A 71,666-nucleotide genomic window follows, 5' to 3' on the forward strand; every position below is an offset into this window, starting at 1 on the left:
AAGGGGGTGAGGTGTTGTGTAATGGGTCACTTGCTCAAAATGCTTAGTGATATGATCCAAAATCCTCAACCACTTTCTCATATCCACATATGCCCAAAACCAAAAGTCAAACTCGGGCCCACTGAAACTTTCCATCCGGCGTTACCGAGTTCAGTTGACATAGCCACTGCCACAAAACCCTAGTCACTTCGGTCCCACCGATAGGGATCTCAGCCTAACCGAGATGGGATTGCAAACTCTCTATTTCCCTTTGTAACGTTTCGGTCTAACCAAGATGAGCGATCGGTCCCACCGAGTTTGCAATGCAAACTCTCTGTTTCCCCTTCATAACGTTTCGGTCCAACCGAGATGAGCGAATCGGTCCAAACGAGTTTACCTAACCAACTCTCTATTTGCCTATTACCAAAATTGGTCCACCGAGTTTGTGTAATCGGTCTCACCGAGATTACATTATGCCCTAACCCTAATGAAATCGGTCCCACCGAGTTGACATGTCGGTCCTGTTGGGGAACGCAGTAATTTCAAAAAAATCCTACGCACACGCTAGATCATGGTGATGCATAGCAACAAGAGGGGAGAGTGTCGTCCATGTACCCTCGTAGACCGTAAGCGGAAGCGTTATGAGAATGCGGTTGATGTAGTCGTACGTCTTCACGATCCGATCGATCCAAGTACCGAACGTACGGCACCTTCGAGTTCAGCACACGTTCAGCTCGGTGACGTCCCACGAACTCTGATCTAGCAGAGCTTCGAGGGAGAGTTTCGCCAGCACGACGGCGTGATGACGGTGATGATGATGCTACCGAATTAGGGCTTCGCCTAAGCACCACTACGATATGACCGAGGTGGATTATGGTGGAGGGGGGCACCGCACACGGCTAAAAGATCAATGATCAACTTGTGTGTCTCCATGGGGTGCCCCCCTCCCCCGTATATAAAGGAGTGGAGGAGGGAGAGGGCCAGCCCTCTACCATGGCGCGCCCTGGGGAGTCCTACTCCCACCAGGAGTAGGATTCCCCCCTTCCATGTAGTAGGAGTAGGAGGGAAGGGAAGGGAAAAGAGAAGAGAAGGAAGGAGGGGGCGCCGCCCCTCCCCCTAGTCCAATTCGGACTAGGACTTAGGGGGGCGCGCAACATCTCCTCTCTCTTTCCCCTAAAGCCCAATAAGGCCCATATACTCCCCGGTGAATTCCCGTAACTCTCTGGTACTTCGAAAAATACCCGAATCACTCGGAACCTTTCCGATGTCCGAACATAGCCGTCCAATATATCGATCTTTACGCCTCGACCATTTCAAGACTCCTCGTCATGTCCCCGATCTCATCCGGGACTCCGAACTACCTTCGGTACATCAAAACACAAACTCATAATATCGATCATCACAGAACTTTAAGCGTGCGGACCCTACGGGTTCGAGAACTATGTAGAAATGACCGAGACACGTCTCCGGTCAATAACTGAAAGTGCTAGTGATCGACTAGAGGGGGGTGAATAGGCGATTTTTATGAAAGTCTTCAATACATGGAAGTCTCAAAGACAAACGATAGAAACAAACCTATTACTATGCAGCGGAAGGTAGACTACACTAGGCAAGCCATAGTCAAGTATCCAATGAAGTGAAAGCACAACGACTAATAGCAGCTAGGCAGTATAGATCAGGACGGAAGATAGTATGAAGCCAATCAGAACAAGTAGATACACAGTGAAGATAAAAAGATAATGCAAACAGGCAATGACTTCACAAGGACCAACTGCAAATAAGGAGATGGGAAGGATAGAACCAGTGGCTCGTTGAAGACAATGATTTGTTGGACCAGTTCCAGTTGCTGTGACAACTGTACGTCTGGTTAGGGAGGCTAAGATTCAACTCAGAAGACCGCGCCTTCACCTTATTCCCCTTGAGCTAAGGACACTCAGTCCTCGCCCAATCACTCTGGTAAGTCTTCAAGGTAGACTTCCAAACCTTCACAGAGTTCGTTCACCGGCGATCCACAATGACTCTTCGATGCTCAGAACGCGACGCCTAACCGGCTGGAGGATTCACGATCCTCAAGTGTAATAAGTCTTCATATCACACGGATAGGAAGACTTCAGTGATGCCTAACACTCTTTGGCTCTGGGTGTTTAGGGCTTTTGTCCTCGCAAGGATTTCTCTCTCAAAGGCTTCGAGGTGGGTTGCTCTCAAACAACAAAAGCTGTGCACTAACTCTGAGCAGCCAACCAATTTATGGTGTAAGGGGTGGGCTATTTATAGCCACTAGGCAACCCGACCTGATTTGTCTGAAATGACCCTGGGTCACTAAGGAACTGACACGTGTTCTAATGGTCAGATTTCAAACACACACGGCAACTTTACTTGAGATACAAGCAAAGCTGACTTATCTAGCTCTGGATAAGATTTGCTCTCATTATCTTCGCTCGAAGACATAGGATTTTGGTTAAGCATCACTTCAGTCATTTTGACTGGTTCACTTGGACCCCACTTAATAGTACAATGGTTCCTATGACTCAACAAAGAAGAAAAGGAAACAACGAAACAACTAAGTCTTCATGCTCCATAGTCTTCACGCGATGTCTTCTCTTGTCATAGTCTTCAATGTGAATACCTTCACATACCACATTTGTCTTCAATGTCTTCATACATTTTTAGGGGTCATCTCCGGTAGGTAAACCGAATCAATGAGGGACTACTACCTGTGTTATTCTGCAATTCTCACAAACACATTAGTCCCTCAACCAGGTTTGTCGTCAATACTCCAAAACCAACTAGGGGTGGCACTAGATGCACTTACAATCTCCCCCTTTTGGTGATTGATGACAAACTGGTTGAAGTTTTCAACGGCGATAAAAGTATGTGAAATTGTAAAGGATTTAGACATTGTCTTCGTAAGTAGCAGAAAGGCTCCCCCTGAAGATGTGCATATAAGTATTTTTCTTTTGAATGCAAATGCACATGGCAGGTTGTACTTGCGGAGCTCCTCTTCTACTTATGAAGACAATTCATCATGCATGAAAGGATATACCGGAGATAATGACATGCATAATGAAAAATGGACGTCTGCAAAATGACTTCGTGCGGAATTTATTGTCGCACATGCGGAATTTATCATCGCATCACATAGTGTCGAAAAAGGTAGCAGATGACCATCAAGTTTAAATGTTACAACTCAAAACGGACCAAACGTTTCAAAAGCGAGAGTTGTAAGCACTTGGCAAATGTAGCAAAAAGTAAAGCAACCACCCATATGGACCCGCTTGAAGACTATCAACTCATATGATTCTCCCCCTTTTGTCAGTAATGACCAAAAAGGTTTGAAGACACAGAGCTTTCTGCTGGTTCCCATGAGGAGTAGGCGAAGCAGCAGGGTCATCGTTGAGGTCCGGTGGTGCAGAAGAACTCGGTGCAGTGTCGACACGTGCTGAAGTTGGAGGTAGTGAAGTGGCATCATCTTGATCATTGATGACTCTGGCATTCACCGTCGCAGCTGAGGAAAAATAGTCAGAGTCTTCAAGTGAGGGAGTCCGACGCAAGTGAGCATTCCTTGGAGGAGTTGAGTCAAACTTGAATCTTTATGTGAAGCCATCGTCTTGCAGACCAGCTTCAGCACTAAGCAATGACAAACTCTTCCAGGACCTCCGACAGGTTTCATGTGTAACAAAGGCATTCTTGGTGGCAAGATTGCGAATGCGATTGACGTCCACCAAGAGGCTTTGCATTTGACGCTTAAGCCAGTCATGATGCTTATCCTGTTTCTGATGTAGAGCGATGAGAAGCTCTCGGTCGTTGAGAACATGAGATCGCTTCCGAGGCCTTTGGGCAATGGTGCTTCCAGTGGCTTCAGTTTGGATGCGAGGGGCACGTGTGTTGCCAGCCAAGGGATAAACATGAGAGACTGCCTGAACTCCTTCAATAGGCTAGGTGAAGCTTTGACGATCAACATTGTGAAGATAGATTGGATCCTTTGTAGGCTCTGGGTAAATAGCTTCAACAGACAGATCAACCTCTGGCAAGAATACAAGATGATTGCGCGCAGACAGCTGATAGTTGAAGGCAGAGTGAAGCTTGATAAGGCGCATTACCCATGGAGCATAGAACTTCAGACCAAAGATGTCGAAGCCAGATGTAGCCAACTGCCCGATGAAGAAGTCTTGAGCATTGAAGCTTATGCCATTGAAGATATAGAAAACCAAAGTCTTCATTGCTCCTTCAAGCTTCGCTGCAGATGAATGTCCTTTGACAGGCCATAGAGTTTTTCTGATGATATGGTAAATGGTGCGGGGCAGATACTCTAGGTCTTCAACAAAGAATTCAGTTGGGTATTCAGCGTCGCATGGCAAAGGCTTCATCATGCTCAGCATTTGGCTCATGTTGGGTTATGGCTTCTGGAAAATGCTCTCCAAAGCATTCTAGTGTTGTTGACAACCTGGTTCATAATATTCGCCAGGAGTGGGCAGGGCTGTAAGCTCAATGATGTCTTGGGCTTTAGCTTAATGATGAACATCTCCTGTCATCCACTCAAGGATCCAAGTCTTCGGATCCCTGTTGTATCCACGAATGTGGAGGGTAGCATAGAATTGAAGCAAAAGTTCTTCATTCTAGTGTTCCTTGGCAGCTACAAAGTTGAGCAGACCCGCATCACGGAAGCAGTCAAGGGCTTCTTCAAGGCATGGCAGTCCAGCAATGGCTTCACAATCAAGATGCATATGAGGGAAGATGCGTCCTTGATTGTACAAGATGCATGAATAATAGCTTCGTTGCTGATAACTCCAGAATCGGTCCGAATAGATTCTTGGCCTTGTGTAGGGGTTCTTGTCACTATCGAAGAATGTGTTGTGTGCCTTCAATCCATTCAGATTAAATGATCCTGGTGACATTGCAGTACCTCGAAACCGTGGTAGCCTGGGCTTTGGCTTTTGGACCTGAGGCATGTGCTCCACATGATAGGCAAATTGGGGTCCGGGAGCAGGTGGAGGAACTAGAATCGTCCGTCGGACGGTCACAAGCTGACCATGATCATATGCTTGCTCGATGGTGTGTGGCCTGGTAGGTGGTACAGGAGCAGAGGCATTGGCTTCAAGCTGCAGATTTGTATCAGGTGCAGCATGAGCTTCAGGTGCAGTGACATCTGGCACCACATTAGCTTCAGGCGCCACATTAGCTTCAACCATGACAACGTCATTGGCTTCAGTGTTCATGTTGGTGGCCACCTCAGTATTGGTAACCTCCACTTCAGGAACTCGAGGGTCAGATATGTTCTCCTCGAGAACAACTTCATGGTTGGACGGGGGTGTAGCAGCTCTTTCTTCATTGCGTGGTTCTTCTTCTTCATCGGCTGATGCAGCCGGAATATCTTCAGCCACTTTGGCTTCAGATTCAGGGATGTTCGCAGTAGGAGAAGCTTCAGGAAAGACTTCGCGTGAAACAGATTGGCGTTCTTCTCCTTCTGGAACACTTGACAACGTGACATGGGGCCTTGGTCCTTTGCGAAGCCTGCGAAATGTTGGCGACGCCTGTGGAGATGGAGTTGGTTGGGCCTCAAAGTCTTCATTGTCAATCACCGGAGTGGTGACCTGTGGTGGGGGAGTGACTGGTGTTTCTTCATCACGAGGGGATTCTTGAGGGTGATCAGCCCATGAGTTGTTGGTGAACGTAGTAATTTCAAAAAAATTCCTACGCACACGCAAGATCATGGTGATGCATAGCAACGAGAGGGGACAGTGTTGTCTACATACCCTCATAGACCGTTCACGGAAGCGTTATATCAACGCGGTTGATGTAGTCGTACGTCTTCACGTCCGACCGATCCAAGTACCAAAAGCACGGCACCTCCGAGTTCTGCACACGTTCGGCTCGGTGACGTCCTCGCCTTCTCGATCCAGCAAGAGGGGCAAAGTAGTAGATGAGTTCCGGTAGCACGACGGCGTGGTGACGGTGTTGGTGAAGAACAATATCCGCAGGGCTTCGCCTAAGCACTACGAAAACTATGACGGAGGATACACTAGAGGGGACGGGGTTGCCGGCACACGGCTTGGTGTTTCTTGATGTGTCTTTGGTGCTAGCCCTACCCCTCTACTAATATGTTGAGCCCTGGGGTCGAAACTTGGAGTAAAAGCCTCCTTAAAGTCGGTTTCACCCGAAAGGCAAGAGTCCTTCTCGGACTCCACGGCTAGACGCCAGGGTTCCTGGCGTCTAGCCTCTGGTCTCCGCAAAACTTCCTTTTGCACTTTCCAAAAGCCTCATGGGCTTTCCCCTTTGGCCCAGATAAAGTTTTCTCGTGCCCAAACATTTCGGGAAACATCCGGAACCCCTTCCGGTGAATTCCGGAACCCTTCCAGAGATCAAACACTACTATCCCATATATCAAACTTTATCTCCGGACCATTCCGGAGTTCCTCGTCATGTCCGTGATCTCATCTCGGACTCCGAACAACATTTGGTCATCAACATACATAACTCATATAGTAGTACATCGTCAACGAACGTTAAGCATGCGGACCCTACGGGTTCGAGAACTATGTAGACATGACCGAGACACCTCTCTGGTCAATAACCAATAGCGGGACCTGGATGCCCATATTGGCTCCTACATATTCTACGGAGATCTTTATCGGTCAGACCGCATAACAACATACGTTGTTCCCTTTGTCATCGGTATGTTACTTGCCCGAGATTCGATCGTCGGTATCTCAATACCTAGTTCAATCTCGTTACCGGCAAGTCTCTTTACTCGTTCCGTAATACATCATCCCGCAACTAACTCATTAGTTGCAATGCTTGCAAGGCTTATAGTGATGTGCATTACCGAGTGGGCCCAGAGATACCTCTCCGACAATCAGAGTGACAAATCCTAATCTCGAAATACGCCAACCCAACAAGTACCTTTGGAGACACCTGTAGAGCACCTTTATAATCACCCAGTTACGTTGTGACATTTGGTGACACACAAAGTGTTCCTCCGGTAAACGGGAGTTGCATAATCTCATAGTCATAGGAACATGTATAAGCCATGAAGAAAGCAATAGCAACAAACTAAACGATCAAGTGCTAAGCTAACGGAATGGGTCAAGTCAATCACATCATTCTCCTAATGATGTGATCCCGTTAATCAAATGACAACTCATGTCTGTGGTTAGGAAACTTAACCATCTTTGATCAACGAGCTAGTCAAGTAGAGGCATACTAGTGACACTCTGTTTGTCTATGTATTCACACATGTATTATGTTTCCGGTTAATACAATTCTAGCATGAATAATAAACATTTATCATGAAATAAGGAAATAAATAATAACTTTATTATTGCCTCTAGGGCATATTTCTTTCAGTCTCCCACTTGCACTAGAGTCAATAATCTAGATCACATCACCATGTGATTAACATCGATAGTTCACATCATCATGTAATTAACACCCATAGTTTACATCGCCATGTGACCAACACCCAAAGGGTTTACTAGAGTCAATAATCTAGTTCACATCGCTATGTGATTAACACCCAAAGAGTACTAAGGTGTGATCATGTTTTGCTTGTGAGAGAAGTTTAGTCAACGGGTCTGCCACATTCAGATCCGTACGTATTTTGCAAATTTCTATGTCAACAATGCTCTGCACGGAGCTACTCTAGCTAATTGCTCCCACTTTCAATATGTATCCAGATTGAGACTTAGAATCATCTGGATCAGTGTCAAAACTTGCATCGACATAACCCTTTACGACGAACCTTTTGTCACCTCCGTAATCGAGAAACATATCCTTACTCTAGTAAGGATAATTTTGACCAATGTCCAGTGATGTACTCCTAGATCACTATTGTACTCCCTTGCCAAACTCAGGGCAGGGTATACAATAGGTCTGGTACACAGCATGGCATACTTTATAGAACCTATGGCTGAGGCATAGGGAATGACTTTCATTCTCTCTCTATCTTCTGTCGTGGTCGGGTTTTGAGTCTTACTCAACTTCACACCTTGTAACACAGGCAAGAACTCCTTCTTTGACTGTTCCATTTTGAATTACTTGAAAATCTTGTCAAGGTATGTACTCATTGAAAAAACTTACCAAGCGTCTTGATCTATCTCTATAGATCTTGATGCTCAATATGTAAGCAGCTTCACCGAGGTCTTTCTTTGAAAAACTCCTTTCAAATATTCCTTTATGCTTTGCAGAATAATTCTACATTATCTCCGATCAACAATATGTCATTCACATATACTTATCAGAAATGATGTAGTGCTCCCACTCACTTTCTTGTAAATACAGGCTTCACCGCAAGTCTGTATAAAACTATATGCTTTGATCAACTTATCAAAGCGTATATTCCAACCCCGAGATGCTTGCACCAGCCCATAGATGGATCGCTGGAGCTTGCATATTTTGTTAGCACCTTTAGGATTGACAAAACCTTCTGGTTGCATCATATACAACTCTTCTTAAATAAATCCATTAAGGAATGCAGTTTTGTTTATCCATTTGCCAGATTTCATAAAATGCGGCAATAGCTAACATGATTCGGAAAAACTTAAGCATAGATACGAGTGAGAAACTCTCATCATAGTCAACACCTTGAACCTATCGAAAACCTTTTTACGACAATTCTAGCTTTGTAGATAGTAACACTACTATCAGCGTCTGTCTTCCTCTTGAAGATCCATTTAATCTCAATGGCTTGCCGATCAATGGGCAAGTCAATCAAAGTCCATACTTTGTTCTCATACATGGATCTCATTTCAGATTTCATGGCCTCAAGCCATTTCGCGGAATCTGGGCTCATCATCGCTTCCTCATAGTTCGTAGGCTCGTCATGGTCAAGTAACATGACCTCCAGAATAGGATTACCGTACCACTCTGGTGCGGATCTCACTCTGGTTTACCTACGAGGTTCGGTAGCAACTTGATCTGAAGTTACATGATCATTATCATTAGCTTCCTCACTAATTGGTGTAGTAGTCACAGAAACATATTTCTATGATGAACTACTTTCCAATAAGGGAGCAGATATAGTTACCTCATCAAGTTCTACTTTCCTCCCACTCACTTCTTTCGAGAGAAACTCCTTCTCTAGAAAGGATCCATTCTCAGCAAAAAATATCTTGCCTTCGGATCTATGATAGAAGGTGTACCCAACAGTTACTTTTGGGTATTTTGTGAAGATGCACTTCTCCGACTTGGGTTTGAGCTTATCAAGATGAAACTTTTTCACATAAGCATTGCAACTCCAAACTTTAAGAAACGACAACTTAGGTTTCTTGCCAAACCATAGTTCATACGGTGTCGTCTCAACGGATTTAGATGGTGCCCTATTTAACGTGAATGCAGCTGTCGCTAATGCATAACCCCAAAATGATAGTGGTAGATCGGTAAGAGACATCATAGATCGCACCATATCTAATAAAGTACGGTTATGACGTTCGGACACACCATTACACTGTGGTGTTGCAGGTGGCGTGAGTAGTGAAACTATTTCACATTGTTTTTAACTGAAGGCCAAATTAGTAACTCAAAGATTTTACTTCTGCGATCATATCGTAGAAACTTTTATTTTTGTTACGATGATTCTCCACTTCACTCTGAAATTCTTTGAACTTTTCAAATGTTTCAGACTTGTGTTTCATCAAGTAGATATACTCATATATGCTCAAATCATCTGTGAAGATCAGAAAATAATGATACCTGCCGCGAGCCTCAATATTCATCGGACCACATACATCAGTATGTATGATTTCCAACAAATCTGTTGCTCGCTCCATTGTTCCGGAGAACGGAGTCTTAGTCATCTTGCCCATGAGGCATGGTTCGCAAGCATCAACTGATTCATAATCAAGTGATTCCAAAAGCCCATCAGCATGGATTTTCTTCATGCGCTTTACACCAATATGACCTAAACGGCAGTGCCACAAATAAGTTGTACTATCATTATTAACTTTGCATCTTTTGGTTTCAATATTATGAATATGTGTATCACTACGATCGAGATCCAACGAACCATTTTCATTGGGTGTGTAACCATATAAGGTTTTATTCATGTAAATAGAACAACAATTTATTCTCTTACTTAAATGAATAACCGTATTGCAATAAACATGATCAAATCATATTCATGCTCAATGCAAACACCAAATAACACTTATTTAGGTTCAACACTAATCCCAAAAGTATAAGGAGTGTGCGATGATGATCATATCAATCTTGGAACCACTTCCAACACACATCGTCACTTCACCCTTAACTAGTCTATGTTCATTCTGCAACTCCCGTTTCGAGTTACTACTCTTAGCAACTGAACCAGTATAAAATACCGAGGGGTTGCTACGAACACTAGTAAAATACACATCAATAATCTGTATATCAAATATACCTTTGTTCACTTTGCCATCCTTCTTATCCGCCAAATACTTGGGGCAGTTCTGCTTCTAGTGACCAGTCCCTTTGCAGTAGAAGCACTTAGTCTCAGGCTTAGGACCAGACTTGGGTTTCTTCACTTGATCAACAACTTGCTTGCCGTTCTTCTTGAAGTTCCCCTTCTTCCCTTTGCCCTTTTCTTGAAACTAGTGGTCTTGTCTACCATCAACACTTGATATTTTTCTTGATTTCTACCTTCGTCGATTTCAGCATTACGAAGAGCTTGGGAATCGTTTCTGTTATCCCTTGCATATCATAGTTCATCATGAAGTTCTACTAACTTGGTGATGGTGACTAGAGAATTCTGTCAATCACTATTTTATCTAGAAGATTAACTCCCACTTGATTCAAGCGATTGTAGTACCCAGACAATCTGAGCACATGCTCACTGCTTGAGCTATTCTCCTCCATCTTTTAGCTATAGAACTTGTTGGAGACTTCATATCTCTCAACTCGGGTATTTGCTTGAAATATTAACTTCAACTCCTGGAACATCTCATATGGTCCATGACGTTCAAAACGTCTTTGAAGTCCCGATTCTAAGCCGTTTAAGCATGGTGCACTAAACTATCAAGTAGTCATCATATTGAGCTAGCCAAATGTTCATAACATCTGCATTTGCTCCTGCAATAGGTTGGTCACCTAGCGGTGCATCAAAGACATAATTATTCTATGCAGCAATGAGGATAAACCTCAGATCACGGATCCAATCCGCATCATTGCTACTAACATCTTTCAACTTAGTTTTCTTTAGGAACATATCAAAAATAAAACAGGGGAGCTAAACGCGAGCTATTGATCTACAACATAGATATGCTAATACTACCAGGACTAAGTTCATGATAAATTAAAGTTCAGTTAATCATATTACTTAAGAACTCCCACTTAGAAAGACATCCCTCTAATCTTCTAAGTGATCACGTGATCCAAATCAACTAAACCATAACCGATCATCATGTGAAATGGAGTAGCTTTCAATGGTGAACATCAATATGTTGATCATATCTACTATATGATTCACGCTCGACCTTTCGGTCCCAGTGTTCCGAGGCCATATCTGCATATGCTAGGCTCGTCAAGTTTTAACCTGAGTATTCTGCGTGTGCAAAAACTGGCTTGCACCCGTTGTAGATGGACGTAGAGCTTATCACATCCGATCATCACATGGTGTCTGGGCACGACGAACTTTGGCAACGGTGCATACTTAGGGAGAATACTTTTATTTTGAAATTTAGTGAGAGATCATCTTATAATGCTACCGTCAATCAAAGCAAGATAAGATGCATAAAAGATAAACATCACATGCAATCAATATAAGTGATATGATATGGCCATCATCATCTTGTGCTTGTGATCTCCATCTCCGAAGCACCGTCATGATCACCATCGTCACCGGCGCGACACATTGATATCCATCGTAGCATCGTTGTTGTCTCGCCAATCTTATGCTTCCACGACTATCACTACCGCTTAGTGATAAAGTAAAGCATTACAGCGCAATTACATTGCATACAATAAAGCGACAACCATATGGCTCCTGCCAGTTGCCGATAACTCGGTTACAAAACATGATCATCTCATACAATAAAATTTAGCATCATGTCTTGACCATATCACATCACAACATGCCCTGCAAAAACAAGTTAGACGTCCTCTACTTTATTGTTGCAAGTTTTACGTGGCTGCTACGGGGTTAAGCAAGAACCGTTCTTACCTACGCATCAGAACCACAACGATAGTTTGTCAAGTTGGTGTTGTTTTAACCTTCGCAAGGACCGGGCGTAGCCACACTTGGTTCAACTAAAGTTGGAAAAACTGACACCCGCCAGCCACCTGTGTGCAAAGCACGTCGGTAGAACCAGTCTCGCGTAAGCGTAAGCGTAATGTCGGTCCGGGCTGCTTCATCCAACAATACCGCCGAACCAAAGTATGACATGTTGGTAAGCAGTATGACTTATATCGCCCACAACTCACTTGTGTTCTACTCGTGCACAACATCAACGCATAAAACCCAGGCTCGGATGCCACTGTTGGTGAACGTAGTAATTTCAAAAAATTCCTACGCACACGCAAGATCATGGTGATGCATAGCAGTGAGAGGGGACAGTTTTGTCTACGTACCCTCGTAGACCGTTCGCGGAAGCGTTATATCAACGCAGTTGATGTAGTCTTACGTCTTCACGTCCGACCGATCCAAGTACCGAAAGCATGGCACCTCTGAGTTCTGCACACGTTCGGCTCGGTGACGTCCTCGCCTTCTCGATCCAGCAAGAGGGGCGAAGTAGTAGATGAGTTCCGGCAGCACGACGGCATGGTGACGGTGTTGGTGAAGAACAATCTCCGCAGGGCTTCGCCTAAGCACTACGAAAACTATGACGAGGATAAACTAGAGGGGACGGGGTTGCCGGCACACGGCTTGGTGTTTCTTGATGTGTCTTTGGTGCTAGCCCTACCCCTCTATTTATATGTTGAGCCCTGGGGTCGAAACTTGGAGTAAAAGCCTCCTCAAAGTCGGTTTCACCCGAAAGGCAAGAGTCCTTCTCGGACTCCAGGGCTAGACGCCAGGGTTCCCGGCGTCTACCCCCTAGACGCCAGGGTTCCTGGCGTCTAGCCTCTGGTCTCCGCATAACTTCCTTTTGCACTTTCCAAAAGCCTCATGGGCTTTCCCCCTTGGCCCAGATAAAGTGTTCTCGTGCCCAAACATTTCGGGAAACATCCGGAACCCCTTCCGGTGAATTCCGGAACCCTTTCGGAGATCAAACACTACTATCCCATATATCAAACTTTATCTCCAAACCATTCTGGAGTTCCTCGTCATGTCCGTGATCTCATCTCGGACTCCGAACAACATTCGGTCATCAACATACATAACTCATATAGTAGTATATCGTCAACGAACGTTAAGCATGCGGACCCTACGAGTTCGAGAACTATGTAGACATGACCGAGACACCTCTCTGGTCAATAACCAATAGCGGGACCTGGATGCCCATATTGGCTCCTACATATTCTACTAAGATCTTTATCGGTCAGACCGCATAACAACATACGTTGTTCCCTTTGTCATCAGTATGTTACTTGCCCGAGATTCGATCGTCGGTATCTCAATACCTAGTTCAATCTCGTTACCGGCAAGTCTCTTTACTCGTTCCGTAATACATCATCCCGCAACTAACTCATTAGTTGCAATGCTTGCAAGGATTATAGTGATGTGCAATACCGAGTGGGCCCAGAGATACCTCTCCGACAATCGGAGTGAGAAATCCTAATCTCGAAATACGCCAACCCAACAAGTACCTTTGGAGACACCTGTAGAGCACCTTTATAATCACCCAGTTACGTTGTGACGTTTGGTGACACACAAAGTGTTCCTCTGGTAAACGGGAGTTGCATAATCTCATAGTCATAGGAACATGTATAAGCCATGAAGAAAGCAATAGCAACAAACTAAACGATCAAGTGCTAAGCTAACGGAATGGGTCAAGTCAATCACATCATTCGCCTAATGATGTGATCCCATTAATCAAATGACAACTCATGTCTATGGTTAGGAAACTTAACCATCTTTGATCAACGAGCTAGTCAAGTAGAGGCATACTAGTGACACTCTGTTTGTCTATGTATTCACACATGTATTATGTTTCCGGTTAATACAATTCTAGCATGAATAATAAACATTTATCATGAAATAAGGAAATAAATAATAACTTTATTATTGCCTCTAGGGCATATTTCCTTCATGAGTCATCCTGAGCAATTGGCGTCAATGGACGACCAATGCTGATGAGTTCGTTGTTCGTGAGAACAGGCGATGATACCAAGTCGTGATCGATCTGAGGAAGGACTTCATCATCTTCAACATTGTTGTGAGGACCAATGTCTTCAGCTGTGGTGGGGTCAACAGCTGGATTCTCTTCAGCTTCATGAGCCTCTGTGGAAGCAGGCTCATGAACTACCAAACGACGTTCTCGATGTGCAGAGGAAGGACGAGCAACAGAAATTGGCTCGACAACAAGGGGCTCTGTGGAAGCAGCCCGGTCTCTCTTCTTTGTTTTTCTTTTCTTGGTTGGGGGAGCATCATCAGTGGTGGCTTTGGTCTTGCGCTTTCTGGCTTCGGCTTCAGCTGCTCTAGTTTTCCTGAACTCTGAAGCCAATGTGGGGACCTTAGGCTTCGAGCCTGTCACACTGGCCGGGAAGACAATGTGAGGTTCTTCCTGCCTTGATGCTTCTGGTTCGGCTATAGCTGGCTTCTTCTTCTTCTTGGCATCCATTCTGGGGTCGATGCCTGGTCGCCCCAAAGCCTTGCGCTTTTCAGCTTCATTGTAGCCTTGAACACATTTGGCATCAAGATTCTTCATGCGGTCATGAGAACCTTTTGCTTCTTCTCATTTCTTGTGGAATGCTTCCTTGAGCTCATGCATCATGACCTTGAAGTTTTGAATGTCTTCAACATTGAGCTTGCCCATGTGCTTCTTGAACTGAGACTTTTCATAGTCAATTTTGTGCTTCAGCTCAACAATCTTCTGTGCTAGAGCCAGCTTAGGAGCAATGGCTCTGTGGAAGGAGACGTTGAGGCCAATTGGGAGCTGAAGATCATCAAAATTGAGATCTGGGTTGTCAAACCACTCATCAATAAACTTTTACAAGATTTCCACATCAAAGAGGGGAAGATCATTGAAGATTTCCACCTCTTGCTTGCTCTTTATCAATTGCTCAAGAGCTTCATCGCCAAGATCGTCGTCGCTGGACAGATCAATGGCGTCATTCTCGTTTCTCAAAACAGCAGCAAGGGTCAGTGCTTGACCAGTGGGTTGCATGGGCTTTTTCAACTTGTCAGACTTGGAGATGCGTGAGAGATCTTCAGACTGCACACTGGCTTCAGGAGGTGCAGTGGCCAGAGGCTTCGCCCGTAAGACTTTTGGTGCAGAGGGGGTTTTTGAAGCCTTTGGTTTCTTTTGCTTCACAGGCTTCAGTGGTGCAGGTGCTTCATCAGAATCAGCGTCATCTGCAGGTTGATCCACGTCTGCCCCTTGAACCATTATATGAGTGATGAGACCTTCTAAGTTGTAGAAGGGCCCAACAAGATTGGGTTCAGGTCCGCATGTGCCGTCGGCACGTGGTGCAGAGGGGCCTGGGTTGAAGTCTAATCCCAAAGACTTCTTGTTTTCCTTGGCCGAGTTCTTTGGAAACTGAAAGTTGCGCTTGAAGAGATTATCTTCACGACACCATAACAGAGAGGATGGGTCGGCATTAGCAAGCTGAGGTCCACGAATCATGCAGGGGTAGAATCCCTGAGCAATAGCTTCGGACTTCGACTTGGGCTGAAGACCTTTGTATATTATATCTCCCCAGGGGCCCTTTATGGCATTCTTCTCAGCATATTCATCGGTGACGAATCTGTACTTGAACCATTCCTCTGCCCAATGTCTTCGAATCCATTGGATTCGGTTCTTGCGTTCTCCATAGGTCTCTTCTAGATCTGACTTGTATAACTCATAGAGGTCTGGTGGCAGGTCCTTAGCAGTGTTTCCACGACGCTGTCTGCCGCCCTTCCTGACTGATTTTTCTATTGCCATGAAGTTTAGACTGAAAGGCTTCAACACTGTCAAAGTCTTCCGTCTACTGGTCAGACAGGAACTGGCTTCAGGAGAATTTATGTGATGCTGTAAGAACTCTACAAATGAATGCGAACTATGAGAACCAAGGGATTCTCCCACGGACATGTACCTGTGACAGCATTAGAGATGCGAGGGAAGGGGAAGAGGTCATATGCATTCTCAGAAGATTTTGAAGATAAATCCGTTTTAGAAGACATTGACCTCATAGTGCGAAGACATTCACTCATATGTAGAGAGTTGGTTCCAGATTTGTACGAATTCACGAATAAGTACAAGTGAGGAATCTAACTACTTTGTGAAGCATAAGTGAACATACTAGGCATGCTATGAGATGCAGAATGAGATAGATCCAACTTTGTAGGAACAGAAACCGCTTGTGGTTGAAAAGGATGAATCTATCGGATCAAAAAGACTGTAAAAGGAGTTTTTATTTACCACTCGAGGAACTGCTAGATAGAGTAGAAGATGAGGCCGAGCAGTTCGATCTTTCGTGCCCTAACTTGGCGACGGAGGACACCTACGGCGACGGCAGAGAAGACGATGTCCGTGGCCGGCGTGATGATGGCATCGGTGAGGTCACGGCAGCTAAGCGCTTCATCGCCGGCGTCGTCGAGGGCTAGCGGTGGCGCTAGGGTTTGTGCGAGAGAGAGAGAGAGAAGTGGAAGAGGAGATAATGACTGGGGTGAGGCGTGTATTTATAGGGACAAAGACGGCATAGCGTTATTACGCAGGTGCCCCTGGCGGTTCACATCTGAAGGACATGTGGCGATCATGCAACACATTGGAGGTTGTTCCACGTTCCCACGCATGCCTGGATTGTCGGGTGGTCGTTCCCGCTTCTCCGGGTTTCAGGCAAAAAGGATTGAGCATTTAAAACAGATTTAATGTTTGTCTCTGTATCTTCTGCTGACAAGGATGCAGCGAAGACATTCGACAGTTTCAATAGAATGCATATGATTTGGATAGATAGACTTAAGACGGGAGCATAGAAAGGTCAGGGTCCAATCACATTCACTTAGTTCAAAAGATTCAACTAGAAGACATAGCTATAAGTGAATGTTGTAGAGGACAGAAACCAAATCAGTATATTGAAGATAAACATGAAGCCATGTTAACAATGAAGACAAACCAAATGCGAAGACTTTGCAAATGCAACACCAACAGACAGTATTCCAAACAAAAGTTTGGTGGTGGCGTTACCCACCGTATAGGAAATATTAGACCCAGACACGGCGCACAATTATCGTGGCGCTCCGAAGTCAAATTCCGCGTTAATGTATTCACACTTAGAGTGTAAGTCTGCATTAGTTGAAGACGTACATTACCCCGTGTGTTTGCACATCTAAGTCATCAACATGCATAAGTGTTAGGATGTGTGCATGATCACAGGACATTCGAGGATTCCAAGATATTTAGCTCACACCGCAACTTGCAAAACCTTTTCTCATCCAAGGGCTTTGTGAAGATATCTGCCAGCTGCTCTTCAGTGTTGACGTGAATGATATCAATATCTTCCTTCATGACATGATCTCTGAGAAAGTGATGACGGATCTGAATGTGCTTTGTCTTCGAGTGCTGAACTGGGTTGTTGGCAATCTTGATGGCGCTTTCATTGTCGCAGTAGAGTGGCACTTGCTTCAGATGAATGCCATAGTCTTTGAGTGTTTGCTTCATCCATAGAAGCCGAGCGCAGCAAGATCCAGTAGCAATGTATTCAGATTCAACAGTGGAGAGAGATACACAGTTCTGCTTCTTTGAAGACCAAAACACAAGTGATCGTCCCAGAAAGTGACATGTGCCTGATGTAGACTTGCGATCCACCTTGTCACCAGCATAATCAGCATCCGAGAATCCAACTAGATCAAACTCTGAGCCCTTTGGATACCATAATCCTAGTGTTGGGGTGTAAGCCAAATATCAAAGAATTCGCTTCACGGCTAAGTGATGTGATTCCTTTGGTGCCGCTTGGAATCGGGCACACATGCAAACACTAAGCATGATATCTGGCCTAGATGCACATAAGTAAAGCAGAGAACCAATCATGGAGCGGTATACCTTTTGATCGAACTCTTTACCATTGGCATCAGAATCTAGATGACTCTTGGTAGGCATTGGCGTCGTATAACCTTTGCAGTCTTGCATTCCAAACTTCTTCAGGCAATCTTTGAGGTATTTCTCTTGAGATATGAAGATGTTGTTGCATTGCTGTCGTATTTGAAGACCAAGGAAGAACTTCAACTCACCCATCATGGACATCTGATATTGCTCTTGCATCGTGTATCCAAACTCATCACTGTATTTCTGATTAGTGCAGCCGAAGATAATGTCATCCACATATATTTGGCACACAAACAGTTCACCATCATATGTCTTCGTAAAGAGTGTGGGATCCAGGGAACCATGTTTGAAGCCTTTGCTCTTTAGGAAGTCCTTGAGTGTGTCATACCAAGCACGAGGGGCTTGTTTGAGGCCATACAGTGCCTTGTTGAGCTTGTAAACCATGTCAGGATGTTTTGGATCTTCAAAGCCAGGTGGTTGTGCAACATACACTTCTTCTTCAATCTTGCCATTGAGAAAAGCACTCTTCACATCCATTTGATATAGAAGAATGTTATGATGATTTGCATAGGCCAGCAGTATGCGTATAGCTTCAAGCCTAGCCACAGGAGCAAATGTTTCATCGAAGTCAATTCCTTCAACTTGAGTGTATCCTTGAGCAACTAGACGAGCCTTGTTTCTGACAACTTGACCATGCTCATCTTGCTTGTTGCGATATATCCATTTAATGCCTATGATATTGTGTTTACTAGGATCAGGACGCTTGACCAGTTCCCATACATTGTTCAACTCAAACTGATGAAGCTCTTCTTGCATAGCTTGAATCCATTCAGGTTCCATGAAGGCTTCATCAACTTTCTTGGGTTCAGATATTGAGACGAATGCGAAGTGCCCACAGAAATTTGCTAGTTGTGTTGCCCTTGAACGAGTGAGTGGACCAGGTGCATTGATGCTATCAATTATTTTCTCAATCTGTACTTCATTTACAACACGAGGATGAACAGGATGAAGATTTTGCTCTTGCTAATCATTGCCATCGTTAGAAGGATTGTCTTCAGGCTGAGCATTATCTTCAGGTTGATCAGGTGCAGAGATGATAAGTTCCTCTTCAAGCTGTACTTCAGACGGTATGATTTCTCCAGTTCCCATAAGCTTGATGGATTCACTGGGTGGAATTTCATCTAGCACATTTGGCAGGTGCTCTCTTTGCGAGCCGTTAGTCTCATCGAACCGCACATCCATAGTTTCAACCACTTTATAGTGAAAGAGGTTGAAGACTCTGTAGGAGTGCGAATCCTTTCTGTAACCAAGCATAAAACCTTCATGTGCTTTCGGTGCAAATTTTGAAGTGTGATGTGGATCCTTGATCCAGCACCTGGCACCAAATACTCTGAAGTAACTGACGTTTGGCTTCTTACCAGTGAGGAGTTCATAGGATGTTTTGTTCAGAAGCTTGTGAAGGTAAACACAGTTGATGACATGGCATGCAGTATCAATGGCTTCAGGCCAGAACTTCCTTGGAGTCTTGTATTCATCGAGCATCGTCCGAGCCATCTCAATGAGTGTTCTGTTCTTGCATTCCACGATGCCATTCTGCTGCGGCGTGTACGGAGCTGAGAACTCATGAGTGATGCCCAAAGTATCAAGATAAGTGTCGAGGCCGGTGTTCTTGAATTCAGTGCCATTGTCACTTCGGATGTGCTTAATCTTGACGCCATGGTTGTTCATGGCTCAATTGACGAAGCGTCTGAAGACATCCTGCACTTCAGTCTTGTAGTGGATTATATGCACCCATGTATATCTTGAATAATCATCAACAATGACGAAGCCATAAAGACAAGCAGTAGTAGTAAGAGTTGAGTAGTGAGTAGGACCGAAGAGGTCCATGTGTAGCAGTTCGAGGGGTTGAGTCGTTGTCATGGTTGTCTTCGAGGGATGCTTGGCCCTCGTCATCTTTCCTGCTTCGCAGGCACCGCATAGGTGATCCTTCTTGAACTTGACGCCCTCGATGCCTATGACGTGCTTCTTCTTTGCAAGAGTATGCAAGTTCCTCATGCCAGCATGCCCTAGCCTCCGATGCCAGAGCCAGCATTCTGAAGCTTTTGCAAGAAGACATACGGCAAGCTGTGGTCCTGCTGAGAAATCTACCATGTACAAATCATCTTTCCGATACCCTTCAAATACTAGAGACTTGTCAGATTCCATTAGAACAAGGCAACAATATTTTCCAAACATCACAATCATGTTCAAATCGCAAAGCATTGAGACAGACATCAAGTTGAAACCAAGAGATTCAACAAGCATCACTTTATTCATGTGTTGATCCTTTGATATTGCAACTCTACCTATACCCAATACCTTGCTTTTACCAGTATCCGCGAATGTGATGTGACTTTTGTCAGATGGATGTAAGGTTGAGTCCATGAGAAGACTTTGCTTGCCAGTCATGTGATTAGTACATCCACTATCAATAATCCATTCTGAAGCAGCTGGTGTCGTACCCTACAGTGCAGTTAGGGGGATAGGCTTCACGAAGAGCATTGTGAAGCATAAACATTTGATGAGCAAGAGGATTATTAAAGCTTAGATCAAGGTTAGGACTGACAGGGCAAGTAGCAATCGACTCAGGAACACAGTACATAGTAAGACCATTTGTGCATTTGATCTTGCGCCCTACAAGATGTTTAAGGTCACCAGCAATAGCTTCAGACGCATTTGATTTTCGGCTGGAGACCTTTCCCTGCAAAAGAGAGTTAAGCTTTCTTAGCCACCCACATCTTCAAGGGTGGCTTCGAAGCAATGAGTCTAAGTGCAGCATTTGAGAACTTTGGCTTGGGAGCCCTAGCAAATAGTCTTGCAAGTGGACAATAGTACTCATAAGAATAAGCAGAGTAGTTCTGGGTCTTATGAACATGGCGCTTTGATGAAACGCGCTCATATGCATAGGCCTGAGTATGGTTTCCCTGCAAAACATTTGCGTTAGTGCGACTCAGGTGAGTCCTCTGTCTGTATGAAGCCTTAGGACCATATGAACCCTGTGGTCTGGGGTTTGTCTTCTTCACTTGTGGTGTCATGATGACATTCACAGGAAGATTCTCCAAACACTTTTTCGGCGCCCAGACTTTCTTCATAGGTGGCCCATTCCTGCAGTTAGTACCAATATACCTGGCAAACACTTCACCATTTTGATTTTTAAACAGTTTATAGTTTTCATCAAAGGATTCATCAATGACGATGGGATTAGCACAAGTGAAGCCTGATAGGGTGGATGGATCCACTGAAGGATCCTTTGCAGCAACCCATGTGGTTTTGGGGTACTACTCAGGTTTCCAGTAAGAGCCATCAACATTCATTTTCCTTTCGAACCCAACACCCTCTTTCCTAGGGTTTTGGTTCAGAATCTGCCTTTTGAGGACATTACATAGTGTTTGATGCCCTTTGAGACTTTTGTACATCCCTGTTTCAAGCAATGTCTTCAACCTAGCATTTTCATCAGCAATAGCAGTGGCATCCTGAGCAGAGGGGTTAGTTACCACATCAACAGTTGAAGATATTGCAACAGTAGCAGCAGTAGAACATTCAGCAACAGAAGTAGCGTTATCACGCTCAATGCATTTAAGACATGGTGGTTCAAATCCTTCCTAAGCGCGACTGATCTGTTTGGCGCGAAGTGACTCATTTTCCTTTTGAAGATCTTCATGAGCCGCTCTCAATTTCTCAAGTTCTTGCTTCCTTTGAAGATAATCATAGGAAAGCTTTTCATGAGTTGTTGAGAGCGTTTCATGACGACTTTCAAGCTCCTCATACTTAACATGAAGATTTTTTATGTCTTCAATTAAGGACTAAGATCGAGTCATTTCAGCGTCTAACATGTCATCGCTTTTGTCTAACAGTTTTTGAATATGTTCCATAGCTTTCTGTTGTTTAGTTGCAATTTTAGCAAGTGTTTTGTAGCTGGGTTTGGAACCACAATCAGAGTCATCTTCACTTGATGTTTGATAGTGAGTGGTGCGTGAGTTTACCTTGGCACCGCGTGCCATGAAGCAGTAGGTGGGAGTGGAGTTGTCCTTGTCATTAGCATCGGCGTCGGTGACGAAGTCATTGTCTTCAGTGTTGAAGATGGACTTGGCAACGTAGGCTGTAGCCAGACTTGCAACACCAGAATTGGACTCCTCCTCAGACTCCACCTCTGCCTCCTCAGAAGCAGACTCCTCCTCTGAATCCATTTCCTTGCCGACAAACACACGGGCCTTGCCAGATGAGCTCTTCTTGTGTGATGAAGACTTTGAGGAAGACTTGGAAGAAGACTTTGAGTGTTTCTTCTTTTTCTTGTCGTCAAAATCATATTCCTTCCTCTTCTTCTTCTTCTTCTTGTTCTCATTGTCCCACTGCGGACACTCAGAGATGTAGTGACCAGGTTTCTTGCACTTGTGGCATGTTCTTTCTTGTAGTCATGAGCAGAAGCTTCATCATTCCTTGAGCTAGACCGTGAGGACTTTCTAAAGCCTTTCTTCTTGGTGAATTTCTGGAACTTCTTCACAAGCATAGCAAGCTCCTTTCCAATGTCTTCAGGATCATCAGAACTGTAGTCGGATTCTTCTTCAGATGAGGAAACAGCTTTTGCCTTCAGAGCACGAGTTCGCCCATAGTTAGGACCGTAGATGCCTCTTTTCTCAGAAAGCTGAAACTCATGTGTGTTGAGCCTTTCAAGTATGTCAGACGGATCGAGTCTCTTGAAGTCAGGGCGTTCTTGAATCATCAGGGCTAAGGTGTCAAATGAGCTGACAAGTGATCTCAGCAGTGTCTTGACGATTTCATGCTTGGTGATCTCAGTAGCACCGAGAGCTTGAAGCTCATTTGTGATGTCAGTGAGTCAATCAAACTGAGCTGAACATTCTCATTGTCGTTTCTCTTGAAGCGGTTGAAGAGGTTACGAAGGACACTGATCCCTTGATCTCTCTGGGTTGAGACGCCTTCGTTGACCTTGGAGAGTCAGTCCCAGACTAGCTTGGATGTTTCCAGAGCACTCACACGGCCATACTGTCCTTTGGTCAGATGACCACAGATGATATTCTTGGCAGTGGAATCTAGTTGAACGAACTTCTTGACATCAGCAGCGGTGACACCTTCACCAGCCTTGGGGACGCCATTCTTGACGACATACCAGAGGTCAATATCAATGACTTCAAGATGCATGCGCATCTTATTCTTCCAGTAGGGATATTCACTTCCATCGAAGACTGGGAACGCAGCGGAGACTTTGATTATCCCTGCGGTCGACATAGCTAAAACTCCAGGTGGTTAAACCGAATCACACAGAACAAGGGAGTATCTTGCTCTGATACCAATTGAAAGTGCTAGTGATCGACTAGAGGGGGGTGAATAGGCGATTTTTATGAAAGTCTTCAATACATGGAAGTTTTGAAGACAAACGATAGAAACAGACCTATTACTATGTAGCGGAAGGTAGACTACACTAGGCAAGCCATAGTCAAGTATCCAATGAAGTGAAAGCACAACGACTAATAGCAGCTAGGCAGTATAGATCAGGACGGAAGATAGTATGAAGCCAATCAGAACAATCAGATACACAATGAAGATAAAAAGATAATGCAAACAGGCAATGACTTCACAAGGACCAACTGCAAATAAGGAGATGGGAAGGATAGAACCAGTGGCTCGTTGAAGACAATGATTTGTTGGACCAGTTCCAGTTGCTGTGACAACTGTACGTCTGGTTAGGGAGGTTGAGATTCAACTCAGAAGACCGCGTCTTCACCTTATTCCCCTTGAGCTAAGGACACCTAGTCCTCGCCCAATCACTCTGGTAAGCCTTCAAGGTAGACTTCCAAACCTTCACAGACTTCGTTCACCGGCGATCCACAATGACTCTTGGATGCTCAAAACGCGACGCCTAACCGGCTGGAGGATTCACAGTCATCAAGTGTAATAAGTCTTCAGATCACACAGTCAGGAAGACTTCAGTGATGCCTAACACTCTTTGGCTCTGGGTGTTTAGGGCTTTTGTCCTCGCAAGGATTTCTCTCTCAAAGGCTTCGAGGTGGGTTGCTCTCAAACGACAAAAGCCGTGCACTAACTCTGAGCAGCTAACCAATTTATGGTGTAAGGGGTGGGCTATTTATAGCCACTAGGCAACCCGACCTGATTTGTCCGAAATGAATCTGGGTCACTAAGGAACTGACACGTGTTCCGACGGTCAGATTTCAAACACACACGGCAACTTTACTTGAGATACAAGCAAAGCTGACTTATCTAGCTCTGGATAAGATTTGCTCTCATTGTCTTCGCTCGAAGAAATAGGATTTTGGTTAAGCATCACTTCAGCCATTTTGACTGGTTCACTTGGACCCCACTTAACAGTACGGTGGTTCCTATGACTCAACAAAGAAAAAAAGGAAACAACGAAACAACTAAGTCTTCGCGCTCCATAGTCTGCACGCCATGTCTTCTCTTGTCATAGTCTTCAATGTGAATACCTTCACATACCACCTTTGTCTTCAATGTCTTCATACATTTTTAGGGGTTATCTCCGGTAGGTAAATCGAATCAATGAGGGACTACTACCTGTGTTATTCTGCAATTCTCACAAACACATTAGTCCCTCAACCAGGTTTGTCGTCGGTACTCCAAAACCAACTAGGGGTGGCACTAGATGCACTTACAATAACCAATAGCAGAACCTGGATGCTCATATTGGTTCCTACATATTCTACGAAGATCTTTATCGGTCAAACCGCATAGCAACATACGTTATTCCCTTTGTCATCAGTATGTTATTTGCCCGAGATTCGATCGTCGGTATCTCAATACCTAGCTCAATCTCGTTACTGGCAAGTCTCTTTACTCGTTCTGTAACGCATCATCCCGCAACTAACTCATTAGTTGCATTGCTTGCAAGGCTTATAGTGATGTGCATTACCGAGAGAGCCCAGAGATACCTCTCCGACAATCGGAGTGACAAAATCCTAATCTCGATCTATGCCAACTCAACAAGTACCATCAGAGGCACCTGTAGAGCACCTTTATAATCACCCAGTTACGTTGTGATGTTTGGTAGCACACGGAGTGTTCCTCCGGTAATCAGGAGTTGCATAATCTCATAGTCATAGGAACATGTATAAGTCATGAAGGAAGCAATAGGAGTAAACTAAAACGATCAAGTGCTAAGCTAACGGAATGGGTCAAGTCAATTACATTATTCTCTAATGATGTGACCCCGTTAATCAAATGACAACTCATGTCTATGGCTAGGAAACTTAACCATCTTTGATTCAACGAGTTAGTCAAGTAGAGGCATACTAGTGACACTGTGTTTGTCTATGTATTCACACATATACTAAGTTTTCGGTTAATACAATTCTAGCATGAATAATAAACATTTATCATGATATAAGGAAATAAATAATAAATTTATTATTGCCTCTAGGACATATTTCCTTCAGGTCCCACCTAAAATCTTAACGTTCACATTTTGAACTGAATCGGTCTGACTGAGTTTTCTGATTCGGTCCCATCGAGTTTAGTAAATTGTGTGTAATGGTTAGATTTTGTGTTGAGGCTATATATACCCCTCCACCCACTCTTCATTCGTGGAGAGAGCCATCAGAACATGCCTACACTTCCATCATACATTTTCTGAGAGAGAACCACCTACACTTGTGTTGAGGTCAAGATATTCCACTCCAACCACATAAATCTTGATCTCTAACCTTCCCAAGTTGCTTTCCACTCAAATCATCTTTCCACCAAATCCAATCCTATAAGAGAGAGAGAGAGAGTTGAGTGTTGGGAAGACTATCATTTGAAGCACAAGAGCAAGGAGTTCATCATCAACACACCATCTATTACCTTTTGGAGAGTAGTATCTCCTAGATTGGTTAGGTGTCACTTGGGACCCTCCGTCAAGATTGTGGAGTTGAACCAAGGAGTTTGTACGGGCAAGGAGATCACCTACTTCGTGAAGATCTACCCTTGTGAAGCAAGTCCTTCATGAGCGATGGCCGTGGTGGGATAGACAAGGTTACTTCTTCGTGGATCCTTCGTGGGTGAAACCCTCCGTGGACTCGCGCAACCGTTATTCTTCGTGGATTGAAGTCTCCATCAACGTGGATGTACGATAGCACCACCGCACGCCATCCGATAGTTGATAAGGCTTTGTGCGGGAAATGTTCCATGAAAAGTTAGATGTATAACTTTTTTTGCATGGTAATACGTGTCTCATTTATATTATAAGGATCATAGTACAAGCTATGTACACACCGACCTGACTAAACTGAAAAGATAGTAAAACGCTAGCCTTTACACAGAGGAACACCAGCTAAGAAGTAACACTAACCCGTCACCCGCCTGTGGCACCACCACAACAACCACAAAGAAATGACTTATCATCTTCACACCTGAGCTCGATGCAGCCCCATTGCTGATATGTAGCTTTGTGGGCCTCCAAGGTGGCTCACCAATGACAAAACTATTATCGCAGAACGAATTAGACCGAGGCAACACCCCAGACAAGCCATCTAACTTCAGATCTGGCGCCCCACACAACTAAAATGTCGGAGGAGAAAACCATACCTGCCATCCACGAATCACGAAGCCAGCAAACGACCCACCATCTTCAAGATGCCGTTGATGCAGACCACAATCTGCATTCGCTCCTAGACTACCTCCCAAGCTCTGCGTCGATGCTGAAGCGAACGCCTTCGCGAAGGCGGAGCCCGAGGGCATAGGTCCATCGCGAGGATGCCGCCACCGCCATGTCATCCTTACTTGAACAGACTGATTACCAAATCCATCCCCAACCATAGGACCAATCACCTCCTCGCAGTAGCATGTGAAGAAAGTTTATTCAGCGCTGCCATCATCGTCGAAGTCGTGACGATGAACAACCTAAAAACTTATATACGTGAGTAAAAAAATCCACACACGTGGATCCGGTGACCCCCTCATCACCGACGACTGAGGGTGCCGAAGAAGGGGAGCCGCCGGAGGGTGGCGGCGGCGAGATCGCCTTTGCGAGAGGCGGCAACGCCTTTTTCTGTCTTTATTATTATTATTATTATTATTATTATTATGGGAGTGTAGCAACGTGAAGATATGAAATTCCATACTAGTCTCAGCACTGTACGATGATGGAGAATTAGGGAAATTTGATGGGGACTCCGTGTGACCTTGCAATTATTGGATCCAAATCACCTCGGCGTGATCGTGTCCCTCTCTCAACATAAAAGATCAGCGCCCTGTCCGACTGCCATCATGGCCCACAAGACAAAGACGACCCAGAGATCACAAAAGAAAAAAAAAAGGGGGGGGACAAGAGCCAGAGTCCAGACTCGGCACTCCAGTCCAGCGTCCAGATCTAGATCCCCGGCGGCCCCCATCCCGGGCGGGCCCCACGCTAGCGTCCAGCCACCCTCACCAGCAACCAAAAATCCTACTCGTCCCCAACTTTGCGGGTTCCCAGATTTAGCCCTCTCCCACGACGTCGGCAGGGGCGCGTACTCCCTACGTGCGTGCACTCGTGCACCTCCCCCGACCTCTCCCTCCCTCCCAGCCTCTCTCTCTCTCCCTACCTACGTCCGTCCGTCTCGCGCACGCCTCGCATCATCCCCACCTTTCCCCTGCCTCCTCCGACCCCAATCAGACCAATCCGCTTCCGACCCCAACCCATGCCCTCTTCCATCGCCACCCACCTCCTCAAAGCCGCCGCCGCAAAGCCCCTCTTCTCCCCCCGCGCGGCCCAGATCCCCGCGCTCCCCCGCCCGCCCGCCGCCCGCCGCCCCCCCGCGCCCGCCACCGCCGCCTGCCGCTGGTTCCGGTGGCCGTCGCCCGCGAGGGGGCTCTGCTCCTCGCCGCATTCCGGCCCTGCCGAGGGGATGGGATCTGACGGCACGGGGGCCAGGAGGCGGCTGCCGCCAGCCAACGGTGTGTCCAAGGAAGGGGCGCCGCCGCAGCCCGTCCCGCCCAGGCTGCTCACGCTGCCCACCGTGCTCACCATTGGCCGCGTCGCCGCCGTCCCGTTCCTCATAAGCAGTAAGCGCTAACCAAGCTTTGCTTTGCTTTTTTTCTAACTACTTTACAGTTGGACACATGTTGCACAAGATCGATGCCGAGTGTCAGATTTCCTTTACTGATCACTCACTCGATCACGCACAGTAGTAGGCTAAAGATAGCTGCTGAAAGCACTGACTAGTTGTAGGATTTTCTTTGGCCTGGGACTGGTTAGTTGGATTTCATTATTTTCGGCGAGCAATCTTAGAACAAGTGTGTGCAAAGTGGTGGTTTGCTTTCCCTGTCTCGCCACGTTCGGGTAGCTTGCACAAATAGCTATCTTAGGCTGCCTAACTCTCAAGGAAAATAAGTCAGCAGCAGAGGAAACTTGAAATCATATAATCACTGCAGCATTGGCAACTAGTCAACTACTACTAACGCAGATGGCAAGAGCAAATGATCAATACACAATTCTTCCTAAGCCTCGCTGTGTAGTTTCTGGTACTGCAGCGTTTCCACTGTCCATATTTCCATAGTAGTTTTAAACTGAGGTCATGCCTAGTGTCAGTAGTTAACATACAGGGCTACCTATGCAAGCCTAAACTGTCTCTGTTGTCCTCTATGCTTTTGTTTGATCCAAGCTAGTTTGACTTACAGACTATCAAAGTTACTAGACTTGAGAGACGCAACTTCTATGTCACACAGCACGCACTGATGTGCATAGTCTGCTTAATCTCTTTTGTCCAAATCTTCACAAAGTCATATTGTATTCCCGGGTTTCTTTTAGCAACCGTCAATGTGTTTGCTTCCTCTCCACTGGTGAAGAGTACTTCTGGTGAACTTTATCCTTTATAAAGATTATGGCTGTTTCAAAAGTTCCACCATATTTTTTAGAATCACAGGGAAGAACATAACTATCCTATTTAAAAATTAAACTGAAAGATATACTAAATATTGTCTTCATGGAAACTAGATTAATCTGCAATTTGACGTGTCCTATCACCATAACTGAGTTATGACTTATGATCTGCCAGCGTTGCATTCTTTAGCAATTAGGGTAAATTGTATGCCAACAGTTTAGCTGAGTGTTCTGTTGCTAAAAGGTGTAAAGCCTTTGAGTTTCTTTATTACTTCAGCTGAAAGCCTAAAATTTATTACTTTATTGCCCATGGCTTCATTGAACTGACCAATAGCAGACTTTTGCCGTCAATTATTCATGTCAACGGTTAAATGGACTGCTCATGTGTCATCTATTGAAATTTTGAAATAGTGCCTGTTTGTTTACTGGTGGCCAAATAGCATTTTTGTCACGGGCACAGGAACCAACAGCTTACTTTCCATGCAGTTCGCTGTTGGTTGATATCTGACATGCATTTGGCACTTTTTTTTGTGTTTGTTATGTTTGACATAATAATCTTAGTTTGACTATGGAAATATCCCTTTTTGTGTAATTAATTAATAGCTTGTTATCTCTACTGTTACCAGCTTTCTACATGGAAGGTCCTTGGGCAGCAACTGCCACAACTGGCATCTTCCTTGCTGCAGCAATCACTGATTGGCTAGATGGTTATATCGCGAGAAAGGTGTCACAAATAAAGCTGAATATAATATGCTATGCTGGGTTACTCTATAATCATTTTTCCTCGTGTTATTGTTTCCTGACATAATGTATTATGCAGATGCATTTGGGAACACCTTTTGGTGCATTTCTTGATCCTGTTGCCGACAAGGTTTCTTTCTCTTTTTGCTGCTCTGATCCTTCTGCACAATGTTGTCTACGCTCTTATCTGTCTGTAGACTGTCAGTTTCCAAAGTGTGAGCTACTCTCGAGAACTAACTTCGTCGCTGCTATTCTCTACTGCAGCTTATGGTAGCTGCGACACTAGTGTTGCTGTGCACCAAACCTTTGGAAACTTCACTGCTCACGAATGGACCATGGCTTCTGACAGTTCCTTCCATTGCCATCATTGGGAGAGAGGTAGTTACCCAGCCAAATCTACATCATAATTTTCCAAAAATGCAAGGAAAAACCATTTTCTAGTTAACCTATCTATAATTATGGAAACATTAAGATGGTAGTTTGATTTCTTTAATTTTGACCTTGTGCTCATATAAATATGTAGGAGTATATGTTTGTTCTGTTGTAAGTGTGGGATCTTGCCTTCCTTGGGAATAGGATGTTCATGTATTTGTCATGGCTATCTGATCTTATCTCTAAATAAGCCTGCCAAGCCAACATGATAAGTTAGCAACTTCCAATTATACCCTGGCTATTCGTCTTTTTCTGGTTGAATATACGTAGTATGTGCTTCAGTAGATAAAATGAAGGGGCTCTTTTGCCAACCTCTGCACTGTTTTTTATGGAGGCATGGATCGAGTGCACATTGCTCCAGCTTGATTGATTGGCTCCACCATGAGGCTTATTTGAAACAGAACACCCTTTTGATGCATCAAGAAAGGTAGTCAGAATCATGATTCTGAATTGGATCGGAGCTCTGATATTAGGGTCACAAATCGTAGAATCTTAACTATCAGAACTGTAGAAATGTAGATTCTATGAACCAAAATCGTAGAATTGGAGGGGTTAGTTTGGATTGTAAAGTCCTAGAATCATACAACAGAATCGTGATTCCGACAACCATGGCAAAGTGTTGAGAAGCTCAGAATAATCAATTTACCCCAAAAGCAGGGCCTGCCCTGATGTTTTGGATGCCGCTAGGCAAAATATGGCCTGTAAATTTAGGGTTGTGACCGTGTACCTACTTATACACTATATGCATGGTTCGTAGACCGTTGCAGTTTGCACTTTTCGCGCTACCACAGGGCTGGTCCGCCTAAAAGTCAAGAGGAAATTACCAGATTTGTACAACCTTCAATTCTATGTGAATATGTGGGGTGCCATGGGTAACTTTTAGTATGTTTCCTGGTTCAGTAGAAACACACACACATATGTGGGATGGAAGCACTTTGCCTCTCCAGTTAGATTGAGTCGCTCTACCTCTACCATATGGCTTGTTTGAATCAAAACCAGAGCATGTATGAAATGAAAAAAAGTCTTTATGCTTCAAGATATTTAGAAGCTATGAACGATTTCTATAAGTGTGCTACCCAAAAAAGTTTGATAAAAGTAACAGATTTGACATTCAACTTTCCAGTTCCATGTGAGTGGTGCGTTGGAGCAACTTCACTTCACTTTTCTAGTGGGCCCAGACATATATATCCATTTGCCATTTCGAGAGTTATCTTGTGCTATGAGTTATATAGTGTGCTATGCTTGTCACGAGCTAATGTTCTGGCGTATCTGTTTCTGTAGATCACAATGTCAGCTGTTAGAGAGTGGGCTGCGTCTCAGAATACCCAAGTTCTTGAGGTTCCTTCTGTCTTCTATTGTCTTACATTGCCTTAATTAGACATTCAAAAACTGAATTTGTACTTCCTACAAACAACAGGCTGTGGCAGTAAACAATTTAGGGAAGTGGAAGACAGCGACACAGATGACAGCATTGACTCTGCTCCTTGCCAGCAGAGACCCGAGGTACTTGCATTTTCGCTGACCGAGCTTAAAGCCTTGTCATTGTTTTAATCATTTTGCATGCTGACTGGGGTTTGTTTTTGGCGCTTTTGTTGTGCAGTCTACATGTACAAGGTGCTCTAGTCCCCCCTGGTGTCGCGTTGCTCTATGCATCTGCTGGACTTGCCATATGGTCCCTAGTGGTGTACATCAGAAATATATGGCGGATACTTCTAAAATAGTGTTAGCACATAGTGTAATAGAAGAAACAGGAGCAAAGGCGACGGTATTCCATTCAAGATGCTGCAATTTTTTGGAAGATTGTTGAGTTGATTGATGGGGCCTAGATCTTGTTGAGATCCTCGTGTGACCCGTGCCATTGGTGCTTGGCGGATTAGCCGCCAAAGCTTGTTGATCATGCGAGGATCTCTTTAGAAGCAAAATATATAGCTCGTAGCCTGTGATGCCAAGGTGATCTACTTTCACGGAAGGTAGCCACAGCTTCTGAGTGTTGGACACCGTGTGTAATGAGCTGCAAGACTGGAGACGATGCAGACGATTGTAACCGTATACAAGCACAGACCAGGCGGCTGGCCTGTGCGTGTGGAGTTCCTGCCACTGTAATTTTACCCATATCATATTGCCAGGGAGCACAAAATTATTCTTTCAATGTGTTTCACTCGCTTCTTGCGTGCGAGCTGCTGTCATGCATCTGCTGGTTTCTTTGCTGTTCTCGTTTTGCACATACTGCACTTGTGATTTAACTGAGAATTTCAGTGGATAGAGTACTAAGGGCATCTACAAGGGAGCCCTCCATATGTCTAGACGGACAACTCAGACATTGTCTTGACAGAAAACACACCTCCAATGGTAGCCCCCAAACCCAAGCCAAATATGGGGCGGACTTGAGACGGAAAACACACCTTCAAAGGCCCCAAACACTAATGATCTAAACGCTCTTATATTTCTTTACGGAGGGTGTAGTCCTCAAACCAAGCCAAATACGGGGATGATTTGAGGCCAACTGGTTTGGGAAGGTTTTAGAACAAGGATGGATGGAATATGGACTGGTTTGGGAAGGTTTTAGAACAAGGATAGATGGAGGATGATGATGGATTTGAGTGTGTTCTTTGGGCTTGTTCGGATCCTTGGGATTTTGAGAGGTTTGAAGGAGGTTAAGAGGGATTAAATCCCTACACGTCAAAATCCTCCTCAATCCCCCTGTGGAGTAGATTAACCACAAGCACTTCTGGTTTTCTGTTAATAGTAATGTACTATGTCATTTGTATGTGTAGTATATGAAGAACAACATCATCTCACCCACCACGGACCCCACAACCGCCTCAATCCCTAGACGGAAACCCTAGCCCTCACTCTCTTCACTCCTCTCCTCCCAATCTGCTCGCACCTCTCCTCTTTGGTCATGTCCCTGTGATCCCACACCGCCATGTCCGGCTCTAGGGCGAAGGAGGATCCAATCGACTGGGACACGCTCGCCACGGAGGATGACGGCAACCTCGCCCTCCGCCAGGCGCGTGGCTCGTCTAGTCAGGGCTCGTCCCCACTGTCCTTGTCAGATTCCTCCAGCTCCATGCCCTCTCGGCGGTCCAGTGGCGCTTTTGCAACTCAATGACGGCCCCTCCACGACAATCGCCGTGCCTTCCTCATCCGTGTAGGAGCAGCTAGTCTGCGGCGTCCTATCCTGGTCCTTGCCCGGTTAGGAGACCGATGCCCAACGTTGGCGTTGGAAGAACGCTAAGACGTTGAAGGATGACTCGAGGTGTCGAAGCGCACCAGTGCCCGACGCCTTGGCGGACTTCTAGAGTCCTCAGACTCCAACGTCGTCCCCCAACAACGACACCTACATCGTCTTCGAGCTTTACATAAGGGCAAGGCTGGTGAAGATATTTCCCATTTTATAATGTATAGTATGCTCAGTACAATGCCCTTTTGTTATTGAAACTATGGTTTGTCCTCTATCGTTTATAGTATGCTATATATGAACTATGTGTAAACTGATACATCATATGTAGTTTGTGTGTTTGTGTTGATCAACGTCGCATGGGTTGCATGGATTTGGAGTTTTTTTCTTCTAACGCTTGAAACCCCCTCTTTATTCATTGGTAATCAAAGATACATCATTCACAAGAAATGAAATTAAACCCTGGGAGGGGGGGGGGGGGGGTCATCTAACCAATTACTAGGACTATCATATCTAGCAATACGGGCTAATTCATTAATTCATGAGCCACTGTGTTATCCTCCAGTGGACAGTGTTTGAATATGACATGAACAAAGTTTGTCAATATATGATAGCACTCATCAAAGATGGGAGCTCCCACACCTGCATAGAAACCTCCTTTGCGTATGGTGCTAATATAACATCAACATTGTCGGAGTTGACGACCAGCCGGTTGCAGCCAACAGTCTGCGCTAAATGTAAGCCAAATCTTAGCGCCATTGTCTCCACTGTGAGAGCTTGGATTTGTAGTTTATGAAATATAGGGGACATTATTGTCCAAAGGGACATATGAGATCGACCCCTCGCTGTCTGCGGCAATTTTGAAGTCTATGGAGGTGCTCCAACACATGTTTTTTTTTACATCTCCAACACATATTTTTGTATCCTCCAACTCGTTGGTCATCTCATCTCATCTCATCATTCATCTCAAAAAAGAAAAGAAAAACTCTTTCAGTTGGTCCACCTTGCCCGCTCTCGACGGCTTAGATCGCGTGGATTTAGATCTAGCGGCCGCAACGCAAGTCGAATTGAGAAACCCGCCCCCGCCCTCGGCAAACCAGAGCAGAGTGAGTGTTCCATCTCAAAAAAAAAAAGCAGAGCAGAGTCCTCGCGAGTCATGAACAGGGGATGAGGCTGCCGGCGTGGCTCACCGCCGTGCCGCCGGACCCCCGCGTGTACGGTGACCTCATCCAGCGCTGCGCGGACGCCGGCCACCTCGCCGCCGGCAGGCAGCTCCACGCCCGCCTCGCCACCCTCTCCGTGATCCCCTCCAACTTCCTCGCCTCCAAGCTCATCTCACTCTACTCCAGAACCGGACGCCTGCACGACGCCCGCAGGGTGTTCGACGCCATCCCGCAGCCCAACCTCTTCGCCTGGAACGCCATCCTCATCGCGCTCTCCCTCCACTCGCCCCAGCCCTCCGCGGCTCTTCGCCTCTTCGCGGCCTCAGGCGTGTCCCCCGACGAGATCACCGTCTCCGCGCTCCTCAAGTCCCTCGCCGCGTCCGGGCCGGGCCTGTCCCCTCTCGTCGCCGGGGAGCTCCACGCCCTTGCGTTCCTGCGCGGGTTTGGCGCGGACCTCTTCGTGTCCAATGGGCTCATCACCGCCTACGCGAATGCTGAGGACATGCGCTCCGCTCGCGCGGTGTTCGACCAAATGCCAGGCAAGGATGTCGTGTCCTGGAACTCTCTTATATCAGCGTACGCTCGTGGAGGACGGTACGCAGAGTGCTTGGAGTTATTCCATGAGTTGGTGCAGGCTTGCGCTGGTGGTGGCGTTCGGCCAAATAGCGTCACGGTGACAAGTGTGCTGCATGCTTGTGCCCAGCTCAAGGCTGTTGATTTCGGGGTCTATGCCCTCCGAATTGCTAATGAGAGTGGGCTTGATATGGACATTGCAGCATGGAACTCAGTCGTAGGGTTTTATGCCAAATGTGGGCGGTTGCACTATGCACGCCAGTTGCTTGAAAGGATGCCTAAGAAAGATGCGGTCAGTTACAGCGCCATGATTACTGGTTACATGAACAATGGGCATGTCGATGAGGCAATGGATCTTTTCCGTCAAGCAGATGCTAAAGGCATCAACACGTGGAATGCGTTGATTTCTGGATTGATACAAAATGGACGCCAGTCTGATGTTCTTGGATTGCTTCATGAGATGATGGGTGCTGGGATACTGCCCAATACAGCTACTCTTTCAATCATCATGCCCTCAGCACCGTTGTTCTCAACCCTACTGGGAGCAAAGCAAGCTCATGGTTATGTGATAAGAAATGATTATGGTCAGAGCAACAATGTTGTCAGTGCATTGATTGATGCTTACTCAAAGGCTGGATTTCTTGATATGGCCAGGAAGGTGTTTGAATTGCATGAGAATAGAAGCACAATTGCCTGGACATCGATCATTTCGGCTGTCGCAGCTCATGGAGATGTTACAGACGCATTGGACCTGTTCAATCAGATGGTCAGTGCTGGCACTAGGCCTGATACTGTAACTTTCACTGTTGTGCTTACTGCATGTGCTCATGCGGGAAAGGTAGCCGAAGCTCGTGAATTTTTTCACTCCATGCAAGCTATGTTTGGTATCAGTCCTGTGATGGAGCAGTATGCTTGCATGATTTCTGTACTCAGTCGTGCTGGTATGCTTAAGGATGGGCTTGACCTTGTAAACAAGATGCCTTTTGAGCCAAATGCAAAGGTCTGGGGTGCACTGCTTAATGGAGCAGCAGCAGTTGGTGATGTTGAGCTTGGTCGGTTTGTGTTTGATCGACTGTTCATAATAGAGCCTAAGAACACAGGTAACTATGTTGTGATGGCTAATCTGTACTCAAATGCTGGCAAATGGGAAGAAGCTGAAATCATAAGGAGCATGCTGTGGGGAGTTGGATTGGAGAAAGTTCCTGGGTGTAGCTGGAATTAAGGGGTTCTATAGTCTGCTAGAAATGGTTGCTGCAGATATATTGTTAGCAAAGCGGGCAACAGAAACTTAATTTGGTTGTTGGTTGATTAATCGGATTCAATTATAGACAAGAGCCTGGCATCGACCTAACTGTTGAATGGAGACAATTTATAGTGATGACATTCAATAGATCCAACAGTTGAGATGTAATTTTCAAGCCTGATAGGTACCAGCCTTTTGGATTTACATGGACCATCTTATTCTGAACCTGATGGTCAATCATATTGATTTGATTGAGCAACAAATTCTTGGACGACAGCCAATGAGAGCATTGCTTCCATGATATTCTTTTCTAAACCTTTTGTACTATGAGCTGACGATACTTTTCTTATCTTTATTTGCTATTTCAATGACACCAATTACCAAAGCAACAGATAATTTCATGATCATAGTTTCTTAGAACCAAGAGCAATCTAGTTTTAAGCTTCAGGATGTCAAGCCTGATCTGTTTCTTTATGAAATACTAATATCAAGGTGCAGAAGAATCCATTCCATAAAGAAAAAGTTCCTTTCATACCCTAGATCCAATGAATAATGAGAGCACTGCTTCCATGATATTCTTATCTGAACCTTTTGTACTGTGAGCTGACGATACTTATCTTATCTTTATTTGTTATTTCAATACTTCAGTTACTGAAGCATCATATAATTTCATGATCATAGTTTCTTAGAAGCAAGAGCAACCGTGTTCTAAGCTTCAGGATGTCAAGCATGGCATGTTCCTTCTGGATGTAATACTAAGATGAGGCTAGATGAGAAGAATCGATTTCATGAAGAAAAGTTGCTTCCACACCCTAGATCGAATGAATAATGGCTTTTCCTTGTCGCATTAATATGGAAAAGTAAAGCTATTCTTAGGAGTTAGGATCATGTGCACCCATGATTCAGATGTGCATCTTTGTGTGTACTTGGTATTTGCACTGTTAAAGTATCATTTAAAACTTTTTTCTTCCTGCAGAAAATAAACTGATTCTTGTAAATTTTACGTGAAGTTCCTGTTTTCCAAACATTGTCTGCATAGTAGAATTAGAACTGCAAAGAGATTGCACAACAAGATCTGCCTTTTGGGGTTGATTATGGTTCACATGCTTGGATCATTCTACTTCTCTACTTCCCAGCTCATGAAGTCTAAAAGAAGAACAGCACGCAAGCAGCTCCCAGGTTTGTTACCTAACTTATTCTGGACTCACTACCAGAAAAGCATATATGCCTGTTATTTCGTTGTGTGGCCACACTGCTCACATGCTAAAACTTCACAGGCCGAAAGGCTGCCCAAACGAGGAAAGGACATAATGTTACCGGTGGGTACTTTGGTGAGGCGAAAACAACAACCAGCAAGCTTGGTGCGTGGTGGTGCAAGACGCCCTGGAGCCTAGCTTGGAGTTCAAGTGAAGCCAAGTGAGTATAATCACCCCCATCACTACAATCATGTTTTTTTTAACTTTCTGAAGAAATGCATCTCTTCAATCATGCATAGTGTACAGCTAGCCACGCACCTCCATCTCAACATATATACGATGAGAGTATAGGACGATGCATCATGCATGGAGGTGGTCCGGGTGGAAGTGGAACACTCGATAATTTGGATCATAGCACGCACACACACGCGTAGTAGTCCGGTGAAAAAAATTACCACACAACAACAAGCACTATATCAGAGGGGCTGTTGTCACTTCATTTCCTTTTTGGCATTATGCATGCATTTCTAGACAACTTTTGAATTGAAAACTTGGCAGGTGGTCAATTAATCTGTGTCTTGTCCGTTCCCGTGTCTCGATCCAAATCTGGAGTTTCAAAATGGTCTGAATTTTCGTCTTGGTGCTACTTTATGCATGCTGACGGAGTAGGTGTAATCTTGTGCACGTGATGCACCTCCCAGATCACGGTAATGGGCAACGGTAAGAGAAGGCGTATACCAGTATATGCGTCCTTTGTGCGTTGGCTGTGTAGGCGAGCATGGCATGTGGCATGGCCGCATGGGCTATGCGTGCCTGCAATCACTTGCCGGAGAAGCCCAGCATCATCATCGTCCATCAGCCTCTGGCAAAAGCTTCCACTCCAAGATCGCGAATGATGGGAGGAGGTTGGACCGGTTGTAGAAGAATACATACAGTACTTGCCGGACGGTTAAATTCTTGGAACAAGACAGGTACACACTGTAGAGCCTCCATCCTGTGATCTGGATTCTTCTACTTTGGTCTCTTTACACTTTAACCGCTACTACTGTACTAGCTTTCCAACCCTTTCTCTTTTTCTTGACTGCAAAAATCTAGTCTGACCGTCGTGTCAAAGAGTAACTTTTTTGTTACCGAATAGTCAAAAGCTCTACTAGTCCAAGTGTCTGTCTGTCTAACCATGCAAGGTGTCAAAACATGGTTGAGGGGGCGGCGGCAGCACTCCGAATCCAAAGACCCTATGCAGGATGCAGCGCACGGTACGGAGCCTGACATCCATGAATAATGCCCCAGCTCGCTGTCCATTGTTCGGGTACATTCATGAGTGCTTTCTTTAGACGTACTCACTTAGCTAGGTACATTCATTCATGGCTGTGTGTGCAGCTCCTGGGGTGGCCTGGGTAAGGAATTGTTGTACCAAGAAGAGCAGAAGCATGAGCAGTAGCAGGGGAATCAATCAAAGCAAAGGTACGTGCATTTTTCACTAAAACCACTCACACCTCCCTAGTCACCAGTATGTTCATTATTATAAGATGTTTGGGATATTTTAATATGAACTACATACAAATTAAAATAAGTGAACAAATACATTTAAATATGTCTACATACGCCCAATTTAGAAAAAAAAATAGAACATCTTATAATAATGGACAGAGGGAGTAGCAATCGTGCTCCTCTGATGCTCGTAGTTAGCGCTAATAATAATATGTGAGAGTACAGCTCAGGTGTCATTGTTAACACTAGCGCATCTTGTCGGTTACCTCTCCGATTCAGTCCGGTTGGAGCACAGGCCGCTCGTGAGGCACCGCGACAAGGACGCCCCAAGCGTTTTCGCCTTTGTCCTCGTCCTGAATTTTCTTGCATTATCATCACATATATTCACATGCATAACAACAACAACACGGGGAGGTCGGTGCACAGAATTGAGGGCGCTGCTACGAACTGCTAAAACCCACGGGCAAAAGATAATAGTACTACGCGGCAAGGTGAGGTGATGGGGCCGAGCGACAGCAAGCGCAAGCGGGTTGAATGAGCGAGCAGCGCTGCCCTTCACGTGGCTTTCTTTCTGCCTGCCCTCCCTCTGTTATGTTATCAGTCTTGCCACATTGCAGATTACGAGGCCCGAGGCCAAGACCCCACATGTCCCCTCCTGTGGCCATCTCTTTGTTAATCCAGTTTTCTTTTCTTTTATCAGTGGAATCAGTGTTGCAATCTCAGTCCCACATGCACCTTGCAATCTCCGTTAGCTAGTCAAGGGCTGAGCTTGTTGAGTTGAGTTGCCATGGCACTTGGCTGACGCCAACTGTATAGTATTATGGTTTCGACACCGCCTCTCATGTGACTCCTGTATTCAGAGTTTTAGTTATGAAGGTGAACCATGGGATCATTATCCTTCTCAGTTTGCAATACTCCTACGTTGGAGAAAACTGTGAAATGCTGAAGAATGTACTACTACCACTACTGCAGTAGAGTGAAAGAAGGCCTCTGGTGACGCCAGTAACGCGCCTCACGGGTGGCAGTCACGGACAGAGCCGGCCGCCCGTCACTGTGGTCATCTCAAATCCTCCGTCAAATCCCTGCCTCCTACCATCCTCTCGACCTCGACGCTTCTCACGCCCGCAACAATCGTAGAGAGAGTGGGAGAGGGAGACACCTTCCGCTTCAAGCCTCCTCCGAATTCAGCAACCGCCGCACCACCCCGCCATACCCTGCCGAGCCATTCACCTCAAAAGCAGCAGCGTGCATGCAGACGCAGTGCAGCTAGCAGAAGCGCCTAAAGCCACCGCCGCGTGCTGCCGCCATCTAGCGGAAGCGCAGGCCGACACACGGACGCACACCTCTTCTCTCCCCCCTTCCCCTTCCCCTGCCATTGCCGAGCTCGGATACGCTGCGAGGTCGCGGCGTCGACAGGGGTGGCCGGGAGGAATGTCTGAACCGGCCACGCAATGCAGGTCGGGCGCTACTCGCCAGCCACCTTCTTGGATTGCTAGCTGGGTGCTTTCTCGGTTTCTAGGACAGATTCTTTGATTGTTTATCCGCGGATGCCGCCTTGGTCTCGGCGCTGTCTCTGCTCTCGAGCTGCGTGTAGATGGGGGTCTTAATGGGGATCCTAGGAGGATCAGTTCCTGAACCCTTTTCTCTCATTTGTGTGGATCGCAGGGGAAATGGGGGCGGCGGCGAGGGCGGCGCCGGCGGTATGAGGACGGTGGAGTGCCTCAGAGGGAGGCTGCTCGCCGAGAGGGTGGCGTCCAAGGCGGCCAAGGAGGAAGCCGACCAGCTCGCCGCCAGGGTACCCCTTCTCCTCTGTCCACATTCCGTACCCATGCGTCAACCCCTTTAATTCCCACTGTTGGTTCGGTACAGCTATAATTTTGTTCTGTGATTCGGTGACAGTTGGACGAGCTTGAGAAGCGGCTCTCCGACGAGGTCAAGATCAGGGACAGGGCGGAGCGGAGGCTGAGGAGGGCCATCAAGAGGCTCGAGTCCCTCAAGATTCTGGATGTGGGGAGCTCCATCGGCTCGCTCTCCTCCAACTCCAACGCCTGCTCCGGCCAACAGGCGGCGCCGGAGACAGAGGAGAGCAACGGTCCTGCAGTATCGCTGAGCACCGTCGATTCGGTGCTGTCAGACCCTCGCGCCGGCGGCGAGGACAAGGGATGGGACGGCGAGAGCGTCAAGGGCTCCTCGGCTGGTTCCTGCACTCAGGCCAACTCCTCCCAGGACGGGAGCTGGTTCTCCGTCGTGTCCGAGCAGTCCGGCCCTGGCGCCTGCAAGGAGGAGGAGAGCCGCACGGAGGACTCTGACGACGCCGAGAAGTGCGGTTCCGGTGACGCCGCTGGTGACGTCGATCGTGATTCAGTGAGGTACGCGGCGTGCAGGTTTACAATGAGTGCCATTTTACTGGTTGTTAAAAAAAGTTAAAAACAGTTGATTGATTATTTGCTATAGGGATAATTAGCCTTTTCTCCTAGGAGTTTCCAGATTACTCCTAAGTTTGTGCAGAGTTTTACCTTTCTCCGACAGGAATTAGGCTAGTACGTTTCCTCTTTTTTCACATGTGTGTTTTCATCATGTTTTTAATGTTAGGCTGGTTGTAATGGGGAGTATCATATACTAATATATTAGTATTATGCATATGATACCGGTGTATGATACTATCTTCCTAATGCATAGTATTATATATTAGTATCATGTACTACTTTATTTATTGCTATGCGTGACACAAAGTAGCATAACATTTATTATGATACGGTATCATAATATGATATTGCATCCTCTTTTTCTTCATTTAATGCTATGACACGTCATCAAAATTGCCTAGTTGGCATGCATAGTATGCACTGCATGCCTATGTTAGTGGAATAATTGCTTTTATATAGTACAGAAAAGGAGACAGACGTATTGTCGGCGTTGTGCTCATCTGTAGTACTTCAGCTTCCCTTTTTTTGTGTTCCGGACCTTTTTAATTACCAGGATAGGAAGCCGTTGTGTAGTTTGTTACGCCTCTCCATTGATTCTTACTCCACTAGAGTAGATGCGTCTGTGCATCTCTTTTTATAGCACCCACTATGTTTCTGCACCATCATACCGATTGTGCTGTGCATAACTAACGGAATTTTTCACTGCAGGAGGAGAGAAGAGCAGCCTGGAGCGTCCAGCGGCTCGTCGAAATCCGAAGCGAGCTACCGCGACGAGGAGGACGACAGGCTCGCGCTGGTGCTGGTGGACAACCCGCACTACAGCGCAGAGCCGGCCGAGACCAAGGAGAAGGAGAAAGAAGAGAAGGACGGGCTCGCCATGGTCCTGGCGGACCCCCAGCCGAGAGCGACGAGCGTCGGCGGCAACGACGTGCAGTCGGTCCTGCTGGCGCTGCGGCAGGTCAAGGAGCAGCTGCGCTACACCATCCAGAGGAGGTCGGAGGGACTCGTCGCGCACCGAGAGCTATGCGGCCACTGACCGAGCCTGTTCTGTTCTGGTCTCAAAGGCATCTTTTGTTGTTGTTGTTGCGATGCTCTCAAAAGCATCCCGAGAAACGGAAGCTCAAGTGTGTTGCACTTGCGCTTACACTTGCACTGGTGTATTTATCTACAGCGTTGGGAGTATATGTTGGAATAAGGCTTTACTCGTGTGACACGTTGTAGTGGTTGTATATATTTATATGAAAAGTGGATTCCATGTGTTGTTTACTAGTGTTCGAAAGCAAAGGGATGACTAATACACCCTTGTTCACAAATATAAGATGTTCCAACATTTTTCTGAATCTAGATACATTTTAGGATGCGTTTGGTTACCTGCATCGCTTTTAAACACTTTGCATACTTGTCCTAATTGGGTCTGACTGAGCATATGCAGACAAAAAATTAACATCTGCATATTGATTGGCTGCATGTATCCTCTCTAGCCTGCACGTGCCGAAACTGAAGGTTTGCTGTTTGGTTGCGAACTTATTTCAGGAGAAACACAACTCCAGTTGTTTGGTTACATCCAGGACAGTTGTGTGGCAACCTTTTCCTTGATATGGTGAGGTTATTAGAGGCACACATGAAGAACTAAACTAGAGCAACAAAATAAACTTAGGCACAAACACAAGTCTTAACCACGGATCACAAGTTTTAAGCCAACATAGTACGATAAGTTGTAAACGAAACCCAAGTCTTAAACCAACAACCAACAAGGAACGAGCAACAGCTCAGGCGGTGACAGCGAAAGCGTTGTTGTGCTTCTTGCACTTGGTGACCACATCCACGCCCTCGTCATTGAAGACGATCATCTTCATGCTGTCGGGGGTCAGCTGCTTGAATGTCAGCATGTACCCGATAATGACCTGGTGAACGAAGCGGAAGGTGGCCCACCCCTGATCAAGGATGACCCTGCCGTTGATCACCCTCACCGTCACCCTCCATGCGCAGCCGGTGTTCGTCTTGAGCTTGAACTCTGCAGGGACGGCAGAGAAGTGCTTGGTGAACTCTAGATGCATTGGCAGACTCTCCAGTTTCAGACCAAGGATAACCTTGTAGAAGTGGCTTGGTACGGACTCCAGGATCGCCGCGACTAGACAAGAAAGTTTGTACCCCAATCCCCACCCCGATGTAATCTAAAAATGACCTATGAACCCTAGAAGTCTAGGATCGATCCATGGCAGTATTTTAATCCAATTCTCCACCCCCGATGTGTTCATTCCCCTCCCTAACTTTTCAATCGCGTGCTCAAATCTAATCTAGCCCGAGTCGAAAGCAGTAATCTACAGAGAAGGCGAGGACTTATCACCATGGCCGATGCGCTCCGGTGGAGGTCTGCAGTCGCTCCGATGGTAGCCACCGTCTTGGATCGTCCAGCTGTCTCTCTGGTGGTCACCGTCGCCGGTGTGAGTGGAGAAGAGGGGAGAGAGCAATGAGGAAGGGAGGTGAGGGTAATTATGACGACGCGTCTGGCAACGCGACTTCTCGAGAATGCATCCATGCGTGCAACCGCCCACACCCGCGTGTCTAGGGTTGCACTGCTCGGGCCTAGCTCCACAAAAATCGCCAATTTGAGCTTTGCTCTAGATGCAGGCCCAGGCCATTTTCATTTTCTTCCTGCACGGGCTTGTCGGGGTATATGCGGGCTACCAAACGCCTTAATGTATTTGTTCACTCATTTCAGTTCATACGTAGTCCATATTGAAATGTTAAAACATCTTAGGCCCTGTTTAAAATATCTCCGCTTCGCAGAGTTGGGGAGCTCGGTTTTGGCAGTTCCATCAAAGTGAGCTGTAGTAGTCCGGTCCGCTCCGGGAGCCGAGCCAAAGGAGCCGAACGCTCCCTTAGGCCTTTTTTGGTTCATAGGATAGGATTATTATAGGAATAGAAATCTTGTAGGAAATGAGATGACATGTGTATCAAATTCTATGAGTAGGAATAGGAAACAAGATGTCATTTGGTTGACACCAAAGGAATTTTTCCATTGAATCTAGGCTCCTTTTTATTTTCCTATGAAATGTGAAGGATAGGAACCAATCCTATGCAGGAATAGGAATCCATTCCTATGAACCAAAGGGCTCTAAAGGAAAAATTCCTATAAAAATCATATCCTCTAGAATTCTTATGAAATTCAATTCCTCTAAACCAAAGGAGGCAGTATTTGCAAACGGCGGGAGTAGCAATTAACTTGGCTGGCTCCCCTATGCGCAAAAAAAAAAACTGGCCGTCTCCCCGTAGCTTTTCTACAGTGGACCATTTATGCACTGGATGCGCACTTAGCAGACATTCAGACCGTGGACGCATATAGCATGCATCAGAATCGAATAATGCAAGCACAAAAACTAAACAGACACGAGTACACACATGGCTAAGAAGTAGTATCACTACAAAGGGAAACGAAGTACCGTAGTACACAGGTGTCCCCAGACCAAGCAGCAGACTATGCTGCCAGCGAGTACAGCAAGGAACTACTCGAGTGCTACACGGTAAACAGCACTCAAATGGCTCCCAGCGGAGTACAGCAAGGAAGTCATCAAGCGCTACACAGTAAACAGCACACGAATGGCTCCGACAACATCGACGCCATTGGCGTTGTTAGTCTTGTACAAACTACGGCTTCACCGACGTCTCGAGGGGCGTATTTGAGACGACCCTGCAAGAAGATGGAATTGATTATTTTCATGTTATGGGATATACATATAACAGCGGCCAATACCACATCATGGAAACAAATGCTATTGTATGATGATAAGAGCGTATTTAATCTAACCTCAAAAGGCAGGGACTGTTTTCCATCATGCCGTGCCAGCTACGGTAGCCGCGTCCTGTGTTACACATGTACAGAGGGCAAGAGGAAGACAATGAATTACAACAACAAACATGAAGCACAAGTTCTACACAATAAGACATGCCATAGAGTGGAGGACATACCGGCTTGGAGGTGTCTTTGTCCTTTCCTTCAGATGACCCACTAGGTGCTGCTCCGGCAAACCTGGCATAGTAGTTAAGAGATGTTAGATATAGCTTGCTGCTACTTGTTAGGTTTGGGTTCTGGTCACAAGAAGGCATGACAGCGCCGCATTCATCTACCTAAGGGCCCGTGCCTTTCGCTTCTCTTCTTCCGCCTTGCCAACTTCTGTGCTCTGACCAAATCGCTCTAAGCGGGCTTTTTTCTTAGCCTCGGTATCATCAGAGGAGGGCGTGGGAAGGCCAAACCTGCAAATTAATGTCAGTACGTATCAGTTCACAATTTGGGGGAGTAAAAAACATGCAAGTGCATCATAGGTAATTAAGTGTATATCACGCACCTCTCAGCCCTGGACTTCTTCTTCTGTTCCTCCATCTTTTCATTAGAAGATCCAGTCCCAAACCTTGTAAACAAGATAATTGGTAGCCACATTTCTTAGTATTTGAAATATATCATGCGTACAACAGATCAACCAAATAGGAACCACAGAAGTGATGGAGAAGACGGAGAATTAGTTGGCATGGGAACACCTTGTTCAGTTTTCATCAAATTAAGATCACACACTAATACTTTAGTATTCCCATAGCTAGATTGAAGTTGAGTTTCCACTGTAACAAAAATAAAAATAAAAATGATGTTGCTAACCAGTTCATGCACTATCGATCAGTTTAAATAATCCAGCATGTACTAACGATTGTCAATCAGTTCAACAAATTATGTTGGAATCGAGCCCACTAACTATAATAAGTGGTCCAGTCCTTTCAGGCGTATGCATAAGATATGCACAATGTTTCATAGATATTTGGAACACAAGCATACACATTAGAGAAAGAAGTGGTGAATGGTAACATTTTTTCACCATATATAGATACAAAAAGGTGTACAATAATAACATAGTTCACCATAATGGTCTTAATTCTTACCAACATAAACAAATGAAATAAATATGACATGCTTGAACTTAACTGTTAATAAAGTTACAGCATGTTTACCAAAAAAATTAAATATCTATATTTGCAAATCCTGTCTGCTTAGTTCCAGATATGTGTGTGTTATCATTAATTAGCAGGTTTTGCCTAGCATGTAGATGTAAATACCATAGTAGGAGAATTTGCCAATATTTCATTAGGGATGCGATGTATTGGGGTTCTAAAATCCTAACACCATGTCAGTCAATGTATTAAACCTTAAAGTCAAGACTATAGAGCCAAAAAATAAGATCAGCATTGTACTACAGTAGTCAACTACAATAGAAAGGTTAGAACAGAATTGAGCAGGTAAAATACTTGACATAACTATAGTTCACGATAGGGCCTGGACATCGCGGTCTAGACTAAAGCAGCTTAACATTACAGGACAGTTCACATGCAACACACATGAGCACCCTTGTCTCCTGGACCATTGGTGATATACCAACTAAGTCAGCTTGTTTCTTTGCTTTGTTTTGTTTTTCCTCTTTTGCTTAAGGAAACCGTTACAACAAAGCTTTCATGGTTAGATAATAATCCATTATGCATTGCAACAGGTTTATTTTTATCTAATACTCCTAAACATCCAGAAGCCACTCAATGGTGTGATGCTTAATTTCTAATACCTGCGTAAATACCTTCAAATCCATGCGCACTGAAAACAATGTAACTAAAAAACTCTAAGGTGAGCACACTATTAGATCCTTAATCCTATCGCTGGAGATAAGCCGCTGGCCAACAACAATCATATTAGGCTAATGCATCAAAATTCCGTAAACTAGAAAAGTAGTCCATAACTTCCAACATGACTGCCCTAGAGAGTTAGGGACCACAAATCTCTCAGACTTGTAAGAGAGGAAAAAAAATCTCTAAACCCTAGGAAAAGGGATTTGATAGAACAATCACCTCTCGGCGCGGCTGCTTCGCTTCTCGTCCTCGGACATAACCACCTGCGTCCCAAACCGCTCCGCGCGGCGCATCTTCTTCTCTAGATCCGTGGCTGCCCCACCGGCGGCGGCGGCGCTAGGGTTTTGGGCCGCTGTCGGGGAAGTGGGATTCGGCGCCTCCCCTGCGGCGGCAGCCGCCGGGGCCGTCAGCTCGGCGGCGGCCGGGACTTGCGCGGGCTTGGAATCCTGAGATGCCATCGTAGAGCGCTCGTCGGGCAGGGAGGTCACGGTCGCGGACGCGGTGTGCGGCAAGAGATTTTTCTGGTCTGCTGCGCTTTTTCCTGCTCGAGTTCGCCGCTTCGCCCCTCTCCTGCCTGTATGCTTTGCAGATGGGCCACTTGGGTTGGTTCGAAGACAAAGGGCCTGGCCTGCGTGAGCACTAGAACAAACCAGCCCGCTCCAAAATAGGAGTATATCGCAAATAAGGTTTCGTCATCAACTAAAAAAATTCTCAAAAAAATCAACTAAAAAAATAACACATTTCGTCAGGTTTCTGCTAAAAATGATTTCGTCAGGTATCTAAAAAGAGATTTTGCCAAGGAAAAATGTTTATTTGTAACCAATAATTGCTCTATTAGCAAATATTTTGTCTGGCCAAAAATTTATGTCATTAGATTCATATTCCAAAATATTTATTTATGTTATGGGTTTTAATAAAAGAACGGCATCTTTTTTTAGAGGCTGACAACTTTATTATTTCTCAACAATATTACACAGAGTTCCCCGGATGTAATCTGGAACAAAATAAAAATGGACTAACTGAATGCATACAAACTCTAACTAACAAATGAGTGTGCTTGAAGATCACCGAATTGAAGGCACCATATGCAATTTTAATATCAGAAACCACCACACAAATAGAAGAATGATCAGTCGCTGAAGAATGGATCTTCTACACCAAAGATAGGCATGTTGTGGCAAAAATAACATCAACTTCTTTCTTTTCCAATGCCAAATGAACAGCTCGCCGGAGAGCTATGGCCTCGGCCATCTCCGGCTCAAGAACACCAATAACTAGGTCGCTGCAGGCCACTACAAAACGTGCCTCATGGCCCGAGCGATGACCCCTATGCATGATTTGTCAAGCTCAGTAAGAATGGTGACAGAGAAATTGAATACAACGGTATCAGACGACGACGGAGACTAAGTTATACCGGAGATGTTGGTATCATGCATGTGTTCAATACCCGGTTTAAATATGCTACAAAGTTGGTCCCACAAGTGACTTGATTTTTTTAGGCTTACGTCAATGATGGAGAGCCTCTAGATTATTGTAGCATAGTTTCTAGCTTCCCAAACGTACCATATAGTCACTGTTGGCATAGTACAATTCTGGTCCGTAGATTGACCAAGGAAATCAAAAAGGCACTTTTTAAGGATATAATGTTATGGCTTTATATATAGATCCTACAGTATCCTTGATCACATCTCATACATCTCTAGCATGAGGACAAAAGAGAAGAGCATGCTCCACAAATTCTAATATATTGCAAAATAGCGAAGTTCAGAAAAATGAACCTAGCACCCTTCGGGAGAATATCCTAAGTAAAACACCATAAAACAACCATCATCTTACTAGGTGCTTTAACTGCCCAAATCGACTTCCAGCGTCTTCCATCATCAGATTGGTTGGAACTTTGATCAAGGCCACGAATAGCACTTTTCTCAAAAAAAAATGAGCAGTATGTGTCATGTTGTACGCTCACCGAACAGAATAATCACCGTACTTAGTGAACGACCATCTCACAAAATCATCCCCAACATCTATAAAGATTGGTATGAGCAGAATCTCTAAGGCATCCTTTTCTCAAAAAAAAAACTCGCACCATCTCCTCATTGTAGGTGCAACATGTCTCATCCGGAAGACAATGGACTTTAGCATTTGCAGGGATGGGTGAAGTGGGTTGAAGAACATGTGGAGGGAAGGAAGGAATACAGTGATATGATAAAATATGCACTTGCTTTCCATCACAAAACTAAACACCATGTTTCAGTAACTTGTGACCAACAGGATGCCTCTCCAAGATCTAACTAGTAATTTTGTGCAGAACACCATCAAGAACAACTTCAACATCATCACAAGGATCAGAAGTGAAAAGGTTACCATAAAATTTATGAACCATACCTTTAATCTCCACTTGTGAATTGCAAAGAGAACCATCATCTCGAGCCAGACAATGAATTTTGTTAGTACATTTCCGAACTATAGCTCGAGCATGGAAGAAGCTTGTATTCCGGTCACCCTCATGGAGACTGTCCACCCTGGACCGTTGCATCACCATAATCTCCTCTTGCTCAAAAAGTTCACAGAGCATCAGACCAAACACGCTCAAGATGCTATCTATAACCAGCATCACGTAACCACATATCTTCATATTTGAACCCTTGTTCTAGTGGCACTTGGCGCTTCACCTTAGATAACCGGGATAAAAAATCAGTACAACATAGTGATCCAAAGGTGTCATTGTCAAATGTTCAACATCATAGTCATCATGAATATTAATAAAATTGCCATTAGCCACATCTCTATCGAGATGAACCTTACATGGAATTGTGGATCTTGACGATTACACCATGTGAACTTTGGACTTGAGGAACCAAGGTCCATCAACTCACAATCCATAAGACAGTCATGAAAGGCCCCCGGGTCTACTTTCCATCATATAGGTTTCTGATCTACAATTTTAGTTTCCTATTTACTTTCTTTGCAATCTTTTACTTTCCGTTCCATAAACCAAAAATATTACTTTACCGTTTATCCATCTATATCAGACCTCACTTTGCAAATAACAGTGAAGGGATTGACAACCCCTTTATCGCGTTGGGTGCAAGTTGGTGTTTGTTTGTGCAGGTATTTGGGGGCTTGTGCGTTGTCTCCTACTGGATTGATACGTTGGTTCTCAAAAGTTGAGGGAAATACTTACTCTACTTTGCTGCATCACTCTTTCCTCTTCAAGGAAAAAACCAACGCAAACTCAAGAGGTAGCAGGATGCCATCCAGGGCATCCCCAAGCTTAGGCTCTTGGTTGTCCTTGAATACTACCTTGGGGTGCCTTGTGCATCCCCAAGCTTAGGATATTTCCACTCCTTATTCCGTAGCCCATCAAAACTTACCCAAAACTTGAAAACTTCACAACACAAAACTTAACAGAAAACCCATAAGCTCCGTTAGTAAAATAAAGCAAATCACCACTTAGGTACTGTCAAGACAAGATTCATAATTTTTCTCACATGATGCCTACTGTACCCTATCATTTCTACAATTTATATTAAGCAATATAAGCCATAAAACTAGAAGACAAGCAACCTATGCATCGAAAAAACAGAATCTGTCAAAAACAGGACAGTCTGTAGTAATCTGTAACTCTCGAATACTTCTGTAACTCCAAAAATTCTGAAAAATTAGGAAAGCCTGAGAAATTTTGTTATTAATCTTCTGCAAAAAGAATCAGTATTTTATCACGCCTCTGTTGAAAATTAGAATTGTTTTCCTGAGCGCAAAAGTTTCTGTTTTCCAGCAAGATCAAATCAACTATCACCATAGATCATCCCAAAGGTCTTACTTGGCACTTTATTGAAACGAAAGCTATAAAACATGATCACTACAGTAGCTTAATCATGTGAACACACAAAAATAGTAGGTGTAAATGTTGAGTTGTCTCCCAACAAGCGCTTTTCTTTATTGCCTTTCTAGCTAGGCATGATGATTTCAATGATGTTCACATAAAAAATAAGAATTGTAACATAACAGGAGCATCATAAAGCATATGACTAGCACATTTAAGTCTAACCCACTTCCTATGCATAGGGATTTTGTGAGCAAACAACTTATGGAAACAAGAATCAACTTGCATAGGAAGGTAAAACAAGCACAACTTCAAGATTTTCAACATATAGAGAGGAAACTTGATATTATTGCAACTCCTACAAGCATACATTCCTCCCTCATAATAATTTTCAGTAGCATCATGAATGAATTCAACAATATAACCATCACATAAAGCATTCTCTTCATGATTCATAAGCATAGAAATTTTAATACGCTCCACATAAGCAAATTTATTCTCATGAATAGTAGTTGGAGCAAACTCAACAAAATAACTATCATGTGAGGCATAATCCAATTGAAAATTAAAATCATGATGACAAGTTTCATGGTAATAATTATCATTTATAGCATACATGTCATCACAATAATCATCATAGATAGGAGGCATGCTTTCATCATAATAAATTTGCTCATCAAAACTTGGGGGACTAAAAATACCATCTCCATCAAACATAGCATACCCAAGCTTGTAGCTTTGCATATCATTAGCATCATGGGTATTCAAGGAATTCATACTAACAACATTGCAATCATGCTCATCATTCAAATATTTAGTGCCAACCATTTTAATGCATTCTTCTTCTAACACTTTGGCACAATTATCAGAATCCTTATTTTCATGAAAGACATTAAAAAGATGAAGCATATGAGGCAACCTCAATTCCATTTTTTTGTAGTTTTATTTTATAGACTAAACTAGTGATAAAACAAGAAACTAAATGATTCGATTGCAAGATCTAAAGATATACCTTCAAGCGCTAACCTCGCCGGCAACGGCGGCAGAAAAGAGCTTGATGTCTACTACGCAACCTTCTTCTTGTAGACTCGTGTTGGGCCTCCAAGCACAGAGTTTTGTAGGACAGTAGCAAATTTCCCTCAAGTGGATTACCTAAGGTTTATCAATCCATGAGAGGCGTAGGATGAAGATGGTCTCTCTCAAACAACTCTGCAACCAAATAACAAAGAGTCTCTTGTGTCCCCGACACACCCAATACAATGATAAATTGTATAGATGCACTAGTTCGGCGAAGAGATGGTGATACAAGTGTAATATGGATAGTAGATATAGGATTTTGTAATCTGAAAATTGAAAACAACAAGGTAACTAGTAACGAAAGTAAGCGAAAACGGTATTGCAATGCTTGGAAACAAGGCCTAGGGTTCATACTTTCACTAGTGCAAGTTCTCTCAACAATGATAACATAATTAGATCATATAACAACCCCTCAACGTGCAACAAAGAGTCACTCCAAAGTCACTAATAGTGGAGAATAAATGAAGAGATCATTGTAGGGATACTAGGGATCAAGCCTTAACAATTTGACTCGATTACATGACAAATCTCATCCATCTCCATCTACCTCCAGTATGCCTACAATGAAATGACTCACTCCCGGTGGTGAGCATCATGAGGTTGTCAATGAAGAAGTGTTGTTGATGATGACGGTGACAATCCCCCTCTCCGGAGCTCCGAACGGACTCCAGATCAGCCCTCCCCATGAAGAACAGGAGGTGGTGGCGGCTTCGTATCATAAAACGAAGTGAAACCTTCTCTTTGATTTTTCTCGGGAAGAAGGTACTTACGGACTTGGAGTTAGGGAAAACGGAGGTGCGAGGGCCCTCTCAAGCTCATATGGCGCGCCCATGGTGGTGGGGCGCCCCTGAGCTTGTGGCTCTCTGGTGGCCCCCTCCGGTAGATCTTTGCGCCAATATTTGCTATATACCCCAAAACAATTCTCCGTAAAGTTGCATCCAATTCTGAGAACTTTTTATTTCTGCACAAAAGCAACACCAAGGTAGTTTTGCTGAAAACAACATTCATCCGGGTTAGTTTTATTCAAATCATCTCTACTCCTAATGGACGAGTTGGTGAATCATCTCCGCGGTTTATTTTCGTTGGTTTTTTTCGTCTCTCCTCCCACCACCCCCTTCAACCCTGGTCCGCGGTTTATTTTCGCTGGTTTTTTTCGTCTCTCGTCCCACCACCCCTCCCACCCTGGTCCATCGGTTTATTTTTCTCTCCACTCTTTATTACAACCAGAACTTTCCTAACGTATAACAAATCACGGATCTAACTTCCTTAAATTATGCAAATCAATCTATTCCTTTTATTGGTTCAATTTGTCTTAGGAAACAAATAACAGATTTTCAGGAAACAAATAATACATTTTAATCTAACTTCCTTAAATTATGCAAATCAATCGATTCCTTTTATTGGTTCTATTTGTCTTAGGAAACAAATAATCTCTACTCCTAATGGACGAGTTGGTGAATCGTATCTGTGGTTTATTTTCACTGGGTTTTTTTTGTCTCTCCTCCCACCACCCCCTCCAACCCTGGTCCGCGGTTTATTTTCGCTGAGTTTTTTCATCTCTCCTCCCACCACCCCTCCCACCCTGGTCCATCGGTTTATTTTTCTCTCCACTCTTTATTACAACCAGAACTTTCCTAACGTATAACAAATCACGGATCTAACTTCCTTAAATTATGCAAATCGATCGATTCCTTTTATTGGTTCAATTTGTCTTAGGAAACAAATAACAGATTTTCAGGAAACAAATAATACATTTTAATCTAACTTCCTTAAATTATGCAAATCAATCGATTCCTTTTATTGGTTCAATTTGTCTTAGGAAACAAATAACAGATTTTCAGGAAACAAATAATACATTTTAATCTAACTACCTTAAATTATGCAAATTAATCGATTCCTTTTATTGGTTCAATTTGTCTTAGGAAACAAATAACAGATTTTCAGGAAACAAATAATACATTTTAATCTAACTTCCTTAAATTATGCTGATCAATCGATTCCTTTTATTGGTTCAATTTGTCTTAGGAAACGAATAACAGATTTTCAGGAAACAAATAATACATTTTAATCTAACTTTCCTAACTTATCTAAATCAATCGATTTCTCTTATTAGTGAAATTTGTTTTAGGAAACAAATAACAGACACGCCACAATTTTCCTCCCAATAAATAGTTTCTGAACATTTGCAAACTTTCCTAATCAGACACATCACAAACAGGCAGGTACTGATATCACGTTACCAAACAATAAAACCCCATTTGCATAGAAATCAGTTCAAAAATCCTGACCTTCCTAAATTTTTACCTTTCCTTGATAACAACCAATATTTCCTATGTTTTCCACCTATTGAAGGAAATCACCCCTCCATCGATATTAGCATTTTTTTGAACTGAGATCTCCGGGTTATGATTTTTTTGCGATTCTTTCCAATTGTGACCTCTCCTTCCACTCCGGCTCCTTCTCGCATAAACACCTCCACCACAGCCAGGTGACACCGCCCCAGACCTCCTGCCTCTCCAAACCTTCTCCGCCACCTCCTTCTCGTACTCCATTAACAATCCCTCCGCCACATTTGTCCACGACAGTGTCGAGGGCATGGCGCAGCAGCGTACCAGCGGTAGAGCGGCGCATAGCAGTAGGAAGCAACACGCAGCAGGCGAGGCGAGCGGCCGACGGTGGAGGGCAGAGATGCGGCCGGCGTGGCTGAGGGGGCGGCCGACAGAAGATGGCCACGACTGGAGGCGGCGCGAGGCAGGGGCACAACAACGGGGCAAGCGAAGGGATAGGCGGCAACAGACGGGGCGAGCGCAGGTAGTGAGAGTGTGGTGCGCGGCCAGGGTGTGTGTCGCGCGGGGCACAGTGGTGCGGTGGCTGCGGCGAGCACGACGGCAGCGACGGGCGCGACCGACGCGGTGTAGCATGGGCATGGAGAGGGAGTGGCCCCGCGGGCGCAGAAGAAGAGCGGCAGGCTCGAGCATGGGCGTGCATAGGCGCGAGCATGTGCCACGGGGTCAATTCGAGGAGCTCGGTGGCTACCCCTACAATGGCCATGGTGGACGGCGGTTCTCGGCCACGGCGAAATACCTAACTAGAGCAAATGAGAGGGGAAATAGGGGAAATGCAAGAGGAGATCATGGCGGTGTCAATGGCGCCCTAGGGGAAGACATGGGAGCTCGGGGCGGTGCGGATCGAACGACAATGTCGCGGTGGCCCAAGGTTGAGGAAGACGGCAGCGACGTCGATGCGGGGGTGCTGGACTTGATCTCGTTGGCGCAGACGAAGTAGCGAAGGCGTTCGGAGCTCCTCGACAAGCTCCTAGCCCACAGGGAGGGCAGTGACCATGTGGACGGGGTCGGTCATGGTGGCCGTGGCGTCTGACTTCGTCCAGATCGACGGGATCGAGCGAGCGAGGAGGAGAAGTGGATTTGGAAGGGGGTGTCGAGGAGAGGTGAGGCCATGGGGGCAGGGAAGGAAGGGCGTCACCTGTTGACACACGAACACGTCACGTGTACCCTCGACGCCGGGGGTGATGCACCGCAGCTCACGTCGAAGGAGACCCGACCGACAGCGCGATACGCAAGACAGTCGACGAGCGCTTTTGCAGACCCGAAAACCCCACACCCCCGGGAGGGACCCCGTCAGGGAGTGCAGCGGCTATGGGCTGCCCTAGGTCGATTCGCTCGCCCCTAGAGCCTCGGGATTCGCAGCTCTCAAACACGAAGAACAGCAAAGAACGAGATAGAAAAACGATGGAGAGATAAAACGTAGATGAAAAAGTAGTATATTGATTTGTTCGATTGTGTGTTGTTCAATCGGCCATCACCCCCAACATATATAAGAGGCGGCTGGACTTCCCGTACAAGTAAAGGATTCATCTAGGCTTTCCTTACAAGAAAAATTACATCAATTCACGTCCTAGAGTCCTAATTCTATTCCAACTCGGATTCAGTCTGAATCTGGCCCAAACTCTGTCTTCCTTCTTGCGCGGGCCGCCGGGCTTGCATATGATCTCCGATCGAGACGGCCCAAATATCAAACTTGTGCGCCTCGACGATACGAACAACTCTCATGTTGATCACTTTTTCAAATAAGGCCATCTTGAATACTTTTCGAGGTCATCCTTATCTTCCAGTCGGACTCGGTCTTGCAGTAGACTGGATTATCCAAGTCTCGTAGTGAATTTGTGGGCTATATATTATCTCTGATGATGATGACTCCAAAATCAAAGTTTACCGTCTTGATGATACGCACAACTTCTGTATTGAACACTTCTTCATCCAAGGTCATTTTGATAAACTTTCGAGCACATGTTCAATTTCACTCGGACTTGAGCTCATCCACTCGGATATTAGATACTTTCACTCGGATCGTCCGATTGGACTTTTCACTTGGAAGACAATCTTTCCCTTGGATGACTATATTTCCACTCGGATGACTATATTTCCACTCGGAAGGCACTATCTTATTCAATCGGCAAGTTTTCGTCCCGATGGTAATCTTTTCACTCAGAATATTTTCACCTGGACGACAATTTCACTCAGATGATCATATTTCCACTCGGATGACTATATTTCCACTTGGATAATAATAAGTTCATCCGGTCAACAAACTTTCACTCGACCGGTAAATTTTCACTCGACCGTAAACTTTCACTCGGATGGTAAACTTTTCACTTGGATTTCCGACTGAAAACATAGCCCGATCTTGATTTGTCTCTCCAAGCCACATACGACCTCGGATTGAGACGAATTATATATGAAAATCGATCGGCTCGACGAGACGAAACTTTTCCGTGTTGAAGGTTTTTCAATTCAAGGCCGTCTTGATGGCCGAATTACTCGCGCAACCTATCAGACAAGTGTCTGGCACCTCGCGCCATATTTTCGTCGAGGTTCGGTCTGCAGTGTATTGCCTCTAACTTTTGCATATGAACTCGTATTGAGATGATTTATATATCAAAATCGATTGCCTCGACGAGAAGAAGAAAATTCCTTAAGAGTGCTCCTTCATCCGAGGTCATCTTGGAGACGTGATTGGCCAAAAACCACTTGGAACATCGAATTATGCCACTCGGAGTATAGTTTCGGTCCGTAAGATAAAGTCGAATGAATATAAACGAAACATCAAAGTGGTTCCACTCGGCGACGTGAATCTTTTCATGCTGAAAACCTGTTCACTCGAGACCATCTCCATTGCAATCTGTATCTTGCCAAAATCATGTGTCAACACATGCCCCCCTGTTTTTCGGCAAAGGTTGCACGCCGAAAAATAATATGCATAGTGTTTGTTCTAAGGACGATATCAACACTTCATCGGCCATTTATTTTTCTCAGGGCGATAATTATGTATCGTCCATGTTTGTGCTAAGGGCGATAATCGTATATCAGCCATTGCCTACTTAGGCTTCCTGCCACACACTCGGGTGGTACTTCTTCAAATATTTGCCATTGAGAGCTCGAGGTAACAATGCCCCTTGTATTGATTCCACCAAATATGAATTTCCGGGAACAACTCTTGTAATTCTAAAAGGACCTTCCCAACTTGGAGACCACTTCCCGAATTTTCTATCTCTTGAACCAATCGGCAGAATCACTTTCCAGGCGAGATCACCAACTTGAAAATTCTTCAACTTAACTTTCTTATTGTAAGCTCTTGCAACCCTTAACTTGTCTCTCTCTATGGACTTCAAAGCAACCAAACGTTTATCGGCAACCTCATCAATATTGTCCATCATCAAGTTATAAAAGTCTACTGTCGATAAATCATTTTGTTTGGCTATTCTCAAAGCATTCAAATTTACTTCCACTGGTAAAACGGCCTCTTGACCATATACTAGCTCATATGGGGTCACCTTCGTAGCACCATGCCTTGAAATTCTATGTGCCCACAAAGCTTCAGACAACAACTCATGCCATCTCCTTGGATTATCTTCAATCTTTTTCTTGATGAGTTTGATTAAAATTTTATTGCTAGACTCAGCTTGTCCATTAGTTTGGGCATAATATGGAGAGGAATTAAGCAACTTTATGTTATAAGATCCGGCAAACTCTCTGACTTGGTGTGACATGAAAGATGAACCTTGATCTGTTGTTAACGTTTGAGGAATACCGAATCTGTGAATAATGTGCTCGGTTATGAATTGAATTACCTCTGTATGTGTCATGTTCTTGAGAGGTACTGCTTCAGACCATTTAGTGAAATAATCAGTTGCCACCAATACAAACCAATGCCCCTTTGAGGAAGATGGATGAATTTGCCCAATAAAGTCTAAACCCCATCCTCTGAAAGGCCACGGCTTGATAACAGGATGCAAAATAGCAGCAGGAGCCAATTGAATATCACCAAATTTTTGACAAGCTTTGCACCCTTTATAATATCTGAAGCAATCATTAATCATAGTCGGCCAATAAAACCCAGCACGTCGCAATAACCATTTCATCTTGGGAGCCAACTGGTGAGTGCCACAAATGCCTTCATGTACCTCTCCCATAGAAACTCTTGCCTGGTCCTCATCCAAACACTTTAGAAGAACATCATCGACTGTTCGGCGATAAAGACCATCATCTCTCATTGTATACTTGAAAGCCATACGCCGAACAGCCCTGTCCACCCTTTCACTCGGATTACACAAGTAATCAACAATGGGCTTCCTCCAGTCGGGATTGTCACCTGCAGTAGATTTTTTGTTAATGACCGAATCAGTGGGTTCTGGTCCGGCCTCTTCTATACTGGTAAGACAAGACATCGGACTTTGAGAAATATGAAACATGCCATGATCAACATGGTATCCAGATGCTTGCTGTGCCAACTCATTTGCTCTCCAGTTGTCATGTCTAGATATATGTGCAATGCTAAAACAATCCAAAGTAGAGATTATATCTAGACATTTATCAAGATAAACATTAAGTGATTCGTCCAAACACTGAAAGACTTTGGATATTTGCTGCACCACTAGTAACGAATCACCATAAGCCTCAATATGTGTAACACCTATAGCAAGTAACATCTCTAGGCCGAATAACAATGCTTCATATTCGGCTTGATTGTTTGTGCAAAAATATTCTAAGCGGCATGAGGCTTCAAAAACAGCACCATGAGGAGATATATAAACAATACCAACACCTTGGCCATTGCCACAAACTGAACCATCAAAGTATAATCTCCATGGTACTAATGAAACAAGGTTCATATCAACATCATGCTTGTTATTAATCCGATGTTCAACAATGAAATTAGCAACAATTTGGCCTTTCATGGATTTTAGAGATTCATAAGCCAAATCATATTCAATCAAAGCATAAGCCCACTTGCCAATTCTACCACTAAGAATTGGCCTATGCAACATGTATTTAATGACATCGGTTTGAAAAGCTACTACACAAACACTCGGCACTAAATAATGTCTCAGTTTTGTGCAAGCATAATATAAGCATAGACATAATTTCTCAATAAATGTATACCTTGTCTCCGCGTCCAATAAGCGGCGGCTCAAATAAGTGATGGCATGCTCTTTTCCTTCGGTCTCTTGAGTTAGAACAGCACCAATAACTCCTTCCTCTGCTGCAATGTAAAGTCTGAAGGGTTCCATATGCTTGGGTGCTCTCATCACCGGAGGAGTGCACAAATAATTCTTGATCATATCAAATGCTTCTTGCTGTTTTGCCCCCAAGTGAAATCAGCATCATTCTTTAACCGAAGGATAGGAGTAAATGCATCAACTTTCCCTGATAGATTAGCTATGAACCTTCTCAAATAATTGACCTTGGCAAGGAACTTTTGCATATCTCTCTTGCATGTTGGAGCCTCCACTTTCTGTATAGCCTCTATCTTTTTGGGATCAATCTCTATACCATCTTCATGAATAATGAAACCCAAAAACTTTCAACTGACACGCCGAAAGCACACTTCAAAGGATTCATTTTCAGTCCATACTTTTTCATCCTTTCAAAAGCTAAACGCAAATCGGCCAAGTGAGATTCAAAAGCATCCGATTTGACAACAATATCATCAATATAAACTTCAAGTATGACACCGAGTAAATCATGAAAAATCAAATTCATAGCCCTTTGATATGTGGCGCCAGCATTTTTTAATCCGAATGTCATCACTGTCCACTCGAATAAACCAAGGAAACTAGGGCATCGAAAAGTTGTCTTGTACATGTCCTCTTCGGCCATAAAAATTTGGTTGTATCCGGCATTACCATCTAGAAAGCTAATAACCTTATGTCCAGAAGCATCATTAATAAGCATATCGGCTATTGGCATAGGATACTCATCTTTGGGTGTAGCCCTATTCAAATCTCTGAAGTCAATGCACACCCTCAACTTACCGGACCCTTTCTTCTCCACCGGGACAATGTTAGAAATCCACTCGGCATACCTGCAAGGTCGAATGAAATTAGCTTCAAGCAGTCGACCAATCTCTTCCTTGATCCGGTCATATGTTTTTGGATTAAATTTTCTGGCCGATTGTTTATAAGGTCTAAAACCGGCCTTTATAGGCAACCGATGCTCCACTAGCTCTCGGCTTAACCCTGGCATCTCATGATATTCCCATGCAAAGCAACAAACATATTATTTCAATAGCTCGATTAACTTAGCCTTACAATCGGCTTTCAAATTTTTGTTTATAAATGTCGGTCGAGTGACTGAACCATCTCCAATATCTACCTCTTCTAATGGATCGGCTGATGTAAAACCTTGTCCAAGTTTATCCATGTCATCCAACTCCTCTATAGACTCATACATATCGTTCTCACTGGACCGATACTTTACAAGACGTTTTTGTAACCACTCAGAATTAGGATCCATTTAAACATATCATACCTTGGAGCCGATTGCATTCAGTCGGTTTTAAAGAGACAGGCACAAAACGATTCTTGGTCGCGCTGAGAAAATCAAATTCTGATAAGTCACGTCCCGTCAAGCAAGTAGCATTGGGATGTTGCCAATCCACCGATGCATCAGCCAAAGCAACACAAGCCGAGTTATCCGCATGAATGACTTCCACTTCATCATCAACCCACTGAATCAAAAACTGGTGCATAGTGGATGGCACGCACTGGTTTGCATGAACCCAATCATGGCCTAGTATAACGTTGTAGTTACCTTGCACCTCAGCGACAAAGAATGCAGTAGCCAAAGTTTTGCTTCCGACTGTAAGCTCCACATACATTACACCTTTGGCTTCAGTTTTCTCTTTGCCTTCAAACCCGTTGAGCACCATATTGGTCTTGATCAATTCTTCATCAGGCAAACCCAAATTCTTGAAGACCGAATAGGGCATAAGATTTACCACAGCACCACCATCAACAAGCATCCGAGTGAGCGGCGACCCATTGATATGACCTCTAAGATATAATGGTTTCAGATGCGTTACTGGTTCTTTTGGCTTCTCGAATATCGCGTTTTTAGGGCCAAAATCCAGCTGAGCCACCTCCCCTTCCTCATCTACAGCATGAAACTCAGCAGGTAAGTAATACACCATATTGATATCCATACCTTCATGAACCGGTGTAGACTCATAGTCCAACATATCAGCCTCCTCCTCAAGTGCATCCACCGATTCAGAAACTTGTCCGAGTGAAGAGGAAGCAATAGGTAACGTAGACGATGGAATGATTGCGTCGTCCTCTTTTGGTAGTGTAGGTGCTGCTGTGATAGGTGTAGAAGCCATAGCATCTTGTATTTGTTTGGGCCTCCACACTTGTTTTGTAGGTACCATAGGCCGAGTGTCATTGAACAACTTATCCCTTTGCTTCTCGGCTTCTTGTTCTGCCATCTCTTGACTCCTTAACCTCTGTAGTTTCCTCTTTTGTGTCATTGTTAGCCCTGGAGGACACCACTTTGGCTGAGTGTATTTAGGATCTCTCGTTTTTACTCGACTGGTGCTTGCTTCATGGTCATTAGTCGAGTGCTTTGGCGTGATAGAAAGTATCGGCTCAGTCGGATTGCTATGCACAATCGGCTGCTGTATGGCGAATGTTTCGGTGCCCAAGATAAGTGAGTCGGCATCCATTTTATCCTTGCCTTTTCCCGACTCAACTGCTGCAACACTTGGTGATTTAACACGCCATTCCTTTTGACTTTCCAGATGCATGAAATTTCCACTCGGGCACACCTTTTTACTCTGATGGAATCCACTCGAATGGATGTCACTCGGATGGAACCCACTCGGATGGAATTCAGTCGGATGGAATCTACTTGACCACATTTTTTCACTCGGATAACTTCCACCTGGGTGCATTCTTACACTCGAATAATTTCCATCCGGTCGCATGTTTTGACCAGCCGACTGATAGCCACCAATGTTCAGTCGGCCTCTATATGAATAGCCAAGTCGATCCCAAACAGATTGCGTATGCTCTTCTGGAAACGGCACCCTTGGTCCACTCGGTTTCATATACTGACTGAACATATCAGCTGATGGTGACCTTGGTCACTTCAGATGAGTCGGCCGATTAAAGCTAGAACCGGCCGACTGGTTGGTGTACTTGGACAGGAACATATCAAAAGTTGGCTTGATCCGCTTGCGCTGTACTTTAACTTCATTCCTTTTCCACTTGCCAATTTCTGGACTCTTGGGCTTGACAAATCTCACACGAGCATTTTCTTGCACTTGCAGTTGCCCCCCAAGTGTAGGATTCTTGATGGTGATTTTGATCACTTCCTTGCCATCGGGTTGCTTACCAAGCACAACCTGTCTCCCCAAGACCTTGTTGTCCCCCTTGTCTTTCCTGGGCTCACCAACAATGACATTAGCTTTATTAGCAGATTCGGCTACCTCCGGCCGAATGAGTAGCTTCTTCCCCTCTAAATCCATGGTATTCATTGGAAAAGGCTGTTTATCAACTTGCATCTTAGAAAAGTTCAATCGTCCGTCATTAATGGCCGATTGTATCTGTCGTCGAAAAACATTGCAATCGTTAGTTGTAACACCCTCGATGCGACTATATCTCTCACGTGTCGAGGCACGACTTAGAGGCATAATCGCATTGAAGGCATATGTCGCAAGTTAGGCAATCTTCACAACATCCATGTAATATATATGTAATAAAAGGGGAGATAACATAGTTGGCTTACACTCGCCACGTCAATCAAGTACAAAAATAACATTACATCATCCAAACACTCATGGCCCGACTACGGCGCCAAAATAAAAGATAACCCAACATGCGACACGGTCCCGATCACCCCCAACTGGGCACCACTACTGATCATCCAGAAAAGAAACATAGTAACGTTGAGAGTCTTCGTCGAACTCCCACTTGAGCTCAAGCGCGTCTCCTGGAGCGGAATCATCGGGCCCTGCATCTGGTGTAATGGTAATCTGTGAGCCACAGGGACTCAGCAATCTCACACCCCGCGATCAAGACTATTTAAGCTTATAGGTAAGGTAGGGTAAATATATGTGGAGCTGCAGCAAGCGACTAGCAAAATATGGTGGCTAACTTATTCGCAAAAGAGAGCGAGAAGAGGAGGCAAAGCACGAGCGAGAAACTAGGGAATAACCTGCGCAAACATTACTCCAACACCGTGTCCACTTCCCGAACTCCGCCGAGAAGAGGCCATCACGGTAACACACTCAGTTGATTCATTTTAATTAAGTTAAGGTTCGAGTTATCTACAACCGGACATTAACAAATTCCCATCTGCCCATAACCGCGGGCACGGCTTTCGAAAGTTCAAACCCTGCAAGGGAGTCCCAACTTAGCCCATGACAAGCTCTCACGGTCAAAGAAGGAATAGACCTCCTCCCAAGACGTTCCGATCAGACTCGGTATCTCGGTTCTTCAAGACAACTCCAACAATGGTAAAACAAGTCCAGCAACACCACCCGCTGTGCCGACAAATCCCGATAGGAGCTGCACATATCTCGTTCTCAGGGCACACTGGATAAGCTAAGCGTACGGGAGCCAACGTAACCCAAGTTTCCAAGGGACGGCCCCGCATGGTGCTCTAGGTTGGACCAACACTCAGAGGAGCACTGGCCCAGGGGGTTTAAAATAAGATGACCCTTGAGTCCGCGAAACCCAAGGGAAAAGGCTAGGTGGCAAATGGTAAAACCAAGGTTGGGCATTGCTGGAGGAGTTTTATTCAAGGCGGACTGTCAAGGGGTTCCCATTATAACCCAACCGCGTAAGGAACGCAAAATCCGGGAACATAACACCGATATGACGGAAACTAGGGCGGCAAGAGTGGAACAAAACACTAGGCGAGAGGCCGAGCCTTCCACCCTTTGCCAAGTATATAGATGCATTAAGATAACAAGATAACATAATGATATCCCAACAAGTAAAATAAATGTTCCAACAAGGAACGGCCTCCGATCTTCACCTGCAACTAGCAACGCTATAAGAGGGGCTGAGCAAAGCGGTAACATAGCCAATCAACGGTTTGCTAGGACATGGTGGGTTAGAGGTTTGACATGGCAATTTGGGAGGCTTGAAAGCAAATGGTAGGCATCGTAGCATTGGCATAGCAAAAGAGCGAGCAAACTAGCATCGCAAAGATAGCAGTGATTTCGAGGGTATGATCATCTTGCCTACACAGTTGTCAGAGTTGATTGGATCCTCGAAAGCAAACTCAACGGGCTCCTCGTTAGCGAAATCGTCTCCCGGCTCTACCCAAACAAGACAAACAAGCAACAAGGACACAATCAACCGCGTGCAAGGAACAAAGAATATGATGCAAGGATGATATGCTATGCGGGATGCGATGCGGGATGCATATGCAAGATATGACAGGAAATGCAAGAACCTGGCCTCAACTTAGAAATCCAAGTGTGCCACTGGAAAGATGAGATGAAATCGCTTGAAAACAATTTAAAGAACGCCGGAATCGGAGTTACGGTTTGGAAATGGCAAGCGATTCAAATATGACACCGGTCTGCGATTTACAGCAAGTAGCCATCTAAATGCAATGAAATGAACATGCTACAACACCCAAACATGACAAAAGAAATACATGGCAGGGTTGAATTTATGATGCTTAACAAAAGTCTAGCACTGAGCTACGGCCAATTTATCCATTAGCAGGTTCAAACAAGCATGGCAAAAATGCAAATGGCAAACAGATCTCAGACTTAGTGAAATTAACACTTGTCTGGAATTTCAGATCAGGTAGCACTCTTCGGAGCAACAAAACTATATGCTATAGGAACTGAACATGGCAAAGTAAAGCATGGCATGGAGCTACTCAAAGAGCTTAACAAAAGTCCCTTAATTACCTTCAGCCAAAAGGGATCAGAAAATACAATTGCAAGCATGTGAACATAGCAAAAACATAATCAATTTTCAGACTTAGTGAAAACTGACACATGCTGAAACATAACTCAAGTAGGCATGTTTACGAGCTCGATGCACTCACTACGGAGCAAGTCATGACAAGCTAAGCATACATCCATCAAGAACACACAAAATGCAAGCTAGAAATGGCAAGAACAATAGCATAGCATGCACGGATCAACTGCAATATCATCGGCAAAATTGCAAACAAGTTGACAATCTGCCTAGATTCACAAAGTAGCAAAAGTAGAGCTCGATTGACTCAAGCTAGGGTTCTCCATAATTGCAAACAAAGACATGGATGGATAGAGCACTACAAGATTAACAAAACATCCTTACTGATCATCCTCAAAAGAGGCAGGGATCACTAGGAAACAACATGAACATATGGCAATATGAGATAAACAGCTCAAGGACTTAGTAGAATTGCTAAGTCCCTGAAAACAGAATTCCCAAGTGCCTCACTTGGCAAGCTTGTGCTAGTCACCATACACACCACAAAAATACATGGGTTGCACCTATGGAAAGATGACAAAACCCTTAACAAAACATATGTAGGTCTCATGGGCATATCATGCACACCATAATCATGGCAAAAATGACAAAAGGCTAAATGGAGCAGCAGATCTGACAATTATCTCAAGTAACCCCCTTCTAACAGCATTTCGGGCATCAAGATGAACTCAAATGAAAATGATGCAATGGAACGAAATGATGTACTCTCTGAGATGAACATTTTGATATGCTATATGCATGAAGCGGAGCTACGGATGCAAAGTTATGAGGCTATGAACATGGGCATATGGATTAGGGACTTAGGGAAAAAACGGGGTCAACCCTAATATTCCAGATCTGGATCAGGGGCACGCAATCCGAGGTGATTCCGGTGAGCACTGTTCACCGGCGGCGGGGACGACGCCGGAGGAGGTCACCGGAGGAGAGGGAGACGTGGAGGAGGCCGGCCGGGGCGAGGTCGTCGGCGGGGCGGCTCCCACGGCGCGGGGCACCGGCGGCCGCGTGCGGCGGGCGGCGAGCTCCGGCCAGGCGGGGTCGGGCGGCCGCGGGCGCGAGGAGGCGCGGGGCGGCGCTGGCGGCTACGGGCGCGCGGGCCGGGGAGGGCTCCCCGCGGGCCCTGCGGGCTTCGGTGGCGGCGCGGCGAAGTGGGGCGTGGCCCGGTGATGTGGCGCGCAGCGATTGGGCGAGGGGTCGGCGGCGGACGTGTCCGGCCCGGACGGACGTGTCCAGCCAGCGCGGAGACGATTTTTAGGGTTTTGGACGAGGGGGGATCCGGATTTTCGGGGAAAGGCCTTTATATAGGCATAGAGGGAGCTAGGAGAGTCCAAATGAGGTGCGGTTTTCGGCCTCGCGATCGTGATCGAACGCTCTAGATTATGGAGAGGGTTTAGGTGGGTTTTGGGCCAAATTGGAGGGGTGTTGGGCTGCAACACACACGAGGCCTTTTCGGTCCCTCGGTTAACCGTTGGAGTATCAAACGAAGTCCAAATGATACGAAACTTGATAGGCGGTCTACTGGTAGTAAACCAAGGCCGCTTGGCAAGTCTCGGTCCAATCCGGAAATGTTTAATCCCCACACATGAAAGAAAGGTAGAAATGACCACCGGAGGAGAACGAAGTGCCGGAAGGCAAAACGGACAACGGGGAAAATGCTCGAATGCATGAGATGAACACGTATGCAAATGTAATGCACATGATGACATGATATGAGATGCATGACAATGACAACAACACACGGAGACAAAAACCCGAACCCGAGAAAATAAATTAACTTAACGCCGGAAACGGCAAGAGTTGGAGTACAAATTGGGAAAGTTACATCCGGGGTGTTACAACACTCCACCACTACGAAAGGATCTCGTCCCGAGATCTAGGACTGAAAGAACTCTGGGTACTCAGAACGGAGGTGATCCTCGCGTTCCCAGGTAGCTTCACGGTCGGAATGGTGTAACCACTTGACTTTGAGAAATTTGATTGACTTGTTGCGAGTCTTGCGTTCGGTCTCTTCCAGAATAGCAACTGGGTGTTCACGATAAGAGAGATCTTCTTGGAGCTCAATGTCCTCAAAGTTGACGGTGCGGTCAGGAGTCTTGAAGCACTTTCGGAGCTGAGAGACATGGAACACGTCATGAACATTTGCAAAGTTTGAAGGAAGCTCGAGTTGATAGGCGAGGTCGCCTCTCTTGCTGACAATCTTGAAAGGTCCCACGTATCTGGGGGCAAGCTTCCCTTTGATACCGAAGCGATGAGTACCTTTCATAGGAGAGACGCGGAGGTAAACATGATCTCCGATCTCGAAAGCCAAATCACGGTGCTTACTATCATAGTAGCTCTTCTGACGGGATTGGGCTGCTTTGAGGTTATCTCGAATGACTTTGCACATTTCCTCTGCTTCTGTGATTAAGTCATTACCCAAAAGCTGACGTTCACCGGTTTCAGACCAGTTGAGAGGGGTACGGCACTTCCTGCCATACAGAATTTCAAATGGGGCCTTGCCCGAACTTGCTTGAAAACTGTTGTTGTAGGAGAATTCAGCATATGGAAGACAATCCTCCCACTTCATGCCTAAGGAGATCACATAAGCCCTGAGCATATCTTCAAGAATCTGGTTGACACGCTCGACTTGACCACTAGTTTGAGGATGGAAAGCTATGCTGAAGCGGATGTTGGTGCCCATGGCCTTTTGAAAAGAATCCCAAAACTTCGAGGTAAAGATGCTGCCACGGTCTGAAGAGATCACTTGTGGAATACCGTGCAGAGAGACAATACGAGAGGTATAGAGTTCCGCCAATTGAGCTGCAGTGATTGACTCTTTGATAGGCAGAAAATGAGCCACTTTGGTGAGTTTGTCGATGACAACGAATATAGCATCATTGCCACGCTTGGACTTTGGAAACCCAGTCACGAAGTCCATTTCAATGTGGTCAAACTTCCATTCTAGAATGGCAAGAGGTTGGAGGAGACCAGCTGGCCTTTGGTGTTCTGCCTTCACTCTTCTACAGACATCACATTCATTCACGAATTGAGCAATCTCGTGCTTCATTCGAGTCCACCAATAAACCTGCTTGAGGTCCTGATACATCTTCGTGCTCCCAGGGTGGATGGAGAGGAGAGAATTGTGAGCCTCGTTCATGATCACTTTACGGAGGTCACCTTTGGGTACAACAATACGATCCTCGAAGAAGAGAGTGTCCTTGTCATCAAGGAGGTAGCACTTGTACTTGGGTTGACTCTTGGCAATCCCAATCTTCACCTTTTTCACCATAGCATCAAGAAGCTGGGCTTGGCGAATCTGCTCTTCCAAGGTAGGAGAGACTTGAAGGTTGGCGAGGAAACCTTGAGGAACAACTTGCAGATTAAGTTTGCGGAAAGCTTCACAAAGCTCGGGTTGATAAGGCTTGAGAATCAGACTGTTGTAGTAAGCCTTTCTGCTCAATGCGTCAGCAATCACATTGGCCTTGCCTGGAGTATACTCGATACTCAGATTGTACTCTTGAATCATTTCGACCCATCGAGTTTGCCTGAGGTTGAGATTAGGCTGAGTGAAGATGTACTTGAGACTCTTGTGATCAGTGAAAATGTCCACTTTTCTTCCCAATAAGAGATGTCTCCAAGTCAAAAGAGCATGCACAACTGCAGCCAACTCGAGATCATGAGTGGGGTAGTTCTTCTCATTGGGCTTCAACTGGCGAGAGGTATAAGCAACAACTTTCTTCTCTTGCATCAATACTGCACCAAGACCTTGGAGAGAGGTATCACAAAAGACCTCGTACGGCTTGGATTCATCAGGCGGAGTGAGAACTGGAGCAGTGATCAATTTCTCTTTCAAAATGTTGAAAGAAATGTCACACTCTGGAGACCAAACGTACTTGACGTGCTTCTGGAGAAGATTTGAGAGAGGCTTCGCGATCTTAGAAAAGTTTTCAACGAATCTTCGGCAATAGCTTGCGAGACCGAGAAAGCTACGGAGTTGCTTCACGTTTTGAGGAGGTTCCCAATTTACAATTGCAGACACCTTCTCAGGATTCACGGCAATACCCTTGGCAGAGATGATATGACCAAGATAAAGAACCTCATCGAGCCAAAATTCACACTTGGAGAACTTGGCGTAGAACTGATGTTCTCTGAGCTTATCAAGAACCAAACACAAGTGCTTGGCATGATCTTCCTTGTTCTTCGAGAAAATCAGAATGTCGTCGAGATAGACCAAAACGAAGTCATTGGTGTAGGCGTTGAAGATGAAGTTCATCATGCGAGAGAACGTCGGAGGAGCGTTGACGAGGCCAAAAGACATGACTGTGTATTCATATGAACCATAGCTTGTCCTGAAAGCCATCTTGGGAATATCTTGCTCACGGATTCGAATCTGATGATAACCCATACGGAGATCAAGCTTGGAGAATACTTGGGCACCTTTGAGTTGTTCGAATAGCTCATTGATGTTGGGAAGTGGATATTTGTTCTTGATGGTTTTCTTGTTCAATGGACGGTAATCAACACAAAGCCGGTCCGTTCCATCCTTCTTCTTCACAAAAAGAACACCACAACCCCACGGAGAAGAACTAGGCCGGATGAGACCCATTTTCTCTTGAATATCGAGTTGCTTCTTCAGCTCCTTCAACTCTTCAGGTCCGAGCTTGTAAGGACGTTTGCACACAGGTTTCGTGCCGGGCTCAAGATCAATAACGAATTCAACTGGCCGGTGCGGAGGCATTCCTGGAAGCTCTTCTGAAAAGACGTCTTGATATTCGCAAACGACTGGAATTTGCGAGATAGCATCGAGTTCACCCTTCTCATTAAGAGAAAATAGATGGATGGTATCATCATTCGCGGCAAAGACAATTACATCCTCAGACGAATGAGTCAATTGAATCTGCCTGGCTGCACAATCAAGCTGAGCCTTGTGCTTAGAAAGCCAATCCATTCCGAGAATAAGATCAATATCCGAGTTACCCAGAACCATTGGAGAAGCCAGAAACTTGAAATCACCCAACATGATAGAAACATCCGGGACTATTGAAGTAGCCCTCATAGACTTAGCCGGAGAAACCACTCCCATAGGTTTACCCAACATTTGTGAAACGAAGTCATGCTTGGAAACAAATGATCTTGACATGAAACAATGCGATGCACCAGTGTCAAAAAGAACTTTTGCGGGAATAGAGTTAACTGGAAAGTTACCCATGATGACATCTGACGAATCCTCTGCCTGAGCTGCATTCAGCAAGTTGACCTTAGCATGCTTGGGGTTATGCTTGACCACAGCTGTACTTGCCGATCTGACAGGAGGAGGAGGAGGAAGACGCCTCTGGTTGAAACACTTGTTGGCATAGTGACCCTTCTGTTGGCACTTGTTGCATGTGACCTCTGAAAGCGGACGGTGATACAGAGCACTCGATCTTGGAGCTTGAGACGAAGTCTTGTTCTGAAAGCCAGGGTTGGGTGGGTGGGAAGATCCACTGCCACCTTTGCTCTTCTGCTGATACGGCTGACGGAACGGAGGAGGAGGAAGCCAATACTTCTGCTGCTTGGCCACTTGAGTAGAGGAAGAAGGAGTAACATCTCTGACTTTCTTCTTGGAAGCATCACACCTCAACTGAGCAGCCTCTTGCTTCAATGCCATGTTGTAGAACTCATCGTACCTCAAGGGTTCAAAGAGAACAAGAGCTAGCTGAATTTCTTCTTTGAGACCACCCCTGAACTGATATATCATGCTCTTCTCATCAGGTACGTCCTGCTTAGCAAAGCGGGCGAGCTTCTGAAACAACTTGTTGTAGTCATAGACAGACAAAGAGCCTTGCTTCAGGTTGCGGAATTCCTCACTCTTGCTTTCAACCACGCTCTGAGGAATATGATGAGCTCGGAAATCTCGACGGAATTCATCCCAGGTGATAACACGTCCACCTCTAGAATCCTTGTATTGCTGGAACCATTCTGCAGCTTGATCTTTGAGTTGGAAGGAAGCGAACTTAACAAAGTCCTCAGGCCTGACGTTACTGCACTCGAAATGCTTGCACAGATCCACTAGCCAATCATCAGCATCGGTTGTCTCAACACAATTGCTGAAAGTCTTTGGCCCATTAGCAAGGAACTGGTTGAGTAAAGAAAAGTGATTCTGATTGTTGCCTTGGTTCCCTTGGTTGCCTTGATTGCGCTCTTGGAGAATTTGCATGATCAACTGTGTGTTTGCATTGGTTGCGGCCATCACAGCTGTTGGAAATATGCCCTAGAGGCAATAATAAATTAGTTATTATTATATTTCCTTGTTCATGATAATCGTTTATTATCCATGCTATAATTGTATTGATAGGAAACTCAGATACATGTGTGGATACATAGACAACACCATGTCCCTAGTAAGCCTCTAGTTGACTAGCTCGTTGATCAATAGATGGTTACGGTTTCCTGACTATGG

The 71,666-nt window shown here is 45.0% G+C and overlaps 4 protein-coding genes across 5 annotated transcripts; 3 read left to right on the forward strand and 1 right to left on the reverse strand.

Annotated features, from left to right (window-relative positions):
• The first annotated feature begins 27,598 nt into the window (after nt 1–27,598).
• Nucleotides 27,599–32,260, forward strand: LOC147976153 (cardiolipin synthase (CMP-forming)-like). The gene is made up of 7 exons (XM_087518576.1): nt 27,599–28,121; nt 29,565–29,662; nt 29,759–29,809; nt 29,944–30,057; nt 31,393–31,449; nt 31,529–31,614; nt 31,712–32,260. The coding sequence occupies exons 1-7, from the start codon at nt 27,758–27,760 to the stop codon at nt 31,830–31,832; spliced, it is 891 nt and encodes a 296-aa protein (XP_087374702.1). The 5' UTR covers nt 27,599–27,757; the 3' UTR covers nt 31,833–32,260.
• Nucleotides 32,261–34,376: 2,116 nt separating this feature from the next.
• On the forward strand, nt 34,377–36,475 carry LOC147976154 (Pentatricopeptide repeat (PPR) superfamily protein). The gene has a single exon (XM_087518577.1). It carries the CDS (start codon nt 34,460–34,462, stop codon nt 36,248–36,250), a length of 1,791 nt encoding a protein of 596 aa, XP_087374703.1. The 5' UTR covers nt 34,377–34,459; the 3' UTR covers nt 36,251–36,475.
• Nucleotides 36,476–37,054: 579 nt separating this feature from the next.
• Nucleotides 37,055–42,650, forward strand: LOC147976155 (uncharacterized). 2 transcript variants are annotated; one of them, XM_087518579.1, is made up of 6 exons: nt 37,055–37,450; nt 37,549–38,723; nt 38,848–38,931; nt 40,624–40,753; nt 40,858–41,327; nt 42,093–42,650. In XM_087518579.1, exons 4-6 carry the CDS (start codon nt 40,661–40,663, stop codon nt 42,418–42,420), a joined length of 891 nt encoding a protein of 296 aa, XP_087374705.1. In that variant the 5' UTR covers nt 37,055–37,450; nt 37,549–38,723; nt 38,848–38,931; nt 40,624–40,660; the 3' UTR covers nt 42,421–42,650. The 2 variants fall into 2 exon arrangements, with proteins under 2 accessions (XP_087374705.1, XP_087374704.1); XM_087518578.1 differs by lacking the exons at nt 37,055–37,450; nt 37,549–38,723; nt 38,848–38,931 and adding an exon at nt 39,798–40,415.
• Nucleotides 42,651–44,791: 2,141 nt separating this feature from the next.
• MOS11 (Protein MODIFIER OF SNC1 11) lies at nt 44,792–47,619 on the reverse strand. Its single transcript, XM_087518580.1, has 6 exons — nt 47,265–47,619; nt 45,731–45,793; nt 45,513–45,638; nt 45,354–45,414; nt 45,193–45,247; nt 44,792–45,075 (listed from the first exon to the last, which is right to left on the reverse strand). The coding sequence occupies exons 1-5, from the start codon at nt 47,501–47,503 to the stop codon at nt 45,218–45,220; spliced, it is 519 nt and encodes a 172-aa protein (XP_087374706.1). The 5' UTR covers nt 47,504–47,619; the 3' UTR covers nt 44,792–45,075; nt 45,193–45,217.
• Between the last annotated feature and the right edge of the window lie 24,047 nt (nt 47,620–71,666).

This window comes from Triticum urartu, chromosome 4A (genome assembly GCF_056163025.1).
Source record: "Triticum urartu cultivar PI428250 chromosome 4A, HENAU_Tu73, whole genome shotgun sequence".
In the NCBI taxonomy this organism is placed as follows: Eukaryota; Viridiplantae; Streptophyta; class Magnoliopsida; order Poales; family Poaceae; genus Triticum; species Triticum urartu.

Excerpts from the sequence above, each read along its gene's own strand:
- LOC147976153 (XM_087518576.1), top strand. The coding sequence starts at position 27,758 with ATGCCCTCTTCCATCGCCACCCACCTCCTCAAAGCCGCCGCCGCAAAG. Across the intron at positions 29,663-29,758 it reads ATGGTTATATCGCGAGAAAG|ATGCATTTGGGAACACCTTT; the intron begins GTGTCACAAATA and ends TGTATTATGCAG. Across the intron at positions 31,450-31,528 it reads AGAATACCCAAGTTCTTGAG|GCTGTGGCAGTAAACAATTT; the intron begins GTTCCTTCTGTC and ends TACAAACAACAG.
- LOC147976154 (XM_087518577.1), top strand. The coding sequence starts at position 34,460 with ATGAGGCTGCCGGCGTGGCTCACCGCCGTGCCGCCGGACCCCCGCGTG.
- LOC147976155 (XM_087518578.1), top strand. The coding sequence starts at position 40,390 with ATGTCTGAACCGGCCACGCAATGCAG. Across the intron at positions 40,754-40,857 it reads CCGACCAGCTCGCCGCCAGG|TTGGACGAGCTTGAGAAGCG; the intron begins GTACCCCTTCTC and ends ATTCGGTGACAG. Across the intron at positions 41,328-42,092 it reads GTCGATCGTGATTCAGTGAG|GAGGAGAGAAGAGCAGCCTG; the intron begins GTACGCGGCGTG and ends TTTTCACTGCAG.
- MOS11 (XM_087518580.1), bottom strand. The coding sequence starts at position 47,503 with ATGGCATCTCAGGATTCCAAGCCCGCGCAAGTCCCGGCCGCCGCCGAG. Across the intron at positions 45,415-45,512 it reads CGAAAGGCACGGGCCCTTAG|GTTTGCCGGAGCAGCACCTA; the intron begins GTAGATGAATGC and ends CTACTATGCCAG. Across the intron at positions 45,248-45,353 it reads ACAAAGACACCTCCAAGCCG|GACGCGGCTACCGTAGCTGG; the intron begins GTATGTCCTCCA and ends TGTGTAACACAG.